This window comes from Sphaerodactylus townsendi, linkage group LG02 (genome assembly GCF_021028975.2).
Source record: "Sphaerodactylus townsendi isolate TG3544 linkage group LG02, MPM_Stown_v2.3, whole genome shotgun sequence".
Classification (NCBI taxonomy): Eukaryota; Metazoa; Chordata; class Lepidosauria; order Squamata; family Sphaerodactylidae; genus Sphaerodactylus; species Sphaerodactylus townsendi.
Window position 1 is genome coordinate 176,647,319 of NC_059426.1, and position 68,529 is coordinate 176,715,847.

Genomic DNA, 68,529 nt, shown 5'->3' on the forward strand with positions numbered 1-68,529 from the left:
CCCCCCCCCCCACCCCCCCCCCCCCCCACCCCCCCCCCCCCCCACCCCCCCCCCCCCCCACCCCCCCCCCCCCCCACCCCCCCCCCCCCCCACCCCCCCCCCCCCCCACCCCCCCCCCCCCCCACCCCCCCCCCCCCCCACCCCCCCCCCCCCCCACCCCCCCCCCCCCCCACCCCCCCCCCCCCCCACCCCCCCCCCCCCCCACCCCCCCCCCCCCCCACCCCCCCCCCCCCCCACCCCCCCCCCCCCCCACCCCCCCCCCCCCCCACCCCCCCCCCCCCCCACCCCCCCCCCCCCCCACCCCCCCCCCCCCCCACCCCCCCCCCCCCCCACCCCCCCCCCCCCCCACCCCCCCCCCCCCCCACCCCCCCCCCCCCCCACCCCCCCCCCCCCCCACCCCCCCCCCCCCCCACCCCCCCCCCCCCCCACCCCCCCCCCCCCCCACCCCCCCCCCCCCCCACCCCCCCCCCCCCCCACCCCCCCCCCCCCCCACCCCCCCCCCCCCCCACCCCCCCCCCCCCCCACCCCCCCCCCCCCCCACCCCCCCCCCCCCCCACCCCCCCCCCCCCCCACCCCCCCCCCCCCCCACCCCCCCCCCCCCCCACCCCCCCCCCCCCCCACCCCCCCCCCCCCCCACCCCCCCCCCCCCCCACCCCCCCCCCCCCCCACCCCCCCCCCCCCCCACCCCCCCCCCCCCCCACCCCCCCCCCCCCCCACCCCCCCCCCCCCCCACCCCCCCCCCCCCCCACCCCCCCCCCCCCCCACCCCCCCCCCCCCCCACCCCCCCCCCCCCCCACCCCCCCCCCCCCCCACCCCCCCCCCCCCCCACCCCCCCCCCCCCCCACCCCCCCCCCCCCCCACCCCCCCCCCCCCCCACCCCCCCCCCCCCCCACCCCCCCCCCCCCCCACCCCCCCCCCCCCCCACCCCCCCCCCCCCCCACCCCCCCCCCCCCCCACCCCCCCCCCCCCCCACCCCCCCCCCCCCCCACCCCCCCCCCCCCCCACCCCCCCCCCCCCCCACCCCCCCCCCCCCCCACCCCCCCCCCCCCCCACCCCCCCCCCCCCCCACCCCCCCCCCCCCCCACCCCCCCCCCCCCCCACCCCCCCCCCCCCCCACCCCCCCCCCCCCCCACCCCCCCCCCCCCCCACCCCCCCCCCCCCCCACCCCCCCCCCCCCCCACCCCCCCCCCCCCCCACCCCCCCCCCCCCCCACCCCCCCCCCCCCCCACCCCCCCCCCCCCCCACCCCCCCCCCCCCCCACCCCCCCCCCCCCCCACCCCCCCCCCCCCCCACCCCCCCCCCCCCCCACCCCCCCCCCCCCCCACCCCCCCCCCCCCCCACCCCCCCCCCCCCCCACCCCCCCCCCCCCCCACCCCCCCCCCCCCCCACCCCCCCCCCCCCCCACCCCCCCCCCCCCCCACCCCCCCCCCCCCCCACCCCCCCCCCCCCCCACCCCCCCCCCCCCCCACCCCCCCCCCCCCCCACCCCCCCCCCCCCCCACCCCCCCCCCCCCCCACCCCCCCCCCCCCCCACCCCCCCCCCCCCCCACCCCCCCCCCCCCCCACCCCCCCCCCCCCCCACCCCCCCCCCCCCCCACCCCCCCCCCCCCCCACCCCCCCCCCCCCCCACCCCCCCCCCCCCCCACCCCCCCCCCCCCCCACCCCCCCCCCCCCCCACCCCCCCCCCCCCCCACCCCCCCCCCCCCCCACCCCCCCCCCCCCCCACCCCCCCCCCCCCCCACCCCCCCCCCCCCCCACCCCCCCCCCCCCCCACCCCCCCCCCCCCCCACCCCCCCCCCCCCCCACCCCCCCCCCCCCCCACCCCCCCCCCCCCCCACCCCCCCCCCCCCCCACCCCCCCCCCCCCCCACCCCCCCCCCCCCCCACCCCCCCCCCCCCCCACCCCCCCCCCCCCCCACCCCCCCCCCCCCCCACCCCCCCCCCCCCCCACCCCCCCCCCCCCCCACCCCCCCCCCCCCCCACCCCCCCCCCCCCCCACCCCCCCCCCCCCCCACCCCCCCCCCCCCCCACCCCCCCCCCCCCCCACCCCCCCCCCCCCCCACCCCCCCCCCCCCCCACCCCCCCCCCCCCCCACCCCCCCCCCCCCCCACCCCCCCCCCCCCCCACCCCCCCCCCCCCCCACCCCCCCCCCCCCCCACCCCCCCCCCCCCCCACCCCCCCCCCCCCCCACCCCCCCCCCCCCCCACCCCCCCCCCCCCCCACCCCCCCCCCCCCCCACCCCCCCCCCCCCCCACCCCCCCCCCCCCCCACCCCCCCCCCCCCCCACCCCCCCCCCCCCCCACCCCCCCCCCCCCCCACCCCCCCCCCCCCCCACCCCCCCCCCCCCCCACCCCCCCCCCCCCCCACCCCCCCCCCCCCCCACCCCCCCCCCCCCCCACCCCCCCCCCCCCCCACCCCCCCCCCCCCCCACCCCCCCCCCCCCCCACCCCCCCCCCCCCCCACCCCCCCCCCCCCCCACCCCCCCCCCCCCCCACCCCCCCCCCCCCCCACCCCCCCCCCCCCCCACCCCCCCCCCCCCCCACCCCCCCCCCCCCCCACCCCCCCCCCCCCCCACCCCCCCCCCCCCCCACCCCCCCCCCCCCCCACCCCCCCCCCCCCCCACCCCCCCCCCCCCCCACCCCCCCCCCCCCCCACCCCCCCCCCCCCCCACCCCCCCCCCCCCCCACCCCCCCCCCCCCCCACCCCCCCCCCCCCCCACCCCCCCCCCCCCCCACCCCCCCCCCCCCCCACCCCCCCCCCCCCCCACCCCCCCCCCCCCCCACCCCCCCCCCCCCCCACCCCCCCCCCCCCCCACCCCCCCCCCCCCCCACCCCCCCCCCCCCCCACCCCCCCCCCCCCCCACCCCCCCCCCCCCCCACCCCCCCCCCCCCCCACCCCCCCCCCCCCCCACCCCCCCCCCCCCCCACCCCCCCCCCCCCCCACCCCCCCCCCCCCCCACCCCCCCCCCCCCCCACCCCCCCCCCCCCCCACCCCCCCCCCCCCCCACCCCCCCCCCCCCCCACCCCCCCCCCCCCCCACCCCCCCCCCCCCCCACCCCCCCCCCCCCCCACCCCCCCCCCCCCCCACCCCCCCCCCCCCCCACCCCCCCCCCCCCCCACCCCCCCCCCCCCCCACCCCCCCCCCCCCCCACCCCCCCCCCCCCCCACCCCCCCCCCCCCCCACCCCCCCCCCCCCCCACCCCCCCCCCCCCCCACCCCCCCCCCCCCCCACCCCCCCCCCCCCCCACCCCCCCCCCCCCCCACCCCCCCCCCCCCCCACCCCCCCCCCCCCCCACCCCCCCCCCCCCCCACCCCCCCCCCCCCCCACCCCCCCCCCCCCCCACCCCCCCCCCCCCCCACCCCCCCCCCCCCCCACCCCCCCCCCCCCCCACCCCCCCCCCCCCCCACCCCCCCCCCCCCCCACCCCCCCCCCCCCCCACCCCCCCCCCCCCCCACCCCCCCCCCCCCCCACCCCCCCCCCCCCCCACCCCCCCCCCCCCCCACCCCCCCCCCCCCCCACCCCCCCCCCCCCCCACCCCCCCCCCCCCCCACCCCCCCCCCCCCCCACCCCCCCCCCCCCCCACCCCCCCCCCCCCCCACCCCCCCCCCCCCCCACCCCCCCCCCCCCCCACCCCCCCCCCCCCCCACCCCCCCCCCCCCCCACCCCCCCCCCCCCCCACCCCCCCCCCCCCCCACCCCCCCCCCCCCCCACCCCCCCCCCCCCCCACCCCCCCCCCCCCCCACCCCCCCCCCCCCCCACCCCCCCCCCCCCCCACCCCCCCCCCCCCCCACCCCCCCCCCCCCCCACCCCCCCCCCCCCCCACCCCCCCCCCCCCCCACCCCCCCCCCCCCCCACCCCCCCCCCCCCCCACCCCCCCCCCCCCCCACCCCCCCCCCCCCCCACCCCCCCCCCCCCCCACCCCCCCCCCCCCCCACCCCCCCCCCCCCCCACCCCCCCCCCCCCCCACCCCCCCCCCCCCCCACCCCCCCCCCCCCCCACCCCCCCCCCCCCCCACCCCCCCCCCCCCCCACCCCCCCCCCCCCCCACCCCCCCCCCCCCCCACCCCCCCCCCCCCCCACCCCCCCCCCCCCCCACCCCCCCCCCCCCCCACCCCCCCCCCCCCCCACCCCCCCCCCCCCCCACCCCCCCCCCCCCCCACCCCCCCCCCCCCCCACCCCCCCCCCCCCCCACCCCCCCCCCCCCCCACCCCCCCCCCCCCCCACCCCCCCCCCCCCCCACCCCCCCCCCCCCCCACCCCCCCCCCCCCCCACCCCCCCCCCCCCCCACCCCCCCCCCCCCCCACCCCCCCCCCCCCCCACCCCCCCCCCCCCCCACCCCCCCCCCCCCCCACCCCCCCCCCCCCCCACCCCCCCCCCCCCCCACCCCCCCCCCCCCCCACCCCCCCCCCCCCCCACCCCCCCCCCCCCCCACCCCCCCCCCCCCCCACCCCCCCCCCCCCCCACCCCCCCCCCCCCCCACCCCCCCCCCCCCCCACCCCCCCCCCCCCCCACCCCCCCCCCCCCCCACCCCCCCCCCCCCCCACCCCCCCCCCCCCCCACCCCCCCCCCCCCCCACCCCCCCCCCCCCCCACCCCCCCCCCCCCCCACCCCCCCCCCCCCCCACCCCCCCCCCCCCCCACCCCCCCCCCCCCCCACCCCCCCCCCCCCCCACCCCCCCCCCCCCCCACCCCCCCCCCCCCCCACCCCCCCCCCCCCCCACCCCCCCCCCCCCCCACCCCCCCCCCCCCCCACCCCCCCCCCCCCCCACCCCCCCCCCCCCCCACCCCCCCCCCCCCCCACCCCCCCCCCCCCCCACCCCCCCCCCCCCCCACCCCCCCCCCCCCCCACCCCCCCCCCCCCCCACCCCCCCCCCCCCCCACCCCCCCCCCCCCCCACCCCCCCCCCCCCCCACCCCCCCCCCCCCCCACCCCCCCCCCCCCCCACCCCCCCCCCCCCCCACCCCCCCCCCCCCCCACCCCCCCCCCCCCCCACCCCCCCCCCCCCCCACCCCCCCCCCCCCCCACCCCCCCCCCCCCCCACCCCCCCCCCCCCCCACCCCCCCCCCCCCCCACCCCCCCCCCCCCCCACCCCCCCCCCCCCCCACCCCCCCCCCCCCCCACCCCCCCCCCCCCCCACCCCCCCCCCCCCCCACCCCCCCCCCCCCCCACCCCCCCCCCCCCCCACCCCCCCCCCCCCCCACCCCCCCCCCCCCCCACCCCCCCCCCCCCCCACCCCCCCCCCCCCCCACCCCCCCCCCCCCCCACCCCCCCCCCCCCCCACCCCCCCCCCCCCCCACCCCCCCCCCCCCCCACCCCCCCCCCCCCCCACCCCCCCCCCCCCCCACCCCCCCCCCCCCCCACCCCCCCCCCCCCCCACCCCCCCCCCCCCCCACCCCCCCCCCCCCCCACCCCCCCCCCCCCCCACCCCCCCCCCCCCCCACCCCCCCCCCCCCCCACCCCCCCCCCCCCCCACCCCCCCCCCCCCCCACCCCCCCCCCCCCCCACCCCCCCCCCCCCCCACCCCCCCCCCCCCCCACCCCCCCCCCCCCCCACCCCCCCCCCCCCCCACCCCCCCCCCCCCCCACCCCCCCCCCCCCCCACCCCCCCCCCCCCCCACCCCCCCCCCCCCCCACCCCCCCCCCCCCCCACCCCCCCCCCCCCCCACCCCCCCCCCCCCCCACCCCCCCCCCCCCCCACCCCCCCCCCCCCCCACCCCCCCCCCCCCCCACCCCCCCCCCCCCCCACCCCCCCCCCCCCCCACCCCCCCCCCCCCCCACCCCCCCCCCCCCCCACCCCCCCCCCCCCCCACCCCCCCCCCCCCCCACCCCCCCCCCCCCCCACCCCCCCCCCCCCCCACCCCCCCCCCCCCCCACCCCCCCCCCCCCCCACCCCCCCCCCCCCCCACCCCCCCCCCCCCCCACCCCCCCCCCCCCCCACCCCCCCCCCCCCCCACCCCCCCCCCCCCCCACCCCCCCCCCCCCCCACCCCCCCCCCCCCCCACCCCCCCCCCCCCCCACCCCCCCCCCCCCCCACCCCCCCCCCCCCCCACCCCCCCCCCCCCCCACCCCCCCCCCCCCCCACCCCCCCCCCCCCCCACCCCCCCCCCCCCCCACCCCCCCCCCCCCCCACCCCCCCCCCCCCCCACCCCCCCCCCCCCCCACCCCCCCCCCCCCCCACCCCCCCCCCCCCCCACCCCCCCCCCCCCCCACCCCCCCCCCCCCCCACCCCCCCCCCCCCCCACCCCCCCCCCCCCCCACCCCCCCCCCCCCCCACCCCCCCCCCCCCCCACCCCCCCCCCCCCCCACCCCCCCCCCCCCCCACCCCCCCCCCCCCCCACCCCCCCCCCCCCCCACCCCCCCCCCCCCCCACCCCCCCCCCCCCCCACCCCCCCCCCCCCCCACCCCCCCCCCCCCCCACCCCCCCCCCCCCCCACCCCCCCCCCCCCCCACCCCCCCCCCCCCCCACCCCCCCCCCCCCCCACCCCCCCCCCCCCCCACCCCCCCCCCCCCCCACCCCCCCCCCCCCCCACCCCCCCCCCCCCCCACCCCCCCCCCCCCCCACCCCCCCCCCCCCCCACCCCCCCCCCCCCCCACCCCCCCCCCCCCCCACCCCCCCCCCCCCCCACCCCCCCCCCCCCCCACCCCCCCCCCCCCCCACCCCCCCCCCCCCCCACCCCCCCCCCCCCCCACCCCCCCCCCCCCCCACCCCCCCCCCCCCCCACCCCCCCCCCCCCCCACCCCCCCCCCCCCCCACCCCCCCCCCCCCCCACCCCCCCCCCCCCCCACCCCCCCCCCCCCCCACCCCCCCCCCCCCCCACCCCCCCCCCCCCCCACCCCCCCCCCCCCCCACCCCCCCCCCCCCCCACCCCCCCCCCCCCCCACCCCCCCCCCCCCCCACCCCCCCCCCCCCCCACCCCCCCCCCCCCCCACCCCCCCCCCCCCCCACCCCCCCCCCCCCCCACCCCCCCCCCCCCCCACCCCCCCCCCCCCCCACCCCCCCCCCCCCCCACCCCCCCCCCCCCCCACCCCCCCCCCCCCCCACCCCCCCCCCCCCCCACCCCCCCCCCCCCCCACCCCCCCCCCCCCCCACCCCCCCCCCCCCCCACCCCCCCCCCCCCCCACCCCCCCCCCCCCCCACCCCCCCCCCCCCCCACCCCCCCCCCCCCCCACCCCCCCCCCCCCCCACCCCCCCCCCCCCCCACCCCCCCCCCCCCCCACCCCCCCCCCCCCCCACCCCCCCCCCCCCCCACCCCCCCCCCCCCCCACCCCCCCCCCCCCCCACCCCCCCCCCCCCCCACCCCCCCCCCCCCCCACCCCCCCCCCCCCCCACCCCCCCCCCCCCCCACCCCCCCCCCCCCCCACCCCCCCCCCCCCCCACCCCCCCCCCCCCCCACCCCCCCCCCCCCCCACCCCCCCCCCCCCCCACCCCCCCCCCCCCCCACCCCCCCCCCCCCCCACCCCCCCCCCCCCCCACCCCCCCCCCCCCCCACCCCCCCCCCCCCCCACCCCCCCCCCCCCCCACCCCCCCCCCCCCCCACCCCCCCCCCCCCCCACCCCCCCCCCCCCCCACCCCCCCCCCCCCCCACCCCCCCCCCCCCCCACCCCCCCCCCCCCCCACCCCCCCCCCCCCCCACCCCCCCCCCCCCCCACCCCCCCCCCCCCCCACCCCCCCCCCCCCCCACCCCCCCCCCCCCCCACCCCCCCCCCCCCCCACCCCCCCCCCCCCCCACCCCCCCCCCCCCCCACCCCCCCCCCCCCCCACCCCCCCCCCCCCCCACCCCCCCCCCCCCCCACCCCCCCCCCCCCCCACCCCCCCCCCCCCCCACCCCCCCCCCCCCCCACCCCCCCCCCCCCCCACCCCCCCCCCCCCCCACCCCCCCCCCCCCCCACCCCCCCCCCCCCCCACCCCCCCCCCCCCCCACCCCCCCCCCCCCCCACCCCCCCCCCCCCCCACCCCCCCCCCCCCCCACCCCCCCCCCCCCCCACCCCCCCCCCCCCCCACCCCCCCCCCCCCCCACCCCCCCCCCCCCCCACCCCCCCCCCCCCCCACCCCCCCCCCCCCCCACCCCCCCCCCCCCCCACCCCCCCCCCCCCCCACCCCCCCCCCCCCCCACCCCCCCCCCCCCCCACCCCCCCCCCCCCCCACCCCCCCCCCCCCCCACCCCCCCCCCCCCCCACCCCCCCCCCCCCCCACCCCCCCCCCCCCCCACCCCCCCCCCCCCCCACCCCCCCCCCCCCCCACCCCCCCCCCCCCCCACCCCCCCCCCCCCCCACCCCCCCCCCCCCCCACCCCCCCCCCCCCCCACCCCCCCCCCCCCCCACCCCCCCCCCCCCCCACCCCCCCCCCCCCCCACCCCCCCCCCCCCCCACCCCCCCCCCCCCCCACCCCCCCCCCCCCCCACCCCCCCCCCCCCCCACCCCCCCCCCCCCCCACCCCCCCCCCCCCCCACCCCCCCCCCCCCCCACCCCCCCCCCCCCCCACCCCCCCCCCAGCCCACCACCCCCCCCACCCCCCCGCACCACCCCCCCCGACCACACCCCCCCACCCCACCCCCCCCCACCCCCCCCCCCCCCCCATCCCCCCCCCCCCCCCCCCACCCCTCCACCCCCCCCCCCCCCCGCCCCCCCCCCCCCTCCCCCCCCCCCCCCCCTCCCCCCTCCCCCCCTCGCCCCCCCGCTCCCACAACCCCCCCCCCCCCCACCCCCCCCCCCCCCCACCCCCCCCCCCCCCCACTCTCCCCACAACAGACACCTTGTGAAGTAGGTGGGGCTGAGAGAGTCCTGGAGAACTGTGACTAGCCCAAGGTCACCAGCAGGAAAGTAAAAGTGCGGAAACACATCTGGTTCACCAGATAAGCCTCTGCCACTCAGGTGGAGGAGTGGGGAATTCAACCCGGTTCCCCAGATTAGAATCCAACTGCTCTGAACCACTTCACCATGCTGGAAGGATGACGGGTCCCCTTGAGGGGGTCTGGTGGGGAATCTCAGGCAGTGAACAAGGAACTTCCAGCTTTGGCCTCTGCCCACCTGTGAATGCCCGAGCACTCAATGCACAAGGTGATGCCCAGGTTGATGCTGGCCCACCGCGGATCTGCCAGGCCACAGTCACAGCAGACGGCGTTGCCGGCGATACTCTGGACCCTCTGGAGGGAGCTCTCTCCTTTCAGCAGCTTCTCCTTGGTCTCGGCACCAAACTCCGGGCTCCCGGCCGGCGGGGCAGCCTTTCGCTCCACCTGGTGGGAGACGCCCAAAACGAAGTCAAGAAGCCAGCCCTGCGCAACTTTGACTTTCCCTGACTGGGCACCCCACCTCTGCCAAAGGAGCCCCTTCCTGCAGCATGCCAAGAGGGCGATGGGAACGGCAGCGCAAAACACAACTCCTCTCCTGACAAGTGAAGTTTCTATGGCTTCACCCCCAGCTGCTGAGTCTGTGCTTGTATTAGGGAAGGCTGCCTCACCCCCACCTCTAACTCCTAGGCCACCTTGTAATACAAGAACATAAGAACAAGCCAGCTTGACTGGGGACCAGAGTCCGCCCTGTCCAGCTCTCATACTTTCTATTGAGTGGCCCACCAGGTGCCTTTGGGAGCTCACCTGCAGGAGGTGAAAGCAATGGCCTTCTGTGGCTGTTGCTCCCGAGCACCTGGACTGTTAAGGCATTTGCAATCTCAGATCAAAGAGGATCAAGATTGGGAGCCATAGATCGACTTCTCCTCCATAAATCTGTCCAAGCCCCTTTTAAAGCTATCCAAGTTAAGGCCATCACCCACCTCCTGTGTGGTAGTATATTCCAAAACACCAATCACACGTTATGTGAAGAAGTGTTTCCCTTTATTAGGTCCCAATTCTACACCCCAGCATTTCTAAATGAATGTCCCCTGGTTCTAGTATTGTGGGAAAGAGAGAAAAATGTCTCACAACATTTCTTTCTACCCCAAGTACAATTGTATAGACTTCAATCCTGACCCCCCTCAGACGTCGCCTCTCTAAACCAGAGTCTCCAAACGCTGCAGCCTCTCCTCATAAGTACCAGGTCCTTTCCAGTCCCTCAATCATCCTCGTTGCCCTTTCTCTTAACTTTTTCTATATCTTCGAGTATCCTTTTTGAGATGTGGCGACCTAGAACTGAAAATACAGTACTCCTAGTGTGGCCGCACCACGGCCTATATAAGGGGTATGGCTAACCTTTAGGCTGAATAACAACTTCTGGGAGAGCTCTTCTTTGCTGCCTCTTCCTCTGGAAAAAATGCCCCTCTGCCCCACGGCACCCATCCCCATGTGGACAAAACTGAGTTAGGTCTACTTGCTTCAGAGTCTTCCCCTTTGTCCCGGTAGGCCGTGGCGATGCTGGCTTGGACGGCCTGGATCCACGCCTGCCGCAGCTTTTCCGAATCAGCCTGCAGGATACAGCTTCTGCGAGAGAAAGAAGTCGATTGGATGCTGTGAGCGTCATGACTCGACAGGAATTTGAACCCAGGTCCGAGTCTAGCAGCCTACATTCCCAAAGCCCCGGAGAGTCTTTAGACAACGCTTGAGCTCTGCAGCCCAAATGCCAGGATCCCCATGACTGCGTGCTCAAAGGACATCTGCTTACTTTGTCGGGGAGACCACCTCGAAGCAGAAGCGCCTCTCGACGTCCTCACAGGGCTTCACTGTGCACAGGCGCAGATCCTCCACAACTACGGTGGGGTTATCCTAAAGAGAGAGAACGAAACGTTAGGGACAAGACCTACCAGACCAGGGCCACACAGCCCGGAAAACGCACCACAGCCAATCCTCCACCCCATTCAGAGAACGCGTGAGACTCACCTTGAACTTCTTCTGGTACACCAGTTGATTATTCTGTATCGAGAACCAGCGTCTACAAAAGGGAAGCAAAGATCGTCACTCTTCCTGCTGTAAGACGTTACACAACGGGAGAAGCACAGACTCCCAAGCAACACTGCACAGGTGGGACAATTCCCTGATCAGAGACTCTGTTGCCAACCAGACTTTGAGCTCCAACAGTACAGCAATGAAAGTTTTAAGCGGAGATGAAAAGTTGAGAATATGAAAGGCCTGAGAAAGAGGGATCTGGGGGGAAGCTCCAGAAGACAGAATCAGTCACACCTTTTCCCCCAGTTCAGGGGGCTGAGGAGAAGCCATCCAAATTTACCAAATTATGTAGTGTGGTGAGAACCGCGAAGGATTGTGAAGAGCTCCAAGCGAACCTTGATAAATCAGGGGAGTGGGCTAAGAAATGGCAAATGTAGTCAAATGTAGCAAAATGAAAAATGATGCACATTGGGGCAAAAAATCCAAACTTCACATACACGCTACAGGGGTCAGTGCTATCAGTCACAGACCAGGAAAGGGATTTGGGCGTCGTAGTGGATAGTTCCATGGGAATGTCAACTCAATGCATGGCAGCTGTGAAAAAGGCAAACTCTATGCTGGGGATTATTAGGAAAGGAATTGAGAATAAAACTGCAAAGATTGTCATGCCCTTATATAAAGCAGTGGTGCGACTGCACTTGGAGTACTGTGTTCAGTTCTGGTCGCCACATCTCAAAAAGGATATCAAAGAGATAGAAAAAGTGCAGAGAAGGGCAACGAGGATGATTGAGGGACTGGAGCACCTTCCTTATGAGGAGAGGCTGCAGCGTTTGGGACTCCTTAGTTTGGAGAGGAGACGTCTGAGGGGGGATATGATTGAAGTTTATAAAATTATGCAGGGGGTAGAAAATGTGGACAGAGAGAAATTTTTCTTTCTCACAATACTAGAACCAGGGGGCATCCATTGAAAATGCTGGGGGGAAGAAATTAGGACTAATAAAAGGAAACACTTCTTCACACCTAACGTGTGATTGGTGTTTGGAATATGCTGCCACAGGAGGTGGTGATGGCCACTAACCTGGATAGCTTTAAAAGGGGCTTGGACAGATTGATGGAGGAGAAGTCGGTCTATGGCTACCAATCTTGATCCTCCTTGATCTGAGATTGCAAATGCCTTAGCAGACCAGGTGCTGAGGAGCAGCAGCAGCAGCAGAAGGCCATCGCTTTCACATCCTGCACGTGAGCTCCGAAAGGCACCTGGTGGGCCACTGTGAGTAGCAGAGTGCTGGACTAGATGGACTCTGGTCTGATCCAGCAGGCTTGTTCTTATGTTCTTATCCCTGAGGGACTGTTGGGAAGCCCGTACTGCAGGAATAGCCCAGGCACACCAAAGGAGGCAGGAGAGAGCATTTCCACAAAAGCCTGCCCTTCCTTCCCAGCAGAGCACCTGCTGGCCCAGGCGACGCCGGGACGGGATCCGTTGCCTTTTCGGGCCTTAAGCACAAAACTACTCCACTTTGACCAAGATGCAGAAGCGCCCACCGGTATTGCCAAAGAAAGGATCACAACACAACTGGCAAGCTTTGCAGAGGAATCTGCTTTTGGGTATGCTAGGCTTCGTCAGTTCAAAGCAGCAGTGGCACTCAAAACATTAAATCTACCCAAGGCAAACTCAATCAACCCAAGTTCACACTGTTAGAAAGCAGGATTGCAAGGCATCAAGAGGGCAACAAAAATGGTCAAAGGTCTGGAGTCCATGCCCTATGAGGAGAGACTTAGGGAACTGGGGATGTTTAGTTTGGTGAAGAGAAGAAGAGTTTGGATTTATATCCCCCATTTCTCTCCTGCAGGAGACTCAAAGGGGCTGACAATCTCCTTGCCCTTCCCCCCTCACAACAAACACCCTGTGAGGTGGGTGGGGCTGAGAGAGCTCCGAGAAGCTGTAACTAGCCCAAGGTCACCCAGCTGGCGTGTGTGGGAGTGCACAGGCTAATCTGAATTCCCCAGATAAGCCTCCACAGCTCAGGCAGCAGAGCGGGGAATCAAACCCGGTTCCTCCAGATTAGATACACGAGCTCTTAACCTCCTACGACACTGGTTAAGAGGTGACATGATAACCATGTTTAGATATCTGAAGGGATGTCATGTTGGTGAGGGATCAAGCTTGTTTTCTGCAGCTCTAAAGACTAGGACCAGAAGTAATGGGTTCAAGGTGAAGGAAAAGAGATTCCACCTAAACACTAGGAAGAACTTCCTGACAGGAAGGGCTGTTCGACAGTGGAATGTGCTACCTCGGAGTGTGGTGGAGTCTCCTTCTTTGGAGGTTTTTAAACAGAGGCTGGACAGCCATCTGTCAGGAGTGCTTTGATTGTGTGTTCCTGCATGGCAGGGGGTTGGACTGGATGGCCCTTGGGGGTCTCTTCCAACTGTGTGATTCTATGATTCTAAGTATGAGAAAAATCACATTTTGAAAAACTTGGTGCTTTGCAAAAGGGATTCTTCTGAGCACACTTGAGAATGAGCCGAAGCAGGCAGAGCCCAGCCCCTGAGCTAGTTTCCAAGCACACACACACACGCACGCACACACTCCAAAACGGCCACATTCCCAGGGCCATAAGCGAGGGGAACTGTCGAGCCCATGTGCAGAAGGTGCCTGCTACTCCCTGCTACACCCCAGCCCACCAGTGACCCTGAAACCATCAAACCTGTTTCAGCCAATGAAGTGGTGGGCCAGTGAGACTTCCTTTTATCCGTGGCAAGTCACCTGAGTGGAAAGGGGAGGGCCACATGCAGGGCGGGCATGCTGAGCCAATGAGCGGGGCAAAGGGGAGGGACGCAAGAAGCTGGCCGGTACCTGATGCGATCGGGCCTTTTCCTGTCATGTGGAAAAAACGGGGCAGGGTTAAACGTAATGGGGAGAAGAAGAGGACCCCAACGCCGAGAAAACCCCACCAAAACAATCGCAGAAGTAGCAAGACACAAGGACTCAGTGGAGTTAAGGAAACAGAGGGCAGGTACACGCTGCAGCTAAGTCAACTGAGGCGCTGTGGTGGGCAGCAATGGTTTAGACGCCACATGGCTGCAGACGCACACACTGACGAACACACAGAGTCAGCGCAAAGGGGAAAGCCAACAAGCACTCAGCACAGCCTTAGAAGCCATCTTCCTTGAAGAAGAAGAAGAAGAAGAAGAAGAAGAAGAAGAAGAAGAAGAAGAAGAAGAAGAAGAAGAGTTGGATTTATATCCCCCCTTTCTCTCCTGCAGGAGACTCAAAGGGGCTGACAATCTCCTTGCCCTTCCCCCCTCACAACAAACACCCTGTGAGGTGGGTGGGGCTGAGAGAGCTCCGAGAAGCTGTGACTAGCCCAAGGTCACCCAGCTGGCGTGTGTGGGAGTGTGCACGGAGAAGCTAATCTGAATTCCCCAGATAAGCCTCCACAGCTCAGGCGGCAGAGCTGGGAATCAAACCCGGTTCCTCCAGATTAGATACACGAGCTCTTAACCTCCTACGCCACTGCTGCTCCTTGGAACTGCTGGACGGAGCAGGTTCAGGCCCCATGGCCAAGCAAGGCTCCGTTGCCTTCCTGTGTGTCCACCTCTTCTTAACCACTATACCATGCTAGCCAAGACCACAAGAGGGGCAGCTGTGACTGACCAACTTCAAGGGAGACTTGGCCTTTGGAAACTTCATTCCTCATTGCCAACCCCCTGTGGTTTCAAGGTAGCCCAGGAGAATCTACCTAGAGCATAGGTATCGAACTGGCGGCCCTCCAGATGTTATGGACTACAGTTCCCATCATCCCCTGCCAGCGTCATGCTGGCAGGGGATGATGGGAGCTGTAGTCCGTAACATCTGGAGGGCCGCGAGTTCGACACCTGTGACCTAGAGGGAAGCCCAGACAACCACATTCTCAGCTTCGCCAATCAGCAGCAGCCAGTCACGGATGAGGCTAGGAATAGAAAAGGGGCTCCCCCAATGCAGAGGAGAGCTCTGTAAGATCAAGCCAATGTGGAGCGTCCTGTAGACTCCAGTCCTAAAAAGTGACAAGCTTGGACTGGCAGACGCATCCGGGACAGAAGGGGGGTGGCAGGAGCCATTCACACAAACGCGTGGCAAAGTCCAGCGGAGCAGAAAAAGGAAGTGGGAGAGCCGGTTACCTGTTCCAGGTCTTGAAGGCGTTGCTGGCTCGCTTGAAGAGGTACCCTTCCATGACGATGCCATTGGCTGCATCGACGTTGTATTCCAGCTTCGTCTCGTCACTGGAGAAATCCTGGTGGAAAAACAAGAGGTCGCTTCAATGAAGTGCGGCATGGAACAGAATCACACAGGCCCTTGGAAAAGAAGATTTTGGATCTATACCCCACCATTCTCTCCTACAAGGAGACTCAAGGTGGCTTACAAACTCCTTTTCCTTTCCTCTCACCACAACAGACACCTTGTGAGGCAGGTGGGGCTGAGAGAGTTCTGAGAGAACTGGGACTGGCCCAAGGTCTCCCAGGAGGCTTTACATGGAGGAGCAGGGAAACTAATCCAGTTCTGGTTCTGGTGGGTTTTCCGGGCTGCGTGGCCGTGGTCTGGTGGGTCTTGTTCCTAACGTTTCGGCTGCATCTGTGGCTGGCATCTTCAGAGGTGTATCACAGAGAAACCAGAACCAGTTGAATCCGGCCGTGAAAGCCTTCGACAAGACATTGAACACCTCTACGGAGAGGAAATGTTCCAACAGACCCGGAAAATGGAGACACTCCGGATCAAGAAAGCACACCTGCTATGCTCTTTATCCTTTCTTCTGCGTTGCAGAGACACCAAGAATATACCACGCTAAACTTTCCCTTCTCACTTAGACAGTGTGAAACAGACTTCTCTCTGTGATACATCTCTGAAGATGGCAGCCACAGATGCAGGCGAAACGTTAGGAACAAGACCCACCAGACCACGGCCAACCAGCCCGGAAAACCCACCACAACCAGTTGAATCCGGCCGTGAAAGCCTTCGACAACATATTAATCCAGTTCTCCAAATAAGAGTCTGTCACTCATATGGAAGAAGAGGGAATCAAACCTTGGAGTTGGCAACCCTAATTTTTCAAGGAAAATAATAGTTTGGATTTATACCCCACATTTCTGGATGGAAGGAGATGGCTTACAACTCCTTTCCCTACAACAGATACCTTGTGAGAGAGAAAAACTGGGACTGGCCCAAAGTCACCCAGCAGGCTTCATGTGGAGGAGCGAGGAAACAAATCCAGTTCACCAGATTAGAGTATGCCACTCTCGTGGAGGAGTGGGAACTCGAACCCAGTTCTCCAGATTAGCGTCCGCTGCTCTTAACCACTACACCACGCTGGTTCTCCCGGCTCAAGGGGCACCCTTCCACAGACTCAGCAAGCGGTACGAAGTCTCCCTCCATTCTGGCTTCCTGTATTTTGTCCAGAACCACGGCCTGAAAAACCTCAGAGGAACCCAGGACGCAGCTCACTGTAGGAGGCGCCCAGCACCTGCATCGTCTAAGCGCTTCTTCAGGATTTGTGCTCCATCTTAACACACAGGTTCAAGTCAAAGCTGCGAGATCGACTTCAGCTTGAGGAGAGGCAGTGTGGAAAGCAGACACAATTGTGGCTTCATTCGCACTTGGACTACGATTCATTTGGCAGAACAGGCCTGTCTTTGGCCAGTTCTGGTCCTTGTAATGCTTGGCCCCGCCTCCTCCGCTGGGCAGCGGCTCTCCAGTGCCTCAGGAAGAGAAGGGTCCATGCCGCCACCTGAGGACTCATACCTGGAGATGCCAGGAACTGAACAGGTGACTCTCTGCGTGCAAAGCAGATGCGCCACCACAGAGTTCCAGCCTCATATGGCCGAGGAACACCTGTGTCTCACGTCCCAGCTAAAGGGCTCAGGCTGCGAGCCGCGCAGCACCTCTGGAAATTCAGAAAGCAGCCAATGTGGTGAAGTGGTTAAGAGCAGGTGCATTCTAATCTGGAGAACTGGGTTTGACTCCCCATTCCTCCACCTGAGTGGCAGAGGCTTATCTGGTGAATTAGATGTGTTTCCGCACTCCTACATACCTGCTGGGTGACCTTGGGCCATTTGCAGTTCTCTCAGAACTCTCTCAGCCCCACCCGGGTGTTTGTTGGGGGGGGAGGGTAAGGAGTTTGTAAGCCCCCTTGAGTCTCCTTACAGGAGAGAAAGGGGATATAAATCCTTCTTCTTCCCCCTATTTCTCCTGCCAGCAGCCACGTAGCAGGGCACCAAAAACCACCTTTCGAACCCGCCACTGGGGTAGAAAGGCAGTGTGAGGAGCAAAAAGGCGAGAGTCCCACTGGGAACACGTGTGGGGCTCCAGAACTCTGCACAGGCACCCCTGCACGTGACTGGGCCCCTGGCCGTCTGCACCGGGCCTCCTGCAACGGTGGCACGTTTCAGGTACCTTTTGCTGAATGGTGGAGTGTTTCTGCTCCATCTCTCTCTTCTCCTTCTCAGCATCCACTGCCAGCCGGTTCAGCTGCAAAGAGGAAGAGGAAAAGGCCACTTTAGAGAAAGGACAGCCAGGAGCTACTGGGGGACTTATGTGCGCCCCCCCCAGAGATGCACCTCGACCCCCCCATCCCACGACCCTGCCTGCCCTCCAGCGCTCCCGTCCCAAGGAGCTTTCCTGACTACAGCCAGGCAAGAGGCCTGTCCTGTTTCCTGACACCTCTCCAAGGAGCTGGCAGCTTTCAAGAATAGCAGCGGTGCCAGGGACATGCGGCTGGTGAAAAAGGATGACTCATGCCCAGCAGCGCAAGCAGCCGGCCAGCCGGCCGGCTCTCCCTTCCTCCCTCCCGCCTTCAAGCAACAGCAGCCCTGAGACAGTAGCTGGGAGCACAATAGCCGGCCGGAGGACTGACCTCCCAGGAAGAGAAAAAGAAGAAGAGTTTGGATTTATATCCCCCCTTTCTCTCCTGCAGGAGACTCAAAGGGGCTGACAATCTCCTTGCCCTTCCCCCCTCACAACAAACACCCTGGGAGGTGGGTGGGGCTGAGAGAGCTCCGAGAAGCTGTGACTAGCCCAAGGTCACCCAGCTGGCGTGTGTGGGAGTGCACAGGCTAATCTGAATTCCCCAGATAAGCCTAAACAGCTCAGGCGGCAGAGCTGGGAATCAAACCCGGTTCTTCCAGATTAGATACACGAGCTCTTAACCTCCTATGCCACCGCTGCTCCCTGAAGAGCTGAATTCCGGCCCCACACAGACCAGCCAGACAGGATCTTGGGTAGTCTTTCAAAGAAGAAGAGTTGGATTTATATCCCCCCCTTTCTCACCTGTAAGGAGACTCAAAGGGGCTTATAATCTCCTTCCCCCCGCCCCCCCACAACAAACACCCCATGAGGTGGGTGGGGCTGAGAGAGCTCCGAAGAACTGTGACTAGCCCAAGGTCACTCAGCTGGCGTGTGTTGGAGTGCACAGGCTAATCTGGTGCACCAGATCAGCCTTGACAGCTCAAGTGACAGAGCAGGGAATCAAACCCGGTTCTCCAGATTAGAGTGCACCTGCTCTTAACCTAAGGTGACCAGATGGTCACCTTTGTAAACCGGGACGGGTGGGTAGGTGGGCGGCCGCACGCGCAGCCGCAGGAGCGCACGGTCTTGTGGGGCGCTCCCATTTCCCACCCTGTCACAGGAAACACTGCCACAAGGCCGTGCGCTCCTGCGGCCACGCGCGCGGGACACTCCCCCACTGCCTTGCGCCCCAGAAGGCAGTGCGGCAGCCTTCCAATAATGAGGACACTTGTAAAAACCCGCAGGACGCGGGACAAATTGTTTTAAGGCGGGACTGTCCCGCCAAAAGCAGGACGGCTGGTCAGCCTATCTTAATCACTACACCACGCTGGCTCTCTTTCAAACTCTTTTAAAGGCAAGTGGTGGGGGAAGGGGGGGGAGGTCGACCCCTTCAAGTCCCAGCTCGTTTGGCTAACTGAAGCCAGTGGCGCTCCAGGCCCTTTCCACAAAAAGAGGGGCAAGTCTTTTTTTCTGTAAAGGACTATATCAGGATGGAGAGCCTGTCTCTCCTGGAAGAAGACTCAAAGGGGCTTATAAACTACTTTTCCCTCCCCTTTGAGCCTCCTTTCAGGAGAGTAAGGCGGGGCAGACATCCAAACTCTTCTCCTTTCCCAAACTAAAATCAGGCTCCCCATCCTGATATAGTCAACAGACACCTGGCAAGGTAAGTGGGGCTGAGAGTTCCGAGAGAACTGTGACTGGCCCAAAGTCACCCAGCTGGAACGTAGGAGTGCGGAAGCAAATCTAGTTCGCCAGGTGAGACTCTGTCGCTCGGGTGGAGGAGCGGGGAATCAAACCCAGTTCTCCAGATCAGAGTCCACCTGCTCTTAACCACTACACCACGTTGGTAGGTGGGGCTGAGAGAGTTCCGAAGAACTGTGACTGACCCAAGGTCACCCGGCAGGTTTCATGCATAGGAGATAAATCCAGTTCACCAGGTAAGAGTCCACTGCTCAATATGGAGGCTGTGGGGAATCAAACCCAGTTCTCCGGATTAGAGTCCACCTGTTCTTAACCAATACCACTGGACTGGCAGGGTTTAAACCCCGCTTTCCATGCCCTGCGTGCCCTGAGCTGCTTCAATGGAGCTTAAAACGATACTGTGAAGGTTTGACCCCAGAGATTCTAGAACACAGGTGTCAAATTTGCGGCCTTCCAGATGTTATGGACTACAGTTCCCATAATCCCCTGCCAGCATGATGCTGGCAGGGGGTGATGGGAGCTGTAGTCCATAACCTGCGGGACCGCCTTACCCCAAATTAACAACAACAACAACAACAACAACAACAACTGGAGGGCCGCGAGTTTGACACCTGTGTTCTAGAACTTTCAGCTCCCAGTCTGCGCATCAGGGGATTTTCTCTCAGAAAACGGGTCACACTGGAGACAATGGTAACGTCGGTGCCGTGTTTCACACGGTCAGCCTTGGCTTCTGCTACATGCAACAGTCCACCCGTTCGCTGACCCCAGGAAGAAACGGTCATTTCAGCCGAGGAAGACAGAGACCCCAGGCCTGGGGGCACGTAGTCCTGTTCATGGACTACAATTCCCATCAGCCCTGCCACTTGGCCATGCTGGCAGGGGCTGATGGGAATTGCAGTCCATGAACATCTGGAGAGCCACAGGTTGCAGACCCCTGCTGTAGACAATACCTTGAAGCCGCAAGGAAACAGTAGGGGCCAAAGTTGGCAAACTCCTGTCGTGCGCAATTAGCAGTGTTCCGTATTCTGCTAAGCGAGAGGAGAATTTGGGGCAGTGAGCCCGGCAGAACGGCAACACCAGCTGAGAGCCAGCGTGGTGTAGTGGTTAAGAGCAGGTGGATTCTAATTGGGAGAACCGGGTTTGATTCCCCACTCCTCCACCTGAGTGGTGGAGGCTTATCTGGTGAACCAGATACGTTTCCTGCTGGTTACCTTGGGCCAGGCACAGTCCTCTTAGAACTCTCTCAGCCCCACCTACTTCACAAGGTGTCTGTTGTGGGGAGAGGAAGGGAAAGGAGCTTGTAAGCCACCTTGAGTCTCCATGCAGAAGAGAAAGGTGGGGTATAAATACATAAGAACAAGCCAGCTGGATCAGACCAGAGTCCATCTAGTCCAGCTCTCTGCTACTCGCAGTGGCCCACCAGGTGCCTTTGGGAGCTCACAAGCAGGATGTGAAAGCAAGGGCCTTCTGCTGCTGCTGCTCCCGAGCACCTGGTCTGCTAAGGCATTTGCAATCTCAGATCAAGGAGGATCAAGATTGGTAGCCATAAATCGACTTCTCCTCCATAAATCTGTCCAAGCCCCTTTTAAAGCTATCCAGGTTAGTGGCCATCACCACCTCCTGTGGCAGCATATTCCAAACACCAATCACACGTTGTGTGAAGAAGTGTTTCCTTTTATTAGTCCTAATTCTTCCCCCCAGCATTTTCAATGGATGCCCCCTGGATCTAGTATTGTGAGAAAGAGAGAAACATTTCTCTCTGTCAACATTTTCACACAAAGTTCTTTCTCCAGCGGAAAGGATCACACACACAGCAGGTGCTGGAAAGACCGTTCTCCGACTGGGACTGAGCAGAGTTCTGACTTGGCACGAGGCAGCTTTGTCTGTTTCAAATCAATTTCTTCACCGCTGTAAGCCACAAGAATCTATGCCAGTGGTTGCGAACCTATGGCACGGGTGCCAGAGATGGCACTCAGAGCCCTCTCTGTGGGCACTCACACACAGAGTTAGTCATGTGGGAGGGGGGTGGAAAATCACCGCCCGCCCACCCCCCCACATATATCTAGGCTGGCATGGCCTTGATCCTTTACCTGGGAGTAAGCTCAGTTGCTGGCAATGGGGCTTGCTTCTGAGTAAATCCTCCTAGGATCGTGATTCACCCATTTGAAGCATTGCACGGTTGCTTCACTAAGCTTACCCCTGAGTAACGCATGCCTTGGAGCCAACCATTTTTTCTAAACTAAAACCTCAGTATTCAGGTTAAACTGCCGGGTTGGCACATTGCGAAAAATAAGTTTTGGGTTCTGGGTTGCCATTTGGGCACTCGGGTCTCGAAAAGGTTCACCATCACTGATCTATGCCGGCCTCCGAGAGGGTTGGCTCGTTCTCCTAGTCCACTGAGCTGTCGAGTTCTCCCTCGACACCCTTCCCCCCTACCCTGCTCAGGTGACCCCCACCATTCCTTACCTGAGCTCCGAGGTCTTTCATGTAGGGTCCCAGTTCACTGAAAAGGTCATAACCTTGATGAAAGAAGGCCAGGTGGGCATACATGAAGGACAACATCTAAGCAGACAGAAAGACAGATCTTAGCGGCGACATCCCACACTGCCTAGTACAGGGGTCGGCAACCTTTACCACCCAAAGAGCCATTTGGACCCATTTTCCACGGCCCCGAAGATCTACCAAGCCGGAAGGCAGCTCTGTACAGAGCCACCTCCGGTTCGGTCCCTCCACTCACCTTTCCTTCCAGCGCTGGGAGGCGGAGGCGCCAGGCAGGGAAACCCCTTCTGCCCGATGGAGCAGGCCGTGGGGCAGAGGGGGGATGGCGGCTGCGGGAATGGCAGAGGGGGGATGGCGGCTGCTCTGGAGGGACACGCCCATGCTACCCTCCGACCTCCAGGGGTTGGAGAGCAGTGTGGGCATGTTCCTCCAACCCTCCAGAGCAGCGCTGGAAGGAGAGGTGAGTGGAGGGGATGCGAAAAGCGGCAGCCTCACACACGGAGCCATCTCCAGTTTGGCCCCTCCACTCACCTTTCCTTCCAGCGCCACTCTGAAGGGCTGGAGGGGCACGCCCACGCTATCCTCCAACCTCCAGGCCACGTGGAGCCGCAGTATAAGGCTGAAAGAGCCGCAGGTTGCAGACCCCTGGCCTAGTATTTCGCTATTTATGAAAACCTTTATCCCCTGCCTTTCTGTCATGCCTGAAGGCACCTTAAACGTAAAGAGTCCCCCTGTGCAGGCACCAGGTCATTACTGACGCATGGGGAGATGTCATGTCGCGACAGTTAATGGGTAGACTTTGTTTAGAGGGTGGTTTGCCACAGTCATGATCAGCCCGCTTGATCCTGCCGTGTCTCCTCTCTCCTGCCCGGGATGTGGGAACCCTTCCCTTCTCGTTCCCCCTCCCTGATGTGCTTATGCTTTTTCCACTTTGCTTCTCAGGCAATGCCTTATCAGCTCATTAGACACCTGCCCCAACAGCCATTGCCTTCCCCAGTTGTCTACACTTTACCCCCAGCAAGCTGGGTACTCATTTGACTGACCTCAGGAGGCTGGAAGGCTGAGTCAACCTTGAGCCGGCTACCTGAAAGCCACTTCTATCACAATTGATCTCCGGTTGTGAGTAGATGGCAATACTGCAGCTTACTGCTCTGTGCCGAAGTGGGGGCTTACACAGTTTCCAATTAAGAACATAAGAACAAGTCAGCTGGATCAGACCAGAGTCCATCTAGTCCAGCTCTCTGCTACTCGCAGTGGCCCACCAGGTGCCCTTGGGAGCTCACCTGCAGGAGGTGAAAGCAATGGCCTTCTGCGGCTGTTGCTCCCGAGCACCTGGACTGCTAAGGCATTTGCAATCTCAGATCAAAGAGGATCAAGATTGGTAGCCATAGATTGACTTCTCCTCCATAAATCTGTCCAAGCCCCTTTTAAAGCTATCCAGGTTAGTGGCCATCACCACCTCCTGTGGCAGCATATTCCAAACACCAATCACACGTTGCGTGAAGAAGTGTTTCCTTTTATTAGTCCTAATTCTTCCCCCCAGCATTTTCAATGTATGCCCCCTGGTTCTAGTATTGTGAGAAAGAGAGAAAAATGTCTCTCTGTCAACATTTTCTACCCCATGCATAATTGTATAGACTTCAAACATATCCCCCCCTCAGACGTCTCCTCTCCAAACTAAAGAGTCCCAAACTAAAGAGTCCCAAAAATTAAAACTACAAATACCCTAACTGCTTCCCTGCAAAGAACACCCACGGCTCAAAGCTCCATTAAAAGCCCAAAGGTTGGATCCTACGAAGAAACTTACAGATTTCAGGATCTCAGATCTCCTCTTCGACTGGAGAACGTTGATCTAAGAAAAACAAAAGGTCCAGTTTATTGTGCCAACCGAGGTTCTCAAAGCAAGTACCAGGGACGGCCGGACTGGCAGCTCGTCCAGGTTAAAGAAAAGCCTGCACAGGACAGCACAGATACAGAGGCAGCCTTCCCATCAGTCACGAGCTTTGCCTGCAACAACAGAGCGCCTGGACACCTGTCCAAAACCACGGCCTTTGGAGGAAGTGGCCCAAACTCATCTGCAAGCCAGCCCCACCTCAGGCCAACCAGAGATTTGCCAGTCCGTGCTGCTAAAACCGCTTGCCTCTGCTTCTTTGCCTTTCCAGTAGCTGCTGTGACCCCCAAAATCTTTTCTTCCTCCACCATCCTGACCCGGAACTCTGCAGGCCAACGCGAGCCTGCAGAATACTCTCAGCGGCAGTGGTGGGATCCAAAAATTTTAGTAACAGGTTCCCATGGTGGTGGGATTCAAACTGTGGCGTAGCGCCAATGAGCGGGGCGGGGCACTACAGGGGCATGACCGGGCATTCCAGGGGCGGGGCATTCCTGGGCAGGGCTGCGGCAAGGACGCAGCCGCTGCGCCAGTCCTTGGGCGGGAAACGAATGCACGCAGGCGCAGGCTGCCACGCACGCCGGTGCACCTCCTGCTAGACTGCTTCAAGTTCTGCGCGCTACTGCTGAGAAAAGGGGCGTAACTAAGGCAAAAATCACGTGGCAAAATCACCAAGGAGTAACCCCCACTCGGCACACACAAATAATTAGTAACCTACTCTCGGGAACCTGCGAGAACCTGCTGGATCCCACCTCTGCTCAGCGGTGCTTGAGGAACAGTTCGCCTTTGCAAGGTTTTGCCAAGAGCAAAAATAAATACTCGGGGCGGGGGCAGCAAACCCACATATCAAAATGGTCTGCAGGAAAAAGGGGGAGGACAGAGAGAAATTCTTGAAATCCATGGAGAGCCTGAAACATCTCTCAACAGCTCACCCCTTGACAGGGAAACAGCCGTCACAACCAACATTCACCTGACCAACTGGCCCACCTGTCCACCTCCAGAGGAACAGGTACAGTGGTTAGGAGCAGCGAACTCTAATCTGGAGAACCAACTTGATTCTCCAATCCTCCGCACGAGTAGCAGACTCATATCTGCTGAACTGGATCTGTTTCCCCACTCCTACACATGAAGCCTGCTGGGTGACCTTGGGCTAGTCACAGTTCTCTGAGAACTTTCTCAGCCCCACCTATCTGGCAAGGTGTCTGTTGTGGGGGAGAGGAAGAGAAAGGAGTTTGTAAGTCACCTTGAGTCTCCTTTCGGGAGAAAAAGGTGGGGTATAAATCCAAACGCTTCTTCTTCAGAGCCACCTTCCTCTACCTTCTCTTCCGGGCAAGCAACAGCTTCACCTGACAAGCGTTCCTAGAGGCCGTTGTCCTCCCTCTTCCTTTCTCTTCCCTCCCCAGCCCTGACCCAAGGTCACATCCTGGGCTCCCCTTTGCCTGAAAACCTCCGGGCAGAGACCGACAGACAAACACAAACGTCTCTGAACGGCCGCTGCCGGAAGCCCTTCCATTTACCTGCAGGACGTAATCGAGGGCGATGTGGCGGAAGCACTTCCGAGTGGCGGTCAGGATGTGGGCGGCTTCCTCGACTTCGTGCTGCTTGTTGCGAGGCACCTGCGCGTTCTTGGCGAGCGCGTTCTCTTTCTCCTCGCTGACCTTCTCAAACTGCTTCTTGGCTTCTTTAAATTTTCGAATATCTCTGGAACACAAAGGGAAGAGGCATCAGTTGACAAGAGCTCTCAAAGTGCAGCGGAGGGGAATCCGTCTCTTGGGGGGATTCCGCCCATGGGCGAGGGGAGGGGTGGAGGCAGACAGAGACACAGGTCATAGATTTCCATTGCAAGGGACAGAAGAAACAGGACAGGAGCTGGAGAAGTGAAATTCAGACACCTGCTGGAGACATTTGTATTTACCCCCAGAATGCATTTAACATTATCGCACCCCGTTACTCTCCATTTCCAACTTTCTATAAGCAAAAATATCAAGAAGAAGAAGAAGAAGAAGAAGAAGAAGAAGAGGAGGAGGAGGAGGAGGAGGAGGAGGAGGAGGAGGAGGAGGAGGAGGAGGAGGAGGAGGAGGAGGAGTTTGGATTTATATCACCCCTTTCTCTCCTGCAGGAGTCTCAAAGGGGCTGACAATCTCCTTGCCCTTCCCCCCTCACAACAAACACCCTGTGAGGTAGGTGGGGCTGAGAGAGCTCCGAGAAGCTGTGACTAGCCCAAGGTCACCCAGCTGGCGTGTGTGGGAGTGTACAGGCTAACCTGAATTCCCCAGATAAGCCTCCACAGCTCAGGCGGCAGAGCTGGGAATCAAACCCGGTTTCTCCAGATTAGATACACGAGCTCTTAACCTCCTACGCCACTGCTGCTCTGGTTAGGGGGCAGAGATCAGTTCTCTCTAGCGTGCCTCTAACTCAGAGGTATTATTTCGGCAAGGCTCTGATTCACTCAGATGTTCCAAAATTTCCTTTGCTCTATCAAAACGGCCAGCATATTAACCATCTAAACACCTTTCTCTGCTTCCGGACCCAAATGGGTCTTGAATCTTTCCCACTTCCTGAATCCTAAGAACACCCACGGCTGCGGAAGCAAAAGTTCTCTGGACGGCACCATAAGCACAATGTCAGCTGAGGTCAGCCTCAGCCAGGACAAATTAGGCAATTGCCTGCCGTCAGGGCTGTGCCGTCTTTAGGTACAAACCCTGCCGGCAGCTGTTTCTCTGATAAGCAAATCCGTGGCTGTACGTAATCTACGCTTTATTCGGCACGCGTCTCCGCAAAAGAAAAAGGAAAGCGAACTTACTCTTTAACAAATGTCTGAAGCTGCATTTTAATTGATCTTTGTGTTTGGTCAAACAGGATCTGAAACAGGGAAAAAAAGAACACTCGTTGAAGCACTGATACGAGAAAGGAGAGAAACTGTGTCGAGCCCGGAACAGCAAAGTAAGGAAACTCAACGGGGCTGACAATCTCCTTTCCCTTCCCCCCCCGCACGGCACCCCAAAACAAACACCCTGTGAGGTGGGTGGAGCTGAGGGAGCTCCAAAGAACCTTGACTAGCCCAAGGTCACCCAGCTGACATGTGTGGGAGTGCACAAGCTAATCCGGTTCACCAGATAAGCCTCCACAGCTCAAGTGGCAAAGCAGGGAATCAAACCCGGTTCCTCAGATCAGAGCGCACTTGCTCTTAACCACTATGCTGTGCTGGTGCCTGCCCCAAAGCGAGGCGCATGCAGCAGCCACGTCCTGCTCCTTCCTTAGTTAACAGGGCAAGCGTTGCCCTGCAAAGGAGCAGTGGCGAAGGCAGCCCCGGGGATAAGCAGCCCCTGGTAGCCATCCCACTGAAGGGAATGACTTTAACAGGAGCAGGCAGGCTGCCCAACCCCCCGGGGCCTAAAAGATCGTAGTCAAAGTCAGAAGAGCGCCCGGGAATTCACGGCATTTAACAGACTTATTAGCCACGCTCTCCAAAGGACATGCACACTCTAGGTGGCTTGCAATAAGAGCACAAAACCACAGTCCCGAAACAACTGAAGTCAGTATTCATAAAAGCAACAAGAAGTCCCTAAAAGCAGTAACGTGAACCAGCAGCACAAAAGAACCATCAAGAACAACAGCAGAGAAAACGGCCTCAACCTTACAAGCAACAGACCGACAGGACAGAGAGAGAGAGAGAACTCGGCTGGGTGCCTCCAGCTTCAGTAGCGCGCGCGGGGGGGGGGGGGGGGGCTCTTAGTACCATCACTTCTTGCTAAGCATAAGCATTTTATTGTCATTGTGCACGCACAACGAAATTTACAGCAGCCTTCCTCGATGCACACAATTTCAGACTCATCCCCCATCCTCACTTTCCCCTTCCTCCACCCATCCCTACACAGCCCCAAACACATCAACACGAAGCCCCAGAGTTTAGCATAGCCACAGCTCTAGAGCAGAAGCTGTCTCTAAGCCTCTTTGTCCTAGTTTTGATAGACCTGTGTCGTCTGCCAGATGGTAGCAGTTCAAAAAGAGAGTGTGCTGGATGAGACGGGTCCCTCAGAATATTTTGGGCTTTTTTTAGGCTTCGGGAATTCTAGAGTTCTTCACTTTGGCAGGGAAAGGAACATGAAGCAGGGCCTCGATCATGACTCCAGTTGTGACGGTGTTAACGGTGCGGCTGTCCAAACAGCACATTCTCTGGGGTCTATGATAAAATGCGTTGTCTATTCTCAACTTTCATGCGCTCAGGAAGCGGATGGCAGCATTCCCTCCCTCCAGGATAGACTCTGTTTGTAACTTTGCTCGTCAACTGAAGTGCTGGTACTTTAAAATGACCTACCCACCCCGTTTCTCCAAAAATAAGACATCCCCTGAGAATAAGACGTCGTAGAGGTTTTGCTGAGGTGCTAAATAGAAAGCATCCCCTGAAAGTAAGACGTAGCAAAGTTTTTGTTTGGAAGCATGCCCGACGAACAGAACACAGAAAAATAAGACATCCCCTGAAAATAAGACATAGCGCATCCTTGGGAGCAAAAATTAATATAAGACACTGTCTTATTTTCGGAGAAACATGGTATTTAATTTAATTTATTTATTATTTAAACTTTTATACCGCCCCATCCCCGAGGGGCTCTGGGCGGTGTACAACATAAATCTCAATACAAATAAATATAGTTAAAACCTTTAAAAACAGCAGTAAGATAATAAGAGGTGTCCAAGAAACCCTAATTTTAAATCCTCCCCCAAGAGGGAGGGAGCGGTGAGTCCCATTAGATAAAAGGACCCAGATGACTGCCAAATTATACATTTTAAATTACACATTACCTCTTTATGGGTTGGATTTTGGGATCTGTTCCTGTCAAGATCACAGGTCTTCCCTGCTTTCCAACTCAAGAAGTAGGAATCATAGAATCACAGAGTTGGAAGAGACCCCAAGGGCCATCCAGTCCAACCCCCTGCCATGCAGGAACACACAATCAAAGCACTCTGGACATATGTTCACCCAGCCTCTCTTTAAAAACCTCCAAAGAAGGAGACTCCACCACACTCCAAGGGAGAGCATTCCACTGTCAGAGGGTCAGGACACACCAGCAGAATCGATAGAAAGCAACAACCCAGACCGACGGCTGGATTTTGCACACAGCAGTTTCTTATGTTTATCAGTTGTCTTTCCGAGCTACATCCCCGGTTCTTCCACTTGCAGAATTAGCCCAGTGCCCTGCAGGGCCTCCAGGGGACACTGCCAGGACAGCCATCTGCTGGAAGCCTCCCAGGAAATTCACTGCCCGGCTGGGATTTGACGCCCAGTTAAGTTCTGCATGTAGGAAGGATCCCAGCTGCAGGATAACTCTGGGATTGGGGAGGGGAGGCCTCTTCCTCCCTCCCTCCCACCTCATCTTGCCTCCTTCTTTGCTCTCTCTCTTTCTCACACACGCTCCCCCCACAGTCCTAAGTAGATCCTAAATCATGGGCTTAGAAGGGGATAATTCAGCTTAGGGAAGCACAACTCGTCTCCTAGATTTGCACTGTGGGAAAAACCAGCCCAGAGGGACACTTTGGAGCCCCCTCTCCACACCGCAAGCATTGCTGAGGATACGCGGCAAACGCTTCCTCTTTCCCTGTGCTCAACACCATAAGCATAAGCATAAGCGTTTTATTGTCATTGTGCATGCACAACGAAATTTACAGCAGCATTCCTCGATGCACACAATTCCAGACTCATGCCCCATCCTCACTTTCCCCTTCCTCCACCCATCCCTACACAGCCCCAAACACATCAACACGAAGCCGCGGAGTTCAGCATAGCCACAGCTCTAGAGTAGAAGCTGTCTCTAAACCTCTTTGTCCTAGTTTTGATAGACCTGTGTCGTCTGCCGGATGGTAACAGTTCAAAAAGAGAGTGTGCTGGATGAGACGGGTCTCTCGGAATATTTAGGGCTTTCTTTAGGCTTCGGGAATTATAGAGTTCTTCCCAGGAGGGGAGAGGGCAGCCGATCATCCTCTGAGCAGTAGTGATCACCCTTTGGTGCCACACAGACAGAAAAATGGCTAAAAAGCCAAGCTAGATGCAACGAGGAAGATACAATCTCTGGCAAAGCCTCGTGGAAGCTTTTTTTAAAAAGCGGGTAAAGAAGAAAAAGAAGAGTTTGGATTTATATCTCCCACGTTTCTCTCCTGTAAGGAGACTCAAGGTGGCTTACAAGCTCCTTTCCCTTCCTCTCCCCACACCTTGTAAGGGAGGTGGGGCTGAGAGAGTTCAGAGAGAACTGTGACAGGCCCAAGGTCACCCAGCAGGAATGTCGGAGTGCGGAAACACATCCGGTTCACCAGATAAGCCTCTGCCACTCAGGTAGAGGAGTGGGGAATCAAATCCGGTTCTCCAGATTAGAATCCACCTGCTCTTAACCACTTATAAGCTCTGCCTACACATTCACCTTGTTGTCCAAGAGGCTGATAAAAGAGGGAAGGAGAGACTGACAGGCGCCACGGTGCTGCGTTTCCACAGGAACCATCAAGGCCACGGAGCGCCTGCCAATAAGACAGTATTCCAGAAAGCCCAGGAAAACCGGCACGTGCGAGTTTCCCCCAGACTCAGCTTCTCAAAAATGAAATCCGCAACAAAAGGTGCGGATAATGCACGCCTAAGAAGGAAGAGAGAAGTACCGAAGAGCGGCCGGTCACAGCGGAGTGATTTCCCCAAACTTACCGTGTGATAATTGACCATTTCGTGAAGGCTGTCGGAGAATTTGGTCAGGCTGTTCTGCAAGGGAAGAGAGAAGGCGAGAAAGCCCCATTACAGCAAAGTTACCTCCAAAGACCTCAGAAAGCAACTACAGCATAGAATCTTAGGCCCCTTCCGCACACGCAAAATAATGCGTTTTCAAACCACTTTCACAACTGTTTGAAAGTGGATTTTGCCATTCCGCACAGCTTCAAAGAGAACTGAAAGCAGTTTGAAAGTGCATTATTCTGCATGTGCGGAATGAGCCATAGAGTTGGAAGAGACCCCAGGGGCCATCAAGTCCAACCCCCTACCATGCAGGAACACACAATCAAAGCACTCCCGACAGACTCCACAACTCTCTGAAGCAGTGAATTCAGCATCTTGCAAGGGACAGACGATAGGCCAGGTTTGGCTTCTGCAAGCGCACGGCTCTTCGTAACACCCTTCCATCTGGCACCCCATTTGCCTCAATGGCTCAGGTTACATAAAGGTTTAACATAAGAACACAAGAAGGAGCCTGCTGTATCAGACCAGAGTCCATCTAGTCCAGCTCTCTGCTACTCACAGTGGCCCACCAGGTGCCTTTGGGAGCTCACGTGCAGGATGTGAAAGCAATGGCCTTCTGCTGCTGCTGCTCCCAAGCATCTGGTCCGCTAAGGCATTTGCAATCTCAGATCAAAGAGGATCAAGATTGGTAGCCATAAATCAACTTCTCCTCCATAAATCTGTCCAAGCCCCTTTGAAAGCTATCCAGGTTAGTGGCCATCCCCACCTCCTGTGGCAGCAGATTCCAAACACCAATCACACGTTGCGTGAAGAAGTGTTTCCTTTTATTAGTCCTAATTCTTCCCCCCAGCATTTTCAATGAATGCCCCCTGGTTCTAACATTTTACACTGGACTGAAGTAAACAGGTCACTTGAAAAGATAAAGAGCGGGGTTGCAAAAACTGAAAGGGTGGGAGACAAGCTGTACAACACCCCCCCAACCCCACCCCGGATTCAGTGGTTGGAAGAAGAGAACTGCACTGAAACAGGTTGTTGGAAAAGATGCCAGTCGTAGATGCGGCCAAAATGCTCGGAGCAACTAACTCTCCAATTCTTCCATGGTGTTGTGCAGAAGTTCCAAATCACCGTGCAGAGCTGAGCAGCGCGCAAGAGCGCTCCCTTTCCTGCACAGCCCCAGCACGCTGGCCACGCACTCGTGCAGCTTACGGGGAAAGTTGGTTAGGAGCCAAAACTATCAGACCACAGCCATGCTGTCCGGAAAACCCACAACAGCCGGTTGATTCTGGCCATGATAAATCCTCTGAACTGCTCAAGGGAAAACAGCACCCAAACTTACCTCAACGAGACCGTCGTGACTGGAATACTGCGCAAGGTCCCGAATGCCGTTCATGAACTGCTTGTTGGCCACACAGAAGGCTTTTCCCGTGTCAATCATGGCGATGCAGAGCTTTACCAGCTGAAACGAGAAAAGGGACTGGTGAAGGATTCGGCCCCTCCACACTGAGATCGCTTGGAGAAGAGGGGGGGGGAGGTCTAGCCATTAATTTTTTTAAATCTATGAAATATGTAAAAGTTATCAAAATAAAACATCGTTTTTTAACCATTTTGGCACAGGACGTAAAATGTAGTTTCCATTTCTCATCCAACCCCATCTCTGTCTTGTTTACAAGACCTATGAGTGGTGGTAGTTAATATATATGGCTACTAGTATCGCAGGAGTAATTAAGTAAGGGAAAGTAAGACTCCCCAAACTAAACATTTTAAAATATAGTAGTTTATATGCTTTGTATGATTTTCATGGGTGTTGTTTTCATTCACTGTATCCTATTTTTGAACATCATCATCATCATCATCATCATCATCATCATCAGAAGAAGAAGAAGAAGAAGAAGAAGAAGAGAGTTTGGATTTATATCCCCCCTTTCTCTCCTGCAGGAGACTCAAAGGGGCTTACAATCCCCTTGCCCTTCCCCCCTCACAACAAACACCCTGTGAGGTGGGTGGGGCTGAGAGAGCTCCGAGAAGCTATGACTAGCCCAAGGTCACCCAGCTGGCGTGTGTGGGAGTGTACAGGCTAATCTGAATTCCCCAGATAAGCCTCCACAGCTCAGGCGGCAGAGCTGGGAATCAAATCCCGTTCCTCCAGATTAGATATATGAGCTCTTAACCTCCTACACCACTGCTGCTCCTAGTATCGAAGGAGTAATTAAGTAAGGGAAAGTAAGACTCCCCAAACTAAGCATTTTAAAATATAGTATTTTATATCCTTTGTATGATTTTCGTGGCTGTTGTTGTTTTCATTCACTGTATCCTGTTTTTGATGATAATGATAATAATAATAAGCATTTATTGTCATTGTGCACGCACAACGAAAATTACAAACATTCCCCGATGCACACTATTTCAGACCTCACACCCCATCCTCAACTTCCCCTTCTTCCACCCATCCCTACACAGCCCCAACCACGTCAGCACGAAACCATGGAGTTCGGCATAGCCACAGCTCTAGAATAGAATCTGTCTCTGAGCCTAGTTGTCCTGGTTTTCATAATCCTGTATCGTCTGCCAGATGGTGACATTTCAAAAAGAGAGTGTGCCGGATGAGACGGGTCCTTCAGAATACTCTGAACTTTCTTTAGGCAGCGGGAATTTATAAACGTCTTCCAAAGAGGGGAGAGGGCAGCCAATAATCCTCTGAGCAGTAGTGGTCACCTTTCGCAGCGCCTTCCTATCTGCCACTGTGCAACTGTCAAACCATGCACAGATGCAGTATGTTAGAACACTCTCTATAGCACAGCGGTTTTTCATTCAATGCATTGTCGAAGGCTTTCACGGCCGGAATCACTGGGGTGCTGTGTGGTTTCCGGGCCGTATGGCAGTGTTCTAGCAGCATTCTCTCCTGACGTTTCGCCTGCATCTGTGGCTGGCATCTTTAGAGGATCTGTTAGTAGGAATGGAAAGCAAGTGGAGTATATATACTGTGAGGTCAAAAGGTGAGGCCCTCTGAATAGAGTAGCCTGGCATGTGAGTCACAAAGAAGTCTGTAGCGTGGGAGTAACAATGAAGATAGCAAGGTCAATAGGTGAATGCATCCGAATAGAAGTATCCTGGTCTTTTGTTCCCTTTGGTTGCTATTGTCTATAGTTGTTCTGAGTTTGTGTGGAGCTGATTAGTCACTGTCTTGATTCTAGAGTTTTTCAACACTGGCAGCCAAATTCTGTTCATTTTCATGGTTTCTTCCTTCCTGTTGAAATTGTCCATGTGCTTATGAATTTCAATGGATTCTCTGTGTAGTCTGACGTAGTGGTTGTCAGAGTGGTCCAGAATTTCTGTGTTTTCAAATAATATTCTGTGTCCAGGTTGGTTTATCAAGTGTTCTGCTATTGCTGATTTTTCTGGCTGAAATAGTCTGCAGTGCCATTCGTGTTTTTTGATTAGTGTCTGAGCGCTGTGTTTGGTGGTTCCTATGTAGACTTGTCCATAGCTGAAGATGCCAGCCACAGATGCAATTGAAATGTCAGGAGAGAATGCTGCTAGAACATGGCCATACAGCCCAGAAACCACACAGCACCCCAGTGATTCCGGCCGTGAAAGCCTTCGGCAATACAGTATATATACTCCACTTGCTTTCCATTCCTACTAACAGATCCACAGCTGAAGATGCCAGCCACAGATGCAGGCGAAACGTCAGGAGAGAATGCTGCTAGAACACGGCCATACAGCCCGGAAACCACACAGCACCCCGGTTTTTCATTCAGTTGCTGATGTTCTCTGTATTTTGATATTTTATATAAATGAGAAATTAATCAAATATATATTCTTAAAAAGAAAGAAAGCCAGCTTCCTGATGAACACAGAGGCTCAATTTGTTCAACATAATGGGCAGCTGACAGGCAAGTTCAAAACCTTTTTAAAAAGCTACCTAAGAGCTTGAGGTTATTATGAATAATGCATATTTTTACAGTCCTTTTACAATGCCCTCAGGAGATATCATTTGTAGCTCTGGAGTGAGCTGCCATTACTACGCGGATGACTCTTAAGCTCGATATTTCTCTAAATCTCCTGGCGATGCCACAGAAATGTGGAGCCACCATTGACCGGGTGATTAATATGGCCGAGCGAACAAGCAGAAGATGAGTCCTGACAAAATGGAGGCCCTTCCCCCATTCAATGGGGTTCCGCTGCTCTTGCCAAGTCGATCACTAAGTCGATATATTTCTGTGTTTTATGACATGGACCGGCAGTCACATGGACCCAGCACTACAGCTAGAATACAAATCAATGCACTGGTTGTTGTGGGTTTTCTGGGCTGACGTTTCGCCTGCATCTATGGCTGGCATCTTCAGAGGATCTGATAGTAGGAATGGAAAGCAAGTGGAGTATATATACTGTGAGGTCAAAAGGTGAGGCCCTCTGAATAGAGTAGCCTGGCATGTGAGACTTCTTTGTGACTCACAGTCACAGACTTTGTGACTCTATTCAGAGGGCCTCACCTTTTGACCTCACAGTATATATACTCCACTTGCTTTCCATTCCTACTATCAGATCCTCTGAAGATGCCAGCCACAGATGCAGGCGAAACGTCAGGAGAGAATGCTGCTGGAACACAGCCAGACAGCCCGGAAACCACACAGAACCCCAAAATATATTTTGTGTTACTAGACGCATGTGGGCAACGAGTTGGAAAATGGCGGCAGCAGCCGTGTGAATCTTTTGGCTGCTGGTATCTGAGAATGCGGCGTATTACGGATGAAGTACTGCGGGTTCTGATATATTATATCTGATCTCCTTTTTCTGCATACTTTCTCATTTTTGCTGCCTCGCTCCCGTTACATTGTTTGCCGGGTGGCTCATGCCTTGTGTTACACTGTGGAAGCTGTCGTTTCAGCAAGAAAGGCAGGCTAGTAAGGAAATAGAGAGCCCAAAGAACATAAGAACATACGAACTAGCCTGCTGGATCAGATCAGAGTCCATCTAGTCCAGCATTCTGCTACTCGCAGTGGCCCACCAGGTGCCTTTGGGAGCTCACGTGCTGGAGGTGAAAGCAAGGGCCTTCTGCTGCTGCTGCTCCTGAGCACCTGGTCTGCTGAGGCATTTGCAATCTCAGATCAAGGAGGATCAAGATTGGTAGCCATTGATCATCTTCTCCTCCATAAATCTGTCCAAGCCCCTTTTAAAGCTATCCAGGTTAGTGGCCATCACCACCTCCTGAGGCAGCATATTCCAAACACCAATCACACGTTGCGTGAAGAAGTGTTTCCTTTTATTAGTCCTAATTCTTCCCCCCAGCATTTTCAATGAATGCCCCCTGGTTCTAGTATTGTGAGAAAGAGAGAAAAATGTCTCTCTGTCAACATTTTCTACCCCATGCATAATTTTATAGACTTCAATCATATCCCCCCTCAGACGTCTCCTCTCCAAACTAAAGAGTCCCAAACGCTGCAGCCTCTCCTCATAAGGAAGGTGCTCCAGTCCCTCAATCATCCTCGTTGCCCTTCTCTGCACCCCTTCTATCTCTTTGATATCCTTTTTGAGATGTGGTGACCAGAACTGAACACAGGACTCCAAGTGTGGTCGCACCACGGCTTTATATAAGGGCATGACAATCCTTGCAGTTTTATTCTCAACTCCTTTCCTAATTATCCCCAGCATAGAGTTTGCCTTTTTCACAGCTGCTGTGCATTGAGTTGACATTCCCATGGAACTATCCACTAAGACGCCCAAATCCCTTTCCTAGTCTGTGACTGATAGCACTGACCCCTGTAGCATGTATGTGAAGTTTGGATTTTTTGCCCCTATGTGCAAAGAAGAACAGTTCACATCTCAGCCACCCCAAACACTGTTGAGGGGGTTCCTTGTTGCCCACGGTGCCCAGGGACGGGACGGGCACAGCACTCACAAGCAGGCAGGTGGAAAAAGTGACTTCGAACGAACATGGGAGTTTTGCACTTGGACCATTTCCAGAGCTCACTGGGGAAAGGCACAGGCGCCCGTAAACAAGGTCCATGGATCATTTGGCAGGCAGTGGGGGGTCGAGAACCAGCCGAGCGGCAGAGACGCCACCCAAGGGTCACCTGCCCAGCAGGGGGAAGAGGGAGAACGGGGCACCACGACAGCACCCCCATGAAACCCCTCGAGCTCTGCAGAAGGAAGTCCGAGACTTCTCCTCCTCCCAGCTGGGGCAGGAAGTAAAGTAGAGAAGTGCTCACTTCCTGTTGCTCCCAGACGGAGAATGAAGAGTTCTCTCTTGGCGTCCCTCCCTCCCTGACCCCAGCAGCCTTCGACGGGCAGCAAAGCCAGTACAGCACTTCTCCCATTTACACCTTGCCCTGCCTCTGAGGAGGAGACTGATGCATCCGGATGGCTGCCAGGGAAATTTAAAAAAAAATGCAATTTAAACCACCACCCCTGGCTTCCTGCGCATGTGTTTTATCCCCCCCTTCCTGGTCATCGCGATCTTTGTGTCTGTGCTTTACCCTCCTTTCCGCAACAGCCTCAGAAGTTGTACGAATGTTTGCGCGTGTTTTATCCAGTGGTGGGATCCAAACATTTTAGTAACAGGTTCCCATGGTGGTGGGATTCAAACTGTGGCGTAGCGCCAGTGGGGCTGGGCGGGGCACGACGGGGGCGTGGCTGGGCATTCCTGGGGCAGGGCATTCCTGGGCGGGGCTGTGGCAAGGACACAGCCGCTGCGCCGGTCCTTGGGCGGGAAACGAATGCACGCAGGCGCAGGCTGCCACGCACGCCGGTGCACCTCCTGCTAGACTGCTTCAAGGCCTGCGCGCTACTGCTGAGAGGAGGGGCGTAACTAAGGCAAAAATCACGGGGCAAAATCACCCATTAGTAACCCCCTCTTGGCACACACAAATAATTAGTAACCTACTCTTGGGAACCTGTGAGAACCTGCTGGATCCCACCTCTGGTTTTACCCCCCATCGAGGCCTTTTTGAGTATGTTGTGAATCCTTCTTGGTAGTATTGAAGAAGAAGAAGAAGAAGAAGAAGAAGAAGAAGAAGAAGAAGAAGAAGAAGAAGAAGAAGAAGAAGAAGAAGAAGAAGAAGAAGAAGAAGAAGAAGAAGAAGAAGAAGAGGAGTTTGGATTTATATCCCCCCTTTCTCTCCTGCAGGAGACTCAAAGGGGCTGACAATCTCCTTGCCCTTCCCCCCTCACAACAAACACCCTGTGAGGTAGGTGGAGCTGAGAGAGCTCCGAGAAGCTGTGACTAGCCCAAGGTCACCCAGCTGGCGTGTGTGGGAGTACACAGGCTAATCTGAATTCCCCAGATAAGCCTCCACAGCTCAGGCGACAGAGCAGAGAATCAAATCCGGTTCCTCCAGATTAGATACACGAGCTCTTAACCTCCTACGCCACTGCTGCGTAAGATTTATACATCACTTTTCTCTACTGTAAGGACACTCAAAGCGGCTTATGGACTCCTTTCCCTTCCTCTCCCCACAACAGACAACCTGTGAGGTAGGTGGGGCTGAGAGAGTTGCGAGAGAACTGTGACTAGCCCAAGGTCACCCAGCAGGCTTCAAGTGGAGGAGAGGGAAAACTCTCCAGGTATGAGACTCTTCAGGTAAGAGTCCACTGTTCATGTGTAAGAGTGAGGAATCAACCCAGGTTCTCCAGATTAGAGTCCGCTGCTCTTAACCACCATACCACGCTGTGAGAATAAGCAGTGCCAGATCCTAAAAGATGCTCCACACAGCTGTCTCCCTCACATTTCTATTCCATTCATGCCCAGCAACCGGGTCCCTTTAGATATCATAAACAGACAGACAGATGGTAGAGAGACTGTGTATCTGTCTGTCTATGGTAGCTGCAGAGATGATACACGTATATGTGTCTTAACAGGCCATTGTTCATGCCCACTGGTGCCAATCAGGTGACTGGGCTCAGAAAAATCTGGCAAGCATTTAAAAACATGGACAGTTAAATCACTGCCTTCCTGAGACCGTGTTCGATTCTTCTCTGAGCCTGGACAGCATCTGCCAGGATCCTAGCAGGTATCCAAATCCAATGAGCCACCCCCTCTTTCACTATGCAGCAGTGGCGTAGGAGGTTAAGAGCTCGTGTATTTAATCTGGAGGAACTGGGTTTGATTCCCAGCTCTGCCGCCTGAGCTGTGGAGGCTTCTCTGGGGAATTCAGATTAGCCTGTACACTCCCACACACGCCAGCTGGGTGACCTTGGGCTAGTCACAGCTTCTCAGAGCTCTCTCAGCCCCACCCACCTCGCAGGGTGTTTGTTGTGAGGGGGGGAAGGGCAAGGAGATTGTCAGCCCCTTTGAGTCTCCTGCAGGAGAGTAAGGGGGGATATAAATCCAAACTCCTCCTCCTCCTTCTTCTCTTCTGTCTGAACTACCCACTTAGAACCAGCAGGCGGACCAGCGAGTCAGCCACTCTTCAGCCCATGATTCACCGCTCTGAATTCCAAATGACAGATAAAAAGAGTCCCCGTTCTGGTCTTCTGCTTCCTGGCAGGGGATTCCAACTATCCCATCGACAACAAACTTGGGTTTTTTTTCACGCTGGAGAATCGAACACAGCTCCGGCCTGGGAACACCCACCTGATTGGGCGAGGGGGAGTGAGCTGAGAGCTTTCTAATGCCGATGGCTGCTCCCCCTTGACTTGGGACTCTGAAAATTTCATGGAGACACACACACACACACCCCAGTATGGCCCAAGGAGCAGAGGTGAAGTCATGAATGCTCACCTTCTCCAGCTTCAGCTCCAGCTCCATCACATCTCCTTCGACCTCTTCCAAAGCAGCCCTGCAAAATAAGAGCGGAGAGGACCTTAAGGACTCACACGACACGTGCCCAGCCCTCCCTGCAAAAGACGCAGGAAGCAGAAAGTAATAACCACATTCCCCAATGCCAGGGCAGGAAGGGCTAACGGATGGATCACGACGGATCAGGATGGCCACAAAAATGGTCAAAGGTCTGGAATCCATGCCCTATGACCGTGGTGGCGAACCGTTGGCACTCCAGATGTTATGGACTACAATTCCCATCAGCCCCTTCCAACATGGTCAATTGGCCATGCTGGCAGGGGCTGATGGGAATTGTAGTCCATAACATCTGGAGTGCCAACGGTTCGCCACCACTGCCCTATGAGGAGAGACTTAGGGAGCTGGGGATGTTCAGTTTGGTGAAGGTTAAGAGGTGACATGATAGCCCTGTTTACATATTTGAAGGGACGTCATGTTGGTGAGGGAGAGAGCTTGTCTTCTGCTGCTCCAGAGACCAGGACCAGGAGTGATGGGTTCAAGGTGCAGGAGAAGAGATTCCACCTAAACATTAGGAAGAACTTCCTGACAGTCAGGGCTGTTCGACAGTGGAATGCACTACCCCGGAGTGTGGTGGAGTCTCCTTCTTTGGAGGTTTTTCAAGAGAGGCTGGATGGCCATCTGTCAGGAGTGCTTTGATTGTGTGTTCCTGCATGGCAGGTGGATTGGACTTGATGGCCCTGGGGGGTTTCTTCCAACTCTGTGGTTCTATGGCCTCATTGAATCAGAGAGTTGGAAGGGACCGTGCATTCCATCAAGTCCAGCCCCCTGCTCACTGCAGGATCAGCCTAAAGCACCCATGACCAGTGTTTGTCTAGCCACGGCTTGAAGGCATCCAGAGAGGCAGAGCTCAACAACCCCTAGGGCAGCGATGGCGAACCTTTTCGAGACCGAGTGCCCAAACTGCAACCCAAAGCCCGCTTATTTATCGCAAAGTGCCAACACAGCAAATTAACCCGAATACTGAGGTTCTCGTTTAGAAAAAAACAGTTGGCTCCGAGGTGCATGTCACTCGGGAGTAAGCTTGGTGAAGCAACCGTGCAAAGCTTCAAATGGGTGAATCACGACCCTAGGAGAGTTTTCTCAGAAGCAAGCCCCATTGCCAGCAACTGAGTTTACTCCCAGTTAAAGGATCATGCCCAGGCCAGCCTAGGGGAGTCTGCCCCCCCCCACATGATGAACTCTGTGCATGTGTGCCCACAGAAAAGGCTCTGAGTGCCACCTCTGGCACCCGTGCCATAGGTTCGCCACAACTGCCCTAGGGTGGTCAACTCCACTGCTGGACAACTCCCACTGTAAAAAAATTAATTCTGATATCCAGCCATTAAGTCTGTAATTTATACCCGTTCTAGTGAGCCCTGTCCTCTGCTGCCCACAGGAACAGCTCCCGGCCCTCCCCTAAAAACTGAAAGGGAGAAATCTGGTGCCCCCTCAACTTCCTTTTCTCATATGGAGTATTCCCAAATGCCTTTCCTCACAGGGCTTGTAATTGATCATCCTCGCTCCCCTCTGCGCCCGCTCCATCCTGTCTACATCCTATTATTCTGATCATTACTATTTAATGTTGTTAGCTATCACAGCTGGCAGTTCTTTAGTTGGTTGTTGGCCTTTCATCACGCTTCGAGCCTCACCCAGAGGCCTAGGATGCGGTGTTTGTGCGGATCGCAGCAGGGCTGCCTTCTGAATCCGACAGAGGTCGATTCTGTGGATTTGAAGATGCCTCAAGTGCCGCTTGAGTGTTTTCGGAGTGGCGCCCAGGGTGCCGATTACCACTGGGACGACTTCGCTTTGTGCCAAAGTCACTGAATCTCAACTTGCAAATCGTGGTATTAAGCGACCTTCTCGTGTTCTTTTTCAATGACCCTGCTGCCACTGGGTACTGCTATGTCGATGATGGTCACTTCCTTGTCGTCCATCACATAAGAACATAAGAACATAAGAACTAGCCTGCTGGATCAGACCAGAGTGCATCTAGTCCAGCTCTCTGCTACTCGCAGTGGCCCACCAGGTGCCTTTGGGAGTTCACCTGCAGGAGGTGAAAGCAATGGCCTTCTGCTGCTGCTGCTGCTCCTGAGCACCTGGTCTGCTAAGGCATTTGCAACCTCAGATCAAGGAGGATCAAGATTGGTAGCCATAGATCGACTTCTCCTCCATCAATCTGTCCAAGCCCCTTTTAAAGCTGTCCAGGTTAGTGGCCATCACCACCTCCTGTGGCAGCATATTCCAAACACCAATCACACGTTGCGTGAAGAAGTGTTTCCTTTTATTAGTCCTAATTCTTCCCCCCATCATTTTCAGTGAATGCCCCCTGGTTCAAGTATTGTGAGAAAGAGAGAACAATTTCTCTCTGTCAACATTTTCTACCCCATGCATAATTTTATAGACTTCAATCATATCCCCCCTCAGACGTCTCCTCTCCAAACTAAAGAGTTTGACACTGTGATGTCTGTTATTATGTGCCAACACTTGGTCTGTTTAGATTCAAAAGTCTCACGAGATCTTTCTGTGACCTTCTCTGGACAATGTTCCCCCCGATTTTTAGCTGTCCCAATGTTATACTTTTTGCATAAATTCCAGTGGATCATCTTGGCCACTGAGCTGTGCCTCTGCTTGTACTCAGTCTGGGCAATCTTTTTGCAGCAGCCGAGTACATGATCTACTGAGTACGTCAGCTTCCTTGCAGCAGCTGAGTACGTCGGCTTCCTTGCACAATCTGTATATTGTATCATCCGAGGACTTTTCAATTCTGACTGTGAACATATTTGTTCTAATGGCTTGCTCTTTAGCAGCTAAAATCAAGGATTCAGTTTCCTTTTTCAGAGTTCCAGCTGTTAACCACAGCCAGGTCTTTACTATTATTATTTAGAACTCCTAGGCCAACCTTCCCCTTTCCGGCTCAGCACAGCTCACAAAAGTAATACAATTAAAATTATGAGCAAGTATCAATCATTAAAATACCAATTGTAAAACGTTGGTGCCAAAAAAAATTCAGAATTAAGACTGGAATTAAAAAACAGCTATAATATCCACATAGAGTGGAGAAGTGAAAAGTCAGCCAGAGTGCTGCCTTCCAAAATAATTCCATAAATCATAGAATCATAGAGCTGAAAGAGACCCCAAGGGCCATCCAGTCCAACCCTCTGAGATGCAGGAACCACAAAATCAAAGCACTCCTGACAGATGGCCATCCAGCCTCTCTTTAAAACCCACCACAGAAGGAGACTCCACCACACTCCCAGGCAGTGAATTCCACTGTCAAACAGCCCTTCCTGTCAGGAAGTTTTTCCTGATGTTTAGGTGGAATCTCTTTTCCTTCACCTTGAACCCATGACTCCTGGTTCTAGTCCAGTGGTGGTGAACCTATGGCACGGGTGCCAGGGGTGGCACTCAGAGCCCTCTCTGTAGGCACGCACAAACAGAGTTCATCATGTGGGAGGGGGGTGGACCCCCCCCACACACACATCTAGGCTGGACTGGGTGTGATCCTTTACCTGGAAGTATGCTCGGTTGCTGGCAATGGGGCTTGCTTCTGAGTAAACCCTCCTAGGATCGTGATCCACCCATTTGAAGTGTTGCACGGTTGCTTCGCCAAGCTTACTCCTGAGTAACGTGTGCCTTCGAGCCAACCGTTTTTTCTAAACTAAAACCTCAGTATTCAGGTTAAATTGCCGTGTTGGCACTTTGCGATAAATAAGCGGGTTTTGGGTTGCAATTTGGGCACTCGGTCTCGAAAAGGTTCGCCATCACTGCTCTAGTCTCTGGAGCCGCAGAAAACAAGCTTGCTCCATCACCAACACGACATCCCTTCCGATATCTATACATGGCTACCGTGTCACCTCTTAACCTTCTCTTCACCAAACTGAACATCCCCAGCTCCCTAAGTCTCTCCTCGTTGGGCACGGACTCCAGACCTTTCGCCATTTCAATGCAACCAGCGCATCCCATCTGCTGCAGAAAGAAACATGAGCTTGCAAGCCATATTAATTATTCATGGATCGTCCATCCCTTTTGAAGAGAGGTTGCACCTGAATCACCCCCAGGTGTGGCCTGACCAATGAAGAAGAAGAGTTTTGGATTTATATCCCCCCTTTCTCTCCTGCAGGAGACTCAAAGGGGCTGACAATCTCCTTGCCCTTCCCCCCACCCAACAAACCCCGTGAGGTGGGTGGGGCTGAGAGAGCTCCGAGAAGCTGTGACTAGCCCAAGGTCACCCAGCTGGCATGTGTGGGAGTGCACAGGCTAATCTGAATTCTCCAGATAAGCCTCCACAGCTCAGGCGGCGGAGCTGGGAATCAAACCCGGTTCCTCCAGATTAGATACACGAGCTCCCAACCTTCTATGCCACTGCTGCTCTTGAAGCATACATCATACATATTGTGTAAAGGGGGGGGGGGGGCACAGAGAGTTTGTTGTACTGTGGCAGACAATAGGACCACATAGAAATGGATCACACCGGTCGTATTGACCTGAAAGGTCTACTTGGAAGCTGGATACGCCAGAGGCTCGCTTCCGTGTTGCGAATACCAGAAACCTCTCGCCGCTTGTCCGTTCACGCCCGCGAGCTAAAAGCCAGCCTTCAGGGCACGCACAACAGCTGTAGCGGCACGTCGAGTCCGCCGGTCGATGTCACTAGGAATTAATCAGCAGCTTCCACGAATCGGTTCATCCGCACAGCTCGCTCGCTCGCTGGCGCTGGCAAATGCAATCGGGCGCTCGGCTGACTGCTTTGAGCAGGGAGCCAAATATCTCCATGGAAATAAAGAAGCAGAGAGCTCCACAATGTACTCAGCAGAAGGGACGGGAGAGAGGAAAGCTCTGGCAATTATCTGTCCGCCTCTTTGCAATGCAGAGAGGAGGAGGAGGGGTAGTTTGGATTTATATCTCCCCTTTCTCTCCTGTAAGGAGACTCAAAGGGGCTTAGAGTCTCCTTTCCCATTTCCCCCACCCCAACAAACACCCTGTGAGGTGCGTGGGGCTGAGAGAGCTCCGAAGAACTGTGACTAACCCAAAGTCACCCAGCTGGCGTGTGTTGTGAGTGCACAAGCTACTCTGGTTCACCAGATAAGCCTCCACAGCTCAAGTGGCAGAGAGGGGAATCAAACCCCAGACTAGAGTGCACCTGCTCTTAACCACTACACCAATTGGCCATGCTGGCAGGGGCTGATGGGAATTGTAGTCCATAACAACTGGAGTGCCAAAGGTTCACCACCACTGCACTACACCTTCCTTCAGAGCCACCGCCAGATGCTCCAGAGGCAGCACGAGGGTGGGGGTCAGCGCAGCAGCCGGCCAGAATTCTCCCCTCCCCCACTGGCCACGGGCACCTGGCTGTTTCTGCCTTCAGCTACACAGGTCGACACCCTAGAGAAGTGGGTTCCGTGCTCCCCCCGCCCCAAAGCATTCCAAGCAGCCAGATCCCTTCCCCTTTACCTGCTGCAGGAGTACAAGCATTAAGCACTGCCTGCGACGTCAGCAGATATTTTGCCAGCGTGGCGTAGTGGTGAAGAGAAGATGGATTCTAATCTGGAGAACAGAGTTTGATTCCCCACCCATACACCTGAGCGGCAGAGGCTTATCTGGTGAACCAGATGTGTTTCCGCACAGTTCGAGATGGGAAGAGAAGAAGAGTTTGGATTTATATCCCCCCCTTACTCTCCTGCAGGAGACTCAAAGGGGTTTACAATCTCCTTGCCCTTCCCCCCTTACAACAAACACCCTGTGAGGTGGGTGGGGCTGAGAGAGCTCCGAGAAGCTGTGACTAGCCCAAGGTCACCCAGCTGGCGTGTGTGGGAGTGCACAGGCTAATCTGAATTCCCCAGATAAGCCTCCACAGCTCAGGCGGCAGAGCGGAGAATCAAACCCGGTTCCTCCAGATTAGATACACGAGCTCTTAACCTCCTACGCCACTGCTGCTCCTTTCCCTTTACCTGCTGCAGGAGTACAAGCATTAAGCACTGCCTGCGACGTCAGCAGATATTTTGCCAGCGTGGCGCAGCGGTGTAGAGCAGGTGGATTCTAATCTGGAGAACTGGGTTTGATTCCCCATCCATACACCTGAGCGGCAGGGGCTTATCTGGTGAACCAGATGTGTTTCCGCACTCCTACATTCCTGCTGGGGACCTTGGACTAGTCACAGTTCTCTCTGGACTCTCTCAGCCCCACCTCCCTCCCAAGGTGTCTGTTGTGGGGAGAGGAAGGGAAAGAAGCTTGTGAGCCGCCTTGAGTCTCCTCACAGGAGAGAATGGTGGGGATGAATCCCAACTCTTTTTCGTCTTCTTCTACACAACAGACCAGCTGCTCTGAAGTCCAGTCCACCATAATAATCAAGGCAGGTGTACGACAGGTACTGTCACAAATATTACACCCATGCGTACTGCAACTCACTAGGTGAGTCTCATTTCAACATTATCTTTCTATCACAAATAACAAAAAAAAATTTTTTTCCTGGTTAGTACACCGTCAGGTACGGCTATAAAACCTCTAGATTAGGACTGCCGAAATAAAAACCTAATCTAGAGGTTTTATAGTCATACCTGACGGTATACTTATTAGAAAAAAAATTTTTTTGTATATTTGTGATAGAAACATAATGTTGAAATGCTACTCACCTAGTGCTGTGAAGTCCAGTAGCAGGGTCACCGCCTAGGTTAGAACCACCTGCTAGGAACTGGGCTCAAGAGATCAACTCAGAGCCACCCGCGGGAGAAGGCACGGCCCCGTTCTGCTGAGCCGAGATGCTAATCCTCTCCAGTAAAGCAGAAAAGACGGGATCAGAAAAGACAAAGAGGCCAGATATACCCTGCATACTGGTTTGCTAGGCTCTCTCCGCAAACTCTGGCACATCCAGGAGGCAACTGATCCGGCATTGCTCTGCCCACCCTTCTTGGAAAAGCAAGCCAGCGGGTTGAAGAACGGACCCCCCAAAATGAGCCAGCCACGGATGGCTGGCAGGACACCGACGTTATTTCGATCAGCAAAAAGTGTTTTTGGATGCATCAAATGAGAGCCAATGTGGTGGAATGGTTAAGAGCAGGTGCACTCCAACCTGGAGAACCAGGTCTGATTCCCCGCTCTGCCACTTGAACTGTGGAGGCTTATCTGGTGAACCAGATTAGCTTGTGCACTCCAACACATGCCAGCTGGGTGACCTCGGGCTAGTCACAGCTTTTTGGAGCTCGCTCAGCCCCACCCACCTCACAGGGTGTTTGTTGTGAGGGGGGAGGGAAAGGGGGGTATAAATCCAAATTCTTCTTCTACTACTCCTTTGACCCTTGACCCTTGCTTTTCTCAAATGGAAAGAGTCTCAAAGCGACTTACAAACACCTTCCCTACAACAGACACCTTTTGAAGGAGGTGGGGCTGAGAGAGTTCAGAGGATTGTGGTAAAAACCAACTAAGTGGTTTCTAGATCAAATCAAGCCTGAACTCTCTCTAGAAACAACGACGACTAAACGGAGGATGTCTCACTTTGCTTACGTAATCAGAAGAGTCACTGTAAAAGATAATACTAATTTCTGTTCACAATACTAGAACCAGGGGGCATACATTAAAAATGCTGGGGGAAGATTAGGACTAATAAAAGGAAACACTTCTTCACGCAACGTGTGATTGGTGTTTGGAATATGCTGCCACAGGAGGTGGTGATGGCCACTAACCTGGATAGCTTTAAAAGGGGCTTGGACAGATTATGGAGGAGAAGTCAATCTATGGCTACCAATCTTGATCCTCCCTTGATCTGAGATTGCAAATGCCTTAGCAGACCAGGTGACCAGGAGCAGCAGCAGGAGAAGGCCATTGCTTTCACATCCTGCATGTGAGCTCCCAGAGGCACCTGGTGGGCCACTGCGAGTAGAAGAGCTGGACTAGATGGACTCTGGTCTGATCCAGCAGGCTCTTTCTTATGTTCTTATAATAATGCAAGGAAAAGTTGAAAGCAGCAGGAGAGGAGGAAGATCAACATCCGATGGATGCAGTCGATAAAGGAAGCCATGGTCCTCGGTTTGCAAGACCTGGATGTTAATGATACCATTTTGGAGGATACTGATTCAGGGTCGACAGGGGTCAAAAGCGACTCGACAGCGATTAATGGTCACACAATGATTTTGCTGCACAAGTCACCTCCAAAACGGCAGGGGCAGTTCCCGAAGCTTCCGGAAGGTTCTCATCGTCACTGAGCATCACGTGAAAGCAGAACGTGTTTCCTCGGAAACCACTCAACAGTTCTACGGCATTTGCCAAGCTGCTGTTCCTAGCAGGCTAGATCCATCCTTGGCGGTTCTTGTTTCCGAAAAACACTTTTTAGAAGAAGAGTTTGCCAGCGTGTTGTAGTGGTTGAGAGCAGGTGCACTCTAATCTGGAGAACAGGGTTTGATTCCCCGCTCTGCCACTTGAGCTGTGGAGGCTTATCTGGTGAACTAGATTAGTTTGTGCCCTCCAACACATGCCAGCTGGAGAGCCAGAGTTGGACATCCCTGGTCTAGAGGTCCTTAGGAGATTCTGAGCAACAGTGGGTGGGTTACTTTCCAGGGAACCTATGGTCTAAAGGAGTTTCCCAGCAAGTAAAGGCACCAGCAGTGGCATAGTGGTTAAGAGCAGGTGCATTCTGATCTGGAGGAACTGGGTTTGATTCCCCGCTCTGCCGCCTGAGCTGTGGAGGCTTATCTGGGGAATTCAGGTTATCCTGTGCACTCCCACAAACGCCAGCTGGGTGACCTTGGGCTAGTCACAGTTCTTTGGAGCTCTCTCAGCCCACCTACCTCACAGGGTGTTTGTTGTGAGGGGGAAAGGAAAGGGAGATTGTAAACCCCTTTGAGTCTCCTAACAGGAGAGAAAGGGGGGATATAAATCCAACTCTTCTTTATACCCCAGCTTTCCCTTCCTCTCCCCACAACAGACACCTTGTGAGGTAGGTGGGGCTGAGAGAGCTCTGAAGTACTGTGTCTAGCCCAGCAGGAATGTAGGAGTGTGGAAACACATCTGGTTCACCAGATAAGCCTCTGCCCCTCAGGTGGAGGTGTGGGGAATCAAGCCCGGTTCTCCAGATTAGAATCCACCTGCTCTTAACCAGTACACCACGCTGGCTCTTTTAGATGGCTAGCGTTAGACGGCAAGAAGTAGGCGGAGCATTTTGCCAAACAGTCTTTGTCACGCAGGAGGGTTAAACCCTGTCATTGTGCTTTTTGCCGAAGCAGGACCAACCTGGTTACAGTCCAGGGGCAGAAAGGAACCGGCAATCCTTGACCGCAGTCGAGACGCAAAGCATGTTGCGGTGGCTTGTCTCTGAGAAGCTCAGCCCCGCGCAACACTCTTCCCCAGCGCAACTTCTTCATCTGATATCTGCCCTTTGCACAACTGGGGGATTTCGAGTCCCGTTTCCTCGTTTGGTTCTGCTGGTTTTGGCCAAGGAGGAAGTAGGAGGTGGCCAAGGCGGGCAAGCAAGCAGCAAAGCAAAGGGGGTGAAACTAGACCAGCAAAGCAAAGGGGGTGAAACTAGACCAATTGGCCATGCTGGCAAGGGCTGATGGGAATTGTAGTCCATAACATCTGGAGTGCCAAAGGTTCGCCACCACTGAACTAGACCTTGGAAGATGCCGTGGGGCAGCCAAGGACCAAACCGGAGACTTCAGACCGAGAGTTCTCCAGACAACTCAAGACTCTGCGTGCGTCAAATACTGTCGGTCTCAGAGGACGACCAATAGCCCTCTGCCGGCTCTCTGCTTTCTGCAACTTCTCCCATGAGCCCCAGTCTTAGGAGGAGGGCAGCCCAAATGGTCAAAGGTCTGGAATCCATGCCCTACGAGGAGAGACTTGGGGAGCTGAGGATGTTTCGTTTGGTGAAGAGAAGATTAAGGAGCGACATGATAGCCCTGTTTAGATATTTGAAGGGATGTCATGTTGGTGAGGGAGAGAGCTTGTTTTCTGCTGCAGCAGAGACTGGGACCAGGAGTGATGGGTTCAAGGTGAAGGAGAAGAGATTCCACCTAAACATCAGGGGAAAACATCCTGACTGTCAGGGCTGTTTGACAGTGGAATGCACTACCTCAGAGTGTGGTGGAGGTTTTTAAAGATGGCCATCTGTTGGGACTGCTTTGATTGCGTGTTCCTGCATTGCAGGGGTTGGACTGGATGGCCCTTGGGGTCTCTTCCAACTCTATGACCCTATGGTTCCTGGACCATTTGGTACCCCACTTGTCTTGAAGCATCTGCCCACCGCCCACTAAAGGCGGTCCAGCCCGGCAAGGAAGCCACAACGGTCACCTCTCGATGGCTGCTTGCGGGCAGCACGGGCACCAGGAGGCTCTTGCGGTCATCCTGTCTGTGGCCTTGTTGGAGATGGCCAATTGGCCACAGCATGAACAAGATGCTAGACCACAGGGGCTGATGGTCTGATTCAGTGGGGCCAGTGGGGCGCGGTGGTGAAGAGCAGCAGACTCTAATATGGAGAACTGGGTTTGACTTCCCACTCCTCCGCATAAGCAGTGGACTCCAATCTGGAGAACTGGATTTGTTTCCCTGCTCCTTCACATGAGCAGCAGACTCTAATCTGGAGAGCTGGGTTCGATTCCCCACTCTTCCGCACAGGGGCGTAACGAGGCAGCCCTGGGCAAACTGTAGCCCTGGGCAAAACCTGAGTTGGATGCCCCCCCCCCCCCCATGGGCGGCCACTCCACCATGACCAAATTTTTTTTGCACCAGGACATTGGTGCCTGCAGGGGGTGCATTTTTAGACATACCAGCACCACAATTTCAGCATATCATCAGGAGACTGTCCTTATGCTACTCTCCAAGTTTGGTGAGGTTTGGTTCAAGGAGTCCAAAGTTATGGACCCTCAAAGGGGGTGCCCCATCCCCCATTCTTTGCTAAGGAGATGGGGGCTACCCTTTTGAGGGTCCTTTAACTTTGGGACTCCCCTTGAACCAAATCTGCACCCTCAAACCTTCAGTTGCCATCATGACAGTCTCCAGATTTGATACCCTGAAATTTTGGTGCTGGGATATCAGTCTCAAGAATGCCCCTCTCCTGCAAGAACATCCCTAATATTGCCTAAGCAATCCTTTTGTTCTGCATTGAGTTTTCTGCATTGCTGTCAATGGGGTTTCAGGTTGGGGCAGCTATTTCTGAAGGCACAGTCTCAAAACTTTCAGGGTCTCATCAAGAGACTGCTCTAATGATACCCCCCTGAGTTTTTTTAGTGCAGTTTGGTTCAGGGGGGCCAAAGTTATGGACCCTCAAAACTGTAGCCCCCATCTCCTATTAGCTCCCATTGGAAACAATGGGGGATAGGGGCACCCCCTTTGGGAGTCCATAACTTTGGACTCTCTGAACCAAACCTCACCAAACTTGGGGGGTAGCATGAGGACAGTCTCCTGGTGATACGCTGAAATTTTGGTGCCGCTAGCCTAAAAACCGCGCCCCCTGCAGGCCAAAAATGGAAAACCACTAAAATACCCAAAAACGAACCCAGCATTTTGATGCCCCCCACAAGGTGATGCCCTGGGCAGCTGCCCACCTTGCCCAATGGGCATTACGCCAGTGCTTCCGCATGAGCTGTAGACTCCAATCTGGAGAACTGGATCTGTTTCCCTGCTCCTCCACATGACCAGCAGACTCTAATCTGGAGAGCCAGGTTCGATTCCCCACTCCTCGCCATGACTGGCAGACCTTAACCTAGAGAGGTGGTATTCAAAGGCATAAAGACATGGAAAAACAGTGTGGCGCAGTGACTAAAAGCCAAATATCGGCCTTGCATCAAAACGTACCAAGGGATTTGGGCCCGCGAGCACTCTCTCAGCCTAGCCTACCTCACAGGAGTGTTGTGAAGATAAGATTTGGAAGGGAGAGCCCTGGAAACACTGCAGAGAAAGGGGGTTGTGATGAAGACAAGGAAGCCGCACAGATGGTGTCCAGGTCCGAGGAGAAGCTGCGCCGCTTCCATACCATCTGGGTCCTCCTCCCATCCCAATCCACAGCGGTCCCGAAGAAGCCCTCCTCGGCCATGTTCGGAAGCAAAAGGGGCCAACACCATTCAGGTCCTGCAGGCAGACCTCCCCAAAGCCCTCCACGAAGCCTGGTCCGGCCAGCCAGCCACCCGGGGAGCCCTGTGGAACTCACCGCCACTGGAGGCCGTTCTTGCCCAGGGGCTGCAGAGGCTGCCCCCCCCCCCCCCGGCTCTGAAGCACTCCTAGCCCCGCCCTCCCCTACCAGATCCCTGCTACGGAAAAGGCCGAAGTCTGACACGGAAGACGCAGCAGCCAGGCTACACGTGTCGCCCTCTTCACACAAGACGAGGGTCTGTGTTGCGCCAGAAAGGCCGGGTTCGGGCTGGCGGCCCGCCGGGAAATGCCGGCCGCCGGTCTACCTCGCAGGGCTGTTAGGAAGCTGGGGGGGGGGAGACGGACCTGAAGCGGGGCGAGTCCTTGAGGCACTCCTCGAAGTCGACGGCGACCCTCATCGCGGCGCCTCCTGCGACCCTCTCGGCGGAGGTTGGGCGGGGCTCGGCTTTCCGGGGGGGAGGAGCGAAGGAGCGCCCCGTCAGAGCGTCCCTAGGCGATTGCCACTCCCGGCAGCCAATCGGGAGAAGGCGCCGTCGACGCCCGCCTTCGCCAGACCGCCCCCTCCCGCCAGCCAAAGGCGTGTGAGAGAGGCGGCCGCCTGGACCAATCGCCGGTTGCCTTTCTGCCCGGGGGAGGCCGTTTCTGAGAGAGGCGTCCGGCTTGTGTCACGTGGCGCCTCTCAACCTATCCCGACGCACTTTGGGAGAGGCTTCTGGCGTCAGCGCTCGCCGACTCAACGTGGGCGTTAGGAAAGGGGCGGGGTTTGGCCGTGAAGCAAGCCCCGCCCCTTGCTCTCTACTGAGCCGGGAGGCGTGTCTGTGTTGGACAGGCGTGTACACGTGTGAATGCAACAAGCCAGCTAGAGATCCTGTCCAAGAACGCCGCCATAGGGGAGCTGATCTGGGTTGCCTGGAGATCCAATTGCAAGAGCGGGAGATCTTCAGGGGCCACCTGGAGGCGGGTTTGCCTGGACGTTGGCAACCCTTTCCCCCCCCCCCCCCACCTCCCCCAGGCTCAAAATCTTCCTGAATTTCCCTGTGAAAAAGGCAGCGGCTCCACCTTTCAAGTGAATGGAGGCCATTGGGGGAGGGGGGGATCCAGGCTGCAGAGAAGCAGAAGGATTCCTTCTTTTTCTTGTTCCGATCTTACCTCCCTTTCTGTCAAGGAACTCCATCTATGTGTAACCCATGTCATTTTAATACTTGTTTTTTCTTTTTGAATGTTAGAAGAACCAGGAGAGTTTAGATTTACACCCCACCTTCCCCTCCCTGGAGAGCCAGGGGGATGTAGTGGTTAAGAGCAGGTGGGTTCTAATCTGGAGAACTGGGGTTGGTTCCCCACTCCTCCACCTGAGAGGCAGAGGCTTACCTGGTGAACCAGATGTATTTCCACACTTCTACATTCCTGCTGGGTGACCTTGGGCTAGTCACAGTTCTTTGGAACTCTCTAAGCCCCACCCACCTCACAAGGTGCCTGTTGTGGGGAGAGGAAGTAAAAGGAGCTTGTAAGCCACCTTGAGTCTCATTGCAGGAGAGGAAGGTGGAGTATAAATCCAAGCTCTTCTTCCTGTAAGGAGACTCGCAGTGGCTTACAAGCTCCTTTCCCTTCATCTCCCCACAACAGACACCTTGTGAGGTAGGTGGGGCTGAGAGAGTTCTGAGAGAACTGTGACTAGGCCAAGGTCACCCAGCAGGCTTCATGTGTAGGAGCAAGCAAACAAATCCAGTTCACCGGATAAGAGCCCACCACTGAAGTGGAGGGGTGTAACCCAGGTTCTCCAGCATCTCAGGAATCCAACCTGGCACCACTGGCTACCATGCCAAGGGATACTTTAGAGCCTAGGGAATAGGAGCAGTTGGTAAGTTCGCTCCTATATTACCAACTGCAACAGCCCCACTCCTCTCTGTCAATCCAACCTGCAGCAGCAGAGGGAAGCCCCAGAGCTTGACTGCAGGAATTGGATCATTTCCTTACAGGCCAAAACTGGAGAAAAACCTGCAGCTGCCACCAAAGAAGAGCAGATGGGAAAGAAACTGCCCTGCGCTTCTAATATTTTAGACTCCTTCCCTTCTTTTATTATTGGGCACTGATGGTAGCTGTTATTGTCCTGCGTGCCTTTCCTGAAGAGCACTGAAAATCCCTGATACATCAGCTGTGCTATATTCATAACCACTATATTCATAACCACTATATGATCCTCTGAAGATGCCAGCCACAGATGCAGGCGAAACGTCAGGAGAGAATGCTGCTAGAACACGGCCATACAGCCCGGAAACCACACAGCACCCCAGTGATTCCGGTCGTGAAAGCCTCCGACAATACACTATGATTTAGTTTTAATTGCAGTTGTAAAGTTGTTGCATTCATAGTAAACGTGTGTGACCGTGAACGTTGTTCTTCCTGTTGAAGCAACTTCTCATTCCTTTAAAAAGGCACAAGGTGCTCTCATTTTATTTTTTAATGATAATTTGTTCAATTAATTTTCAGAGTATAATTGACAAAAAAAAATAGAGAAATATGAAATGAGGGGAAAAAAAGAAAATTTTCATGATGAACAAAGACAGAACTCAGAGATAAAAAGTAGTACAACCACCCAAGAACTGTATAGATATAGCCGTAACACATTGGATCTTGAAATATTAAACCTAGTATTACCAGAAAAACTATTACAAAGTCTTAAAATGTGCTGCCTTGTATCTACTACTAGCTGTGGAGCATCATCACTAAACAAACTTTTATATCTTAGAGAATTAATAACCATCCAGGTATTATTATTTTTACATAACTGATTCAGCTTCAAATAAGTAGCAAAAGTTCCTGTTTCTCATCCAATTCACGTTTTGATTATCTATTTACAAGGTCCGTTACGCAGTTGAGCACATTCTCTGATTTTATCTTCCCAAAGTTCTCTTCAGATTTTTATCGGTTTCCCAACAGGATGCCATTATCACTCTTGCTGCAGTTCATAAGTGCCAACATAGTTCATTAAGCTAATGTACTGCCATTTTATTGATTTCAAATCCTCCCCCCCTCCCCCACAAGTTCCCAATGGAGGCTTGTGTAGCCAGGGATATGCTGGTTACAAGAACATTGAATTCTTCTCTAATCTACCCTCTTAACTACATATGACAGAGGCTGACCATCACACAGAAGGGCATAGTGAAGAAGAAGAGTTGGATTTATATCCCTCCTTTCTCTCCTGCAGGAGACTCAAAGGGGCTTACATTCTCCTTTCCCTTCCCCTCCACACAACAAACACCCTGTGAGGTGGGTGAGGGCGAGAGAGCTCCGAAGAACTGTGACTAGCCCAAGGTCACCCAGCTGGCATGTGTTGGAGTGCACAGACTAATCTGGACATTCCAGTGGACATTGGAGTCCAGACCTTAGAGGCTGTGACCAGTGAATGCCAAAATCGAAGTCGGGTAGCAGCTTGTAAACAGCAGATATTTGCAGGCGTCCCTGACACGACGCCCTGGCACCCACTTAGGTTATCGGGGCGGTCGGGGGGGGGGGGGTGTTGTAAGGCAGGGCTGGTTATTGTCTGCCCTCATTAAATCCAACAGCCTTTGGATGCTTTTTTTAATCTTGTAGCATCTGGCCCGAGGAAGAGTCCTGTGCAACTCAAAAGCGTCCACATTTTTGTGCGTTGCGGCAACGAAGAGCTAGAGAGCGTGAATTGGAAAAAACAGGTAACGGATACCTTGTTGGGCGGCAACATTGTACAGTCACCTCCAGAATATGAGAAATTCCAGGCGGTTTCTACTAATCTTTCTAAAAGGGGCTTCAGTTATTACGGGTTTAGAAGCTTTGTATGGAGCACAGGGAGGACTGTGAGTACATGTGACGCGGCGGCCAAGAAAGCCAATGTGATTCTGGGCTGTATCAACAGGAGTCTAGTGTCAGGATCGAGGGATGTAATTGTACCTCTCTATTCTGCATTGGTTAGACCTCACCTGGAATACTGTGTACAGTTCTGGGCACCGCAGTTCAAGGATACTGGCAAGCTGGAACGGGTCCAGAGGAGGGCAACCAAAATGGTAAAAGGTCTGCAGTCCATGCCCTACAAGGAGAGACTTAGGGAGCTGGGGATGTTTAGTTGGTGAAGAGGTGACATGATAGTGATGTTTAGATATTTGAAGGGATGTCATGTTGGTGAGGAAGCAAGCTTGTTTTCTGCTGCTCCAGAGATGAGGACCAGGAACGACGGGTTCAAGATGAAGGAAAAGAGATTCCACCCAAACATCAGGAAAAACCTCTTGTAAGTGCTGCTCGACAATGGAATTCACTGCCTCCAAGATTGAATAACGTGGAAGAGCTGCAGTCAGGATGCCAGTTTCATGCCTTTTACATCAAACCCAAGCTGGGCCCTGTTTTTCTCTTGAACTCAACTGATACCATGTTTCCCCAAAAATAAGACAGTGTCTTATATTAATTTTTGCTCCCAAAGATGCGCTATGTCTTATTTTCAGGGGATGTCTTATTTTTCCGCTCCACAGCTGCATGCTCTGGTGTTCTGTTCGACGGGCACGCTTCCAAACAAAAACTTTGCCACGTCTTACTTTCGGGGGGATTGTTTTATATTTAGCACTTCAGCAAAACCTCTACTACGTCTTATTCTCAGGGGATTTCTTATTTTCGGGGAAACAGGGTATTTCCAGTCCACCTGAGACTAAATTGGGTTGCAATGTCAATCAATGGGATGAGACATGCATCTACCAGGCTGCGGCCACACAGCCCAGAAAACTCACAACCGCCAGTTGATTCTGGCCGCAAAAGCCTTTGACGATACATAGTGCGGTCCTTTCTTGAGCGAGGCTTCGTCCTGATGACTTCTGCTCGCATCTGTGGCTGGCATCTTCAAAGGCATGTGTCGGTAAGACGTGTTTCTCCTTTTTTATTGGGAGAAAGCCATAAGCTAGGAAAGTGAGCATTTCCTTTGCTTGCGCGCAAACACCGCTTCCAGACAAGACACGCGGTCCCCTTGCTGGGTCCAACCTTCACCAACCAGATGTTTGAAAAGGGAGTCAGCGTGGTGTAATGGTGAAGGATAGCAGACTCTAAACTGGAGAACTGGGTTTAAGTCCCCACTCCTCCACATGAGCAGAACACTCTTTTTCTGGTGAACCCGATTGGTTTGCCCACTCCTACACATGAAGCCTGCTGGGGTGACCTTGGGGCTGGTCACAGTTCTCTCAGAACTCTCTGGGGGGAGAGGAAGGGAAAGGAGTTTGTAAGCTGCTTCGAGAGTCCTTCTGGGAGAGAAAAGCAGGGTATAAATTTAAACTCCTCTTCTTCGGTTGCAGCATCCATTTATCGATTTTCAGCAAACAGCCAGTGCAAACACCCCCCCCCCTGCGCCCACTCCTACACAACGGAGAACTTTAAAAGGAGTTTTAGAATTTTATTCGACTTTGCGCACGCGCACAAATGGCAGACAATAAGTTACCTTAAATTAGAGCCGTAAAGCCGCACGGAGCTGTCCACAGACCGAACGTCACCCGAAAGGAAGGCATGAGAAGCCGAAGCAGAGCTTTCTACGCTCGGGAGTGTTTGCGCGTGTACGTGACCAGGGTGCGCGTGAAACCAAACCCTCGGCTCTCCTTGGCGGCCTGCCCCCCTCAAATCCGACACCGCTGCTTGGAGTCTGCGATGCGAAGGCCTTCACCCGCTCCCCGCCCAAATCCTGCTCGCGGCTTCTCAAATGGCGGTGCGTTCCCCAAGCCAGCTGGATCGGCCAAGCATGCTAACAGAGGAACAGAGGAGGCCAGCCGCTCTGAGAAGCAGACAAGCGTTTGGAAAGGTCTGAGAGAGCGTTTCCCCCCCCCCCCGCCCCCAGTGTGGATTGTCAGAGACGCCTTCCCTCCAGAGGCTGGAGAGAGCATGTGTCCGAGGGATGCTTTGAGCAGCGCATGGTCTAGAATGGAGCAGCATGATGGAAAAGCCACAAAGCAGGAGTCCAAACCCAAGCCCACCACAGATAGCAGAAGAGGACAAAGTGACACTGCAAAGCCAGACTCCAGTTATCCCACACCAAGCAAAGGGGGGGAGGGGCGCTCGGGAACCACTGAAGGCATGCAAAAAACCATCCTGCTTTTGTTTCGCTGCAAACGAGAACGCGGCTCCCTTCTCTCACGAGCTGGCGGAGCAAAAGAGCAATTGCGCCCTGCCGGCTTGCTAAATTCACAAAGGGGGAGGAGGGCTGGGAAATGCTACCAAAAAGGAAAACTACTCTACTGATCTAATCCCTTCTTTAGTAGAACTTGAAAACGGCGGAGAAGTTTGATACATGTGCAATTATCCTCGGCTGCATAGTTTGGCACATCGATGCCACCGGCCCTTCTGAATCATGCCACCGCTTAAAACAGAACAGAACACCCGAGTGACTGTTTCGCATGTTTCACAACCAGAAAGAGGAGCGACACGGATGTCCCACGGTCACCGACGCCAGGCCACGTCCTTCGGCAGGCGAGGAGAGGTCTTCTCTGCGAAGAGGAGCAGAGGGTAAGCCGGCTCGGCAGAGTTTCCGCCTGCCCGCCAGACCGGCTCCAAAGGTCCCCCCACCAGTCTGGGCAACAGAAAAGTTAGAACGGAGACCCTCCGCGGCCCTCGGGCCACGACTGCAGGGCAGCGAAGCTGTGGATACAGACGTATGGCCGGAGCGGCGGTTCCGAGTCCCGAGCAGACTTCTCAGCTGCGTGGAACGTTCTCAAGCGGGTCGGTAGGCGCAGGCACTGCAGAGAAGAGAAGAGCAGACATAGTTTTCTCAGGAGGGAACACTGGCCCGCCTCACAAAACGGCGGCGCCTCCTTGGGGCGGGGCAGCTGCCAGTCACCTGAACACAGCGGAAGAGAAACCCGACATTTCAAATGCTTGAAAAAGAAGCCCCCCGGATCCAGATACACCTGAGAACGTGCCTTGACTCAGGTGGGACCCAAGCCCAGACCCCTTCCAACGATCAGTAAGTCCACAAGAGTTCTGAGCGTCACCGAATTTAGACTTTATTTGGAATTTACAACGCAGCGGCTCCATTGTGCAGAATTTTGAATTTACTCAGATCCATGAAAGAACACGCGCTCAACGGGAAGGGGTTTAGAGCCCCCGCGTCCCGAACCGACAACATCTGCAACCAGCCCAAGATCAAAGGCACTGGCTGGTCGGGCCTTCCAGGCTCCTGACAGACCACCTGTGCCACAGGTAAGGAGGTAACATCCAACACCGAGGACCACCACGAGGAGCTGGCATGGAGTACCAGCTGCTCCTCGATTTCTCACCTGAAAACCCCAATTCTCCCCCCACAAATACGACCTGCTTCTCTGGACTCTGCTGGATGTTTTACAGGATTCAACAGTCTGATGTTCATATGGGAATTGTGCACAGGCGACGCTGCAGTTCTGTAAACTTAAGACCGGTGTGATGCTGCACAGGATTGTGTTGTTGAGTACCGACAAGAAGAGTTTGGATTTATACCCTGCCTTTCTCTCCTGTAAGTCGAGTCAAGGGGGCTTACAAATTTCTTCCCTTCCTCTCGCAACAACAGCCACCTCGTGAGGCAGGTGGGGCTGAGAGAGTTCGGAGAGGACTTGTGACTGGCCCAAGGTCACCCAACAGGCATCATGCGTAGGAGTGGGGAAACAAATCCAGTTCACCAGATGAGAGCCCGCCACTCACGTAAGGGAGTGAGGAAATGAACTTAGTTCACCAGATTAGACTCCACTGCTCTTAACCACTATGCCACACTGGCTCTCTGTTCACTGAAAACACGGGAGGACGAAAGACCCCCGGCGCTCCAAAGGACTGGAACCTTTAATTTAAAAAGTATGGATCTTGAAGGGATTGCTGAGCTGAGGAGGAAGTCCCACCTTCAAGCAGCCGAAATGCAGCTGATGAGCAAATGAAGACGGGAAGTGTTATGGTAGGAAGAAGAAGAAGAAGAGTTTGGATTTATATCCCCCCTTTCTCTCCTGTAGGAGACTCAAAGGGGCTTACAATCTCCTTGCCCTTCCCCGCTCACAACAAACACCCTGTGAGGTGGGTGGGGCTGAGAGCGCTCCGTAGAGCTGTGACTAGCCCAAGGTCACCCAGCTGGAATGTGCTGGAACGCACAAGCTAATCTGAATTCCCCAGATAAGCCTCCACAGCTCAGGCGGCAGAGCGGGGAATCAAACCCGGTTCCTCCAGATCAGAATGCACGTGCTCTTAACCACTACACCACTGCTGGAGCCTTTACTTGCTGGGAAACTCCCTTAGACCATAGGTTCCCTGGAAAGTAACCTACCCGCTGCTGCTCAGAATCTCCTGAGGACCTCTAGACGAGGGATGTCCAACTCTGGCTCTCCAGATGTTCACGGACTACAATTACCATCATCCCCTGCAGGAGATAATAGGAATCGTAGTCCATGAACATCTGGAGGGCCAGAGTTGGACACCCCTGGTCTAGACTTACTGCTGAGAAGCACTAGCAGAATAAGATTTGTAATTGGTTGACTGGCCGAACAACAAAGAGTGCTCGTCCATAGCTCATCTTTATCCTGGAGAGGGCTGTTCGACAGCAGAATGACTACCTCAGAGGGTGGTGGACTCTCCTTCTTTGGAGGTTTTTAAAGAGAGGCTGGATGGCCGTCTGTCGGGAGTGCTTTGATTGTGTGTTCCTACATGTCAGAGGGTGGGACTCTATGATTCTAAGAAATTAACTTCTAACCAGTCTGGCAACACCCATGCAGTCAAGCACATAGGGAAGAAATTAACAGAAACATCCCAGAGAAATAGATTGGATTAAACGAAACCAAAAAAAAAATCCTTTACAAAGGGTTTATTATAAAAAAATAGAGAGATCTAAAGGGGAAGGGGTGGTTGAATTCAAAAAGGGGTGGAGAAAGGCAAGAAAAAATAAACGGTAAAGCACACAGCAACAGGAATGCAGTGATATTCAAATGAAAAGAAATACAGTTGCACTAACTAGGCTAAACATGTTACTAATACTGTAGCTGGTTCCTCAGAGCTGGTGCAGAGTTCCTACACTAACAAGAAGGGGGCCTTAACCCCTACCTAACTTCCTATGTACCCAGTTTCCGCTGAAAACAGAAGGCTAGGGAAAATCTAAATATACAGATATGTTAAGGGGAGTTGGACCTAAAGCAGCTTCCTTTCTAAGACTGACAAGCGGATTTCTCCAATCCCATGCAAATCCCTCTCTCTGAGGCTGTGTCTGCCAATCAGAGCCATGTCGGCAGGGGCTGATGGGAATTGTAGTCCATGAACACTGGGCGGGCCAGAGTTGGACACCCTTATTTTTAAAGCTTCCCAGGTTCCTTCTCCAGCTCAGTTTCCAATTTGGGTTCAGTTCTGACCAATGAGAGACCTTCGTTTCTAGGCTCGGGATACATGGGAACATGTTCCGGGTACCGCTGAGAGGGAAGCTAAAAACACTGGAAAGTTCACCACTGCCGTTCCCGGGTGTGCCAAGCAGCAGCAGCTGTTGATGAGGCAACCGGGCTGATGCACCTCTGCAGGCCGGGCACAAAATCATAGAAAAGCAAAGTTGGAAGGCCATCAGTCCAAGCCTCTAAGTCAGGGGTCTTTAAACTATGGCCCTCCAGATGTTCATGGACTACAGTTCCCATCAGCCCCTGCTAGCATGGCCAAGTGGTAGGGCTCATGGGAATTGTAGTCTATGAACATCTGGAGGGCCGTAGTTTGAAGACCCCTGCTCTGTCAAGGAGAGAAATGCTTGTCAAATGCATCGTCCACTGGAACGAACCGCCTTCCCCATCAGGGCTTAGTTACAGAATCATAGAGTTGGAAGGGGCCAGACGTGCTGACCAACGTGGACCGCTTCCTCAAAGTAGGGCCAACCCAGAGCAGTGTTTCAAACCTTCCCAATGCCGCCACCCTTTAATGGCAGTTCCTACATGTTGTGGTGAATCAAACTCACATTTATCCATTTGACATGATGGAGAACAATTTGATGCAGAGAGTCTCAGGTGGCCCCTGCAGGTGTTTGCTCTGACTCCAAAGGGGTCGCGACCCAAAGGTTGAGAACCACCAATGGTTAGAGCATTCCCGACAAGCATTTTGTCCAACAAGCCAAAGCTGGAACACTGTCAAGAACAAAGAATGATATGGCAGCCAAGAAAGCCAATGCAATTCTGGGATGCATCAATAAGAGTATAGTGTCTAGACCAGGGGTCTGTAACCTGCAGTTCTCCAGATGTTCGTGGACTACAATTCCCATCATCCCCTGCCAGCATGGCCAATTGGCCATGCTGGCAGGGGCTGATGGGATTTGTAGTCCACGAACATCTGGAGAACTGCAGGTTGCAGCCCCCTGGTCTAGATCGAGGGAAGTAATTGTGCCTCTCTATTCTGCATTGGTCAGACCTCACCTGGAATATTGTGTTCGTTGATGGGCACTGCAATTTAAGAAGGATATTGACAAGCTGGAATGTGTCCAGAGGAGGGCAGCCAAAATGGGGAACGGTCTGGAATCCACGCCTTATGAGGAGAGACTTAGGGAGCTGGGGATGTTTAGTCTGGAGAAGCGAAAGTTAAGGGGGGACATGGCAGCTATGTTGAAATATTTGAAGGGATGTCCTGTTGGTGAGGGAGGCAAGCTTGTTTCCTGCTGCTCCAGAGACGAGGACCAGGAGTCATGGGTCCAAGGTGAGGAAAAAGGGATTCCACCAAAACATCAGGAAAAACTTTCTGACTGTCAGGGCTGTACAACAGTGGAATTCACTGCCTTGGAGAGTTGTGGAGTCTGGAGGTTTCTCTTTGCGTTTCTCTGTGGAATATTCATTGCCAGAATTCCTTCCCCGTATTATACAGTCTAAAAGGTCCCCCTGGCCCCCTCTCGCTGCCAACGTTGAGTGCTCATTCCCCTTGGCTACCTTTAAAAACCTTAATGTGTGCTGTTACACTCTTAGCAGCTGGTGGAGAATCCCTTTTATAAAACCCCTTCCCCTGTTAGGCCAGTAACAAGGTTTTCAAACAAAGGCTGGATGAACATATGTCGGGCGTGCTTTGATTGTGTGTTCCTGCATGGAAGTTGAACTTGATGGCCCTTACGGTCTCTTCCAACTCTATGATTCTATGATCCCAGACAAGCATTTGTCCAGTCACAGCTGGAAGACTGTCCATGAGGGGGAGCTCTTCACCTTCCCTTGATAACCAATTGCACTGCTGAGCTACTCTAAGTGTAGTCTGTCCCTTCCTGCCCGTAATGTGTCCCGGTTATTAAACATGGAGCTCCCGGCCCTCCGCGTTCTTATTCTACTGACATTCACCCGTCGACTTCTCAAGAGAGAGAGCTCAGTTTATTCAGGCAACTGACGATTCCGGCAGAGAATTTGTTTAAAAGGAGGGGGAGACAGAGGAGAGGCTGGGAAGAGAAAGGTCTTTCCCTCTCCAAATTGATGTATTTAAGAGGCAGGTGGACTCAATCAAAGGTGAAGAAGATGGATACATTCCACCTGGGGGATGCTGCATCTGGAATGCAAACGTGAAAAGCGGGATCAGAAGGCAGACACCTGCCGGCATTCCACGTTCTGCCGCCCCACAGTTCAGGTGCACAAACGCAGACCCTGAGCTGGAGCAGAGAGCACTCAGGGGCATCCCGCACAATCCCTACAAGCTGGTTGTGGTGGGCTTTCCGGGCCGCGTGGCCGTGGTCTGGTAGAAGATCTTGTTCCGAATGTTTCGCCTGCGTCTGTGGCTGGCATCTTCAGAGGTGTATCACAGAGGGAAGTCTGTCGCACGCTGTGTCCAGTGAGAAGGGAATTCTCACTGCACACAACGTGTAACAGACTTCCCTCTGTGGTACACCTCTGAAGATGTCCGCCACCGATGCAGGCGAAACATTGGGAACAAGATCTACCAGACCACGGCCACGCAGCCCAGAAAGCCCACCACAACCAGTTGAGTTCGGCTGTGAAAGCCTTCAACAAACCCTACAGACCCAGGGGAAAATCAGAATCGCTCTCATAGAATCATAGAGTAGGAAGGGGCCATACAGGCTATCTAGTTTTCTTAATTAAATTTATATCCCGCTCTATCCCCGAAGGGCTCAGGGTGGCTCACGACATAAAAAACATAGGATCGATAATACCATTAAAATAACAATACAATTATTTAAAAAACAGTAAAAAAATTCCAACACCTAATAAATAACAACAGATGGATTATAAATAATAAATATCCCCATCACCCCTTCTCCCACCCCCCCACCCCGCCCCCGAAGGCCGAAAGGAGATGGTCTTACATCATTCAATATGGTTGGATGGATGGGAAAGCCAGGTCTTGCAGGCTCTGCGGAATTGCGATTGCTCCCGCAGGATTCTGACCTCACCTGGTACCTTGTTCCACCAGGATGTAAAAGCCCTTGCTCTTGTGGAAGCCAGGATGTCCCTCGGGCCGGGAATTGTCAAAAGGTTCTCACAATACTAGAACCAGGGGGCATTCATTGAAAATGCTGGGGGGAAGAATAAGGACTAATAAAAGGAAACACTTCTTCACGCAACGTGTGATTGGTGTTTGGAATATGCTGCCACGGGAGGTGGTGATGGCCACTCACCTGGATAGCTTTCAAAAGGGCTTGGACAGATTTTTGGAGGAGAAGTCGATCTATGGCTACCAATCTTGATCCTCCTTGATCTGAGATTGCAAATGCCTTAGCAGACCAGGTGCTCGGGAGCAGCAGCAGCAGCAGAAGGCCATTGCTTTCACATCCTGCATGTGAGCTCCCAAGGGCACCTGGTGGGCCACTGCGAGTAGCAGAGTGCTGGACTAGATGGACTCCGGTCTGATCCAGCAGGCTAGTTCTTATGTTCTCCTCCAACAAAAGGAGGGGCCTTTGAGGGCAATATGGGGAGAGGCGGTCTCGAAGATATGTAGGCCCAACCCCACTCATGACCTTAGAGGTCAACACCAGTACCAGTTTCACCCCTTGCTCAACGCATGATCGGCAGAGAGCATCCCAGACAAGCGGGATCTCTCAGGTGAGCGCTCTGCCACTTCGCCTTCCGGCTCGGAGAAATGAGGCTCCCCAAAAACTATCCTCTTGTCCGCAGAGGAGCAAAGCTGGTTGGGGCGAGTGTAGGAGAAACAGCTCAGTGGCCCAGAGAGCTGATGCCAAGTCAAGACCTGGTTTAGAGACAACCAGGAGGGCAACTCCTGGGCTGGCAGGACCAAGAGCACCAGCTGGATGCTTAGCAACACAAATCCAAAGAGACAGGTCTGAGCTGGAAGGATCCAGGCAAAGAGCTCAAAGGCCTGACCCCGGCACTGAGCAGCCCGGAAATGACTCTCGTCTGCTGTGTCATAAGAACATAAGAACTAGCCTGCTGGATCAGACCAGAGTCCATCTAGTCCAGCACTCTGCTACTCGCAGTGGCCCACCAGGTGCCTTTGGGAGCTCACAGGCAGGATGTGAAAGCAAGGGCCTTCTGCGGCTGTTGCTCCCGAGCACCTGGACTGTTAAGGCATTTGTAATCTCAGATCAAAGAGGATCAAGATTGGTAGCCATAAATCTGTCCAAGCCCCTTTTAAAGTGTCCTCTCTCTGGCACCTGGTGGGCCCAGGGGGAAGAAGTGAGAGGGAAATCCACTCTGTGCCTAACCAAAGGGCATAAGCCTTGAGAAGCAAGAGCTTACCAATATTTGGACACATCTGGTCTGAGTTGGCTGTCTCCACCATTTCTTGGTCTTCCACCTGTTTCTCTTCCTCCTCCTCCTCGTCTTCCTCCTCCTCCTCTTCCTCACCAGCTGCGTTCCCCCGCAGTTCCTTCTCAATCAGCTGCCGCGCGAGCTTGATATTCTGGCCTTCGTTGTAGTGCCTCTTCCGCTTCATTTCGAACTGCTTCTTTTTTTCTGCAGACACAAATCGTCAATCCTGACACCCTGACCCAATTCAAACTGGCCCCACGAAACCGCAGCACAGCTATCCGGGGCCTCCACGCTCCAAAAGGCTACTGTCGCTGAGCGTGATAGAATCATAGAGTTGGAAGAGACCCCAAGGGGCCATCAAGTCCAACCCCCTGCCATGCAGGAACATACAATCAGAGCACTCCTGACAGATGGCCATCCAGCCTCTCTTTGAAAACCTCCAAAGAAGGAGACTCCACAACTCTCCGAGACAGTGCATTCCATTGTCGAACAGCCCTGACAGTCAGGAGGTTTTTTCTGATGTTTAGGTGGAATCTCTTTTCCTGCACCTCGAACCCATGACTCCTGGCTCTAGTCTCTGGAGCAGCAGGAAACAAGCTTGCTCCCTCTTCAACATGACATCCCTTCAAACATGGCTGTCATGTCACCTCTTGTCCGGGAGCGGGGGTAGCCCCCACCCCCTCCCCAGACTTGCTCCCCGACCTGCGGCTGGCCGGCGGGGCCCCGGCAACACGGAATGCCAGAAGGGAAGCCCGTCGCTGTGTCGACAAGGGGCTCGACCGGCGCTCCGCTCTCCCCTCAGCCGGCGTGACGGGCGAGGGCTCCGGCGACGGGGGAAGACACGTCGTTCCTTCGACGGAGGAACGAGGCACCAAGGAGTCCCGTCGCCGCGGCAGCTGGAGGAGAGGCAAACCGGGAGAGCCAGGACAGCTGAGCCCTGTTGGGCTAAAGACGGGAGGCAGAAGTGGGCGTGGGGGAGCAGGGGCGGGGTTTCCAACCCCTCGGCCGGCACAGGAGGGGATAAAAGGAGGAAAGCCCAGGAAGGGCGGAGAGAAGGACGAGGAGGAGGGAAGGAGGGAGAGCGTGTGGGTGAAGCAGAAAAGGGAACAGGACCAACAGAGGGGGTGTTTGAGGCGAGGAGAGGACAGAAGGGGTGACGGCCCTGGAGAGAAGGAAGGGCGGTGGCCCATCAGAGGGGGCAGGTACTGTGGGGAAGGGAGAAGCCACCAGCCCAGGGACTTCAGGGAGGCTTCCCTACTCTCCCTTCCGAACGTTCTGCGGGCCCTAGGGCAGCTGTGGGCAGCCGGGCCATCCTGAGGCTAAAGCAGCTGTCCCACTTAGTCCACTCCCCGGAGAATGGGAGTGAGGCCGGTAGTCCCAGCAGCCAGGCAGGGGAAGGTGGGTTGGCAACCGGGGTCCCGGTGGGGACCCCGCCCCGGGCGCAGGACACCTCTTAACCTTTTCTTCACCAAACTAAACATCCCCAGCTCCATAAGCCTTTCCTCGCCCTGCACGGATTCCAGACCTTTCACTCTCCTAGCGCTCAACAACAACATACGCGGTTCTTGCCAGGGGGCCAGGGACAAGGCAAGACATACCGAGCTCTTCCAGGGTTAGCTCTTCTTCCTCGTCTTCCTCTTCGTCGCTGCTCTCTTGTTGAGCCAGGATCTTCGGTCCAGTCCCGTCTGATAACCTGCGCAAAGAAAGCACGAGGAGGAGGTACAATTTCTGGCACAGAGCAAGGCAGGGAGGGAGGAACAAGAAGTTCTGAGCTGACTCCAGTCCCACCCCAAGGGCCAGCGTCGTCGTGCACTTTGCCGAGCCCGCAGTCCAGTCCAGCCACTGAGTGGCTGCTGCCGCCTGTGAACAATGGCAAACACTAGGATGTTGTGGGTTTTCCGGGTTGTATGGCCACGTTCCAGTAGTATTTTCCCCATGCAACTCGGAAAACCCACAACACCCTAGTGATTCCGGCTATGAAAGCCTTCGACAGTACAACGGCAAACACGCTGGGTGGGCCCACGATACGATTCAGCCGTTACTGTTCAGAGACGACAAGCAGAACAGTTTTTACCCATCGCTAAAGTGTGACGGTGACACTGAGGCCTTTGGAATTTATTCACACCAGTTTTCTTTTTCTCAACAACCAGTTTCAGTTGGGATTTTTCAAAAAACCAGTTGGCTTTAAGATAAAAAAAGAGATAGAAAAAGTGCAGAGAAGGGCAACGAGGATGATTGAAGGATTGGAGCACCTTCTTTATGAGGAGGGGCTGCAGCGTTTGGACAGGAGACGGCTGAGTGGGGATAGGATTGAAGTCTAAAATAATGCAGGGGGTAGAAAATGATGACAGAGAGAAATTGTTCTCTCTTTCTCACAATACTAGAACCAGGGGGCTTAGCACAGATTGTAGATAACTAGGCTAGTGACCCTGGTGAGCTACTCCCCAGGGAGACAGGATCTGCCTGTTGTCCTGCGGGGGTAAGGCAAGTCGGGTGGCTGTATTGATCTATCCCTATTGATCTATCCCTTGGGGAGCCTAGCTCCAAAATAACTCTTTTCACACTTTCTCCGGGAAATCGGGAGGGGGGCAGGTCGGGGATAAAGAGACTCGGCAAAGCCGGGTCTGGCAGAACCGGCTGTCTCAAGCTGGGTGCTTCGTTGCCTTTCAATCAACGCCGCTGATGAAGAATCCAGAGTCTGTTTACTGGCGAAAGGTCCGAGACCTAACATTTAAGGAAACTCAAGAAAGCTGACAAACTCTTTCCCTCCCTGTCCCCGCAGCAGATACTTTGTGAGGTCGGTGGGGCTGAGAGAGTTTGGAGGACTGGCCCGAGGTCACGTTTCATGAGGAGAAGAATGGAAATAAATCCTTTTCACCAGATAAAAGTCAGCCGCTCGTGTGGAGGAGTGGAAAAATCAAACCCAGCTCTCCAGATTAAGGTCGACCGCTTGTAATCCCAGCATTACACCTCACTGACCTAAGTAACACTTAGGGCCAGCATTTCTACCCATATACCCAGCCTTTCTCTCCTGTAAGCAGCAGTGGCGTAGGAGGTATCTAATCTGGAGGAACCGGGTTTGATTCCCAGCTCTGCCGCCTGAGCTGTGGAGGCTTATCTGAGGAATCCAGATTCCACCCCCCCCCCCCCCCCCCCCCCCCCCCCCCCACCCCCCCCCCCCCCCACCCCCCCCCCCCCCCACCCCCCCCCCCCCCCACCCCCCCCCCCCCCCACCCCCCCCCCCCCCCACCCCCCCCCCCCCCCACCCCCCCCCCCCCCCACCCCCCCCCCCCCCCACCCCCCCCCCCCCCCACCCCCCCCCCCCCCCACCCCCCCCCCCCCCCACCCCCCCCCCCCCCCACCCCCCCCCCCCCCCACCCCCCCCCCCCCCCACCCCCCCCCCCCCCCACCCCCCCCCCCCCCCACCCCCCCCCCCCCCCACCCCCCCCCCCCCCCACCCCCCCCCCCCCCCACCCCCCCCCCCCCCCACCCCCCCCCCCCCCCACCCCCCCCCCCCCCCACCCCCCCCCCCCCCCACCCCCCCCCCCCCCCACCCCCCCCCCCCCCCACCCCCCCCCCCCCCCACCCCCCCCCCCCCCCACCCCCCCCCCCCCCCACCCCCCCCCCCCCCCACCCCCCCCCCCCCCCACCCCCCCCCCCCCCCACCCCCCCCCCCCCCCACCCCCCCCCCCCCCCACCCCCCCCCCCCCCCACCCCCCCCCCCCCCCACCCCCCCCCCCCCCCACCCCCCCCCCCCCCCACCCCCCCCCCCCCCCACCCCCCCCCCCCCCCACCCCCCCCCCCCCCCACCCCCCCCCCCCCCCACCCCCCCCCCCCCCCACCCCCCCCCCCCCCCACCCCCCCCCCCCCCCACCCCCCCCC

The 68,529-nt window shown here is 57.0% G+C and overlaps 1 protein-coding gene across 1 annotated transcript; it reads right to left on the reverse strand.

The window, feature by feature from the left end:
• Positions 1-8,949: 8,949 nt before the first annotated feature.
• On the reverse strand, positions 8,950-51,446 carry ACAP2 (ArfGAP with coiled-coil, ankyrin repeat and PH domains 2). The gene is made up of 14 exons (XM_048486078.1): positions 51,335-51,446; positions 38,861-38,918; positions 31,478-31,597; positions 30,118-30,171; positions 26,236-26,294; positions 24,950-25,133; positions 23,352-23,396; positions 21,512-21,607; positions 17,234-17,308; positions 14,968-15,080; positions 10,804-10,855; positions 10,589-10,689; positions 10,302-10,407; positions 8,950-9,228 (listed from the first exon to the last, which is right to left on the reverse strand). Exons 1-14 carry the CDS (start codon positions 51,385-51,387, stop codon positions 8,980-8,982), a joined length of 1,365 nt encoding a protein of 454 aa, XP_048342035.1. The 5' UTR covers positions 51,388-51,446; the 3' UTR covers positions 8,950-8,979.
• Between the last annotated feature and the right edge of the window lie 17,083 nt (positions 51,447-68,529).

Excerpts from the sequence above, each read along its gene's own strand:
- ACAP2 (XM_048486078.1), bottom strand. The coding sequence starts at position 51,387 with ATGAGGGTCGCCGTCGACTTCGAGGAGTGCCTCAAGGACTCGCCCCGC. Across the intron at positions 38,919-51,334 it reads AAGGACTCGCCCCGCTTCAG|GGCTGCTTTGGAAGAGGTCG; the intron begins GTCCGTCTCCCC and ends CTTATTTTGCAG. Across the intron at positions 23,397-24,949 it reads CCCTCGATTACGTCCTGCAG|ATCAACGTTCTCCAGTCGAA; the intron begins GTAAATGGAAGG and ends TGTTTTTCTTAG.